The sequence below is a fragment of the Hippopotamus amphibius genome, chromosome 11 (assembly GCF_030028045.1).
Source record: "Hippopotamus amphibius kiboko isolate mHipAmp2 chromosome 11, mHipAmp2.hap2, whole genome shotgun sequence".
NCBI classification, from domain to species: Eukaryota; Metazoa; Chordata; class Mammalia; order Artiodactyla; family Hippopotamidae; genus Hippopotamus; species Hippopotamus amphibius.
In genome coordinates, this window is record NC_080196.1 from 104,991,115 (window position 1) to 105,063,203 (window position 72,089).

At 35.1% G+C, this 72,089-nt stretch overlaps 1 pseudogene; it reads right to left on the reverse strand.

The window, feature by feature from the left end:
* Window positions 1-22,576: 22,576 nt before the first annotated feature.
* Window positions 22,577-44,273, reverse strand: LOC130830943 (60S ribosomal protein L9-like; annotated as a pseudogene).
* Window positions 44,274-72,089: the final 27,816 nt, after the last annotated feature.

Consider the following 72,089-nt stretch of genomic DNA (forward strand, 5'->3'; position numbering starts at 1 on the left):
TAAGCAGGGAGAAAAGAGGCACATAATAGACTTGGCCCAGAATATGGAAAGTGTTAGAGACTTGGCTAAAAATTTTACGTTTCATCCAAAATGCAATGAAATATTTTAGATGAGTTTGGAGGAGAGAGAACTTTCCTGCAAGATCTAAATTCCTAAGGATTCTGTCTCTCTTATGTTGCTCTAACGCTCCAGTGATGTTTACTATTAAGTGTAGAATTAGTAAGAGGCACCCCAGTGAGTCTCTCAGGTTCTATGTACAGCCCTCTTATTGTGTGTAAGCAACTCACTATCAGTAAACATTATTACTGGTGCAGGCCTTTAGGATGATGCCTGTTTCTGCCTGTTGGTTCAGGAGTAGGCAGGCTTCAAAATGGCCAGGTATCAGTCTCGACATCCAATTTAACTGAGACCTTGTGGTGATTAAGGTTAAGTTGGGAAGAATCATGTCTTAACAATAGCGAGTCTTCCAAGTATGTGAATTCATACCATCTCTCCACTTACTTAGATCATCTGTGATTACTTCATCAATTTTGTAGTTTCTGCATACAGAGCCTGTGCCTAGTTCATTAAATTTGTATCTGAGTATTTAATTTCATTTTTTGGTGCTATTGTAAATATTTTTTTTTAATTTATTTATTTTTCTTACTTTCCATACTTGCTTCCTAAATTGAAGTTTAATTTGCTGGATTGAGCACAAATGATGCATTCATATACTACAAGGAAAAAATGAAAATGTCAGCCTAAAGGATATTATATAAATACGGCTTTTCACCTTTCCCTGTTTCTCATGATGAGCCTAGTTTGGTACCTAAATTTTGTGATGTCTTTGCTAAGTCATGGGATGAGGCTCATTAAGTTTTTTATATCTCAAACAGAATCTCCTTTCAACTCCAGTGTGATTATTTTTATGGCTACAGGAACATCTTTCAGTAAGTTGTCACATGGGTCTAATATCTGTTTTCCTTGGAAAGTATGTGAATACTCTTAAAGATAGGATAATGAATAATGCATGCCTTACTGTAGTTTCTAAAGCAACTGTGTAAAGATAACCTGTCCATGGACCTGAACCATTAGTTCAATATCTGAGAGAAGCTTAGCAACACAGTTCTGACTGGAGGGTACAATAACATACTCCTTGATACAGTCAGGATTTATTTTGTTTTAAAATTTCACTTTTCAACAGGATAAAATAAACTAATGAGAAGAAAAGGTTACTTCCAGGTGATTTTTTATTTCCATAGAGTACTCTGTCACTTGAATACTTTCTCTGAGCATTGTTAGGTCCTTATAAAGCTATCGTTATTCAAATGGTCCTTGTGACCAGTTAAGAGTTTCCATTTGCTCTATGCATTATCGAAGAACTACAGATACATGGGAATCAATAATAATGTGTACTAATACTGAAAATGCAGAGGCAGAAAAAAGGTCACATTCAAATCTACCTTTAGGTATACACCTAATAGATATATATTCATTTTGCCTCCATTTTTATTGACATGTGTTACTTCGATCTTTATAAATATTACTAAATCAGTAACTATACTGAGTTAGGAAGCATAACAATACGTAAAAAGTTTGGAAACGAAATTCTTCCCCAGATAATATTTTAAATTAATCCATTACTTTCATTTTTAAAGGTGAAATAGTTTTGAATGAAGTGCTACCAACCATTGCAGAAAATTTCTTCTCTGAAATTGCTTGATTTAAGGGTTCAATCATCTCTTTGTGGAAAACCAATGCAGTGACCTCATGTAGAAAATGTTAACTATGTAATGAAATAGGGATGCATTTCAGTTTCAGTTTATTAAAATGCCAAAGGAATACTTAAAATACAATATTAATAAAAATGTAAATCTGATGATTTTCCTGTTTTAATTTAAGCTTGAGTAACAAACAAGATGAGAATTTAGTCCTCAGGTAACCTTAAAGAATGCCTTTTATACAAACACACACTTGAAGAAAAGCTTTGCATTTATTTGACAGTCATTCACTGTCATATTTTCCTACTATTTTTCCAGTTATATGTGTTTCATTTAGTTCTTTTCACTCAATTCTCAGTCATTTCTGATTTACCCTTGGCTAGTATTGGAAACAAAATTCACCTAGTTAAACACACACACACACACACACACACACACACGCACAAGATATGATGGATAGTTCAGAGGTAGCATAACTAAAAGATAATAAGACAATTATACTTTCAAATATAACTTAGAAACTTTCTAAAAGCACCTTTGTCTAATTCCCACCCAATGATCCTAATCTTTAACTTTTCATCAGTGTAGAGTGTAGCCATAAAAAGGAATGAAATTGAGTTATTTGTAGAGAAGTGGATGGACCTAGAGACTGTCATAAAGAGCGAAAAAACCCAGAAAGAGAAAAACAAATACCGTATGCTAACTCATATATATGGAATCTTAAAAAAAATGGTACTGATGAACCCAGTGACAGGGCAAGAATAAAGATGGAGATGTAGAGAGCCGACTTGAGGACATGGGGTGGGTGGGGGGGGTGAAGGGGAAGCTGGGACAAAGTGAGAGAGTAGCATTGACATATATACACTACCAAATGTAAAATAGATAGCTAGTAGGAAGTTGCGCATAACATAGGGAGATCAACTCGATGATGGGTGATGACTTAGAGGGCTGGGATAGGGAGGGTGGGAGGGAGTTGTGGGAGGGAGGGCACATGCAGATATATGTATAAATACAGCTGATTCACTTTGGTGTGCCTATATTCCAATAAACAGCTAAAAAAAGAAAAAAAAACGTTCTATTGGCTCAATCAACAACCTCAAGCTTGGTTGGCACCTTTAATGTAAAGAGTTGATGTACCAATTTATGAGTGATTTCATCTTGAACACTTTTCTAAAATTCGATGGTAAAAAATGTCATCCATTCAATAAAAACATTGCTGCTATTCAAAAATTTTGCATGAAAATATGTAATAATGCAATAAAGGAAAATTTATTCTACTAATTGAACACTTTAAACAAAATGGTAAAAATTGTATCCATTCAACAGAAATACTGATATTCAAAAAGTCTGCATAGAAATATATAGTAATCCAAGTAAGAAAAAGGTTCCTGCACTAATTGTTTTTTTTTTAAAGTTCTTTATTGGAATGTAATTGCTTTACACTTTTGTACAAGTTTTTGAGGTACACCAAAGTGAATCAGCTGTATTTATACATATATCCCCATATGCCCTCCCTCCTGTAACTCCCTCCCACCCTCCCTATCCCGGCCCTCTAAGTCATCACCCATCATCGAGTTTATCTCCCTATGTTATGCAGCTACTTCCCACTAGCTATCTATTTTACATTTGGTAGTGTATATATGTCAATGCTACTGTCTCACCTGCACTAATTGTTTGAAAGTGATCAATGATATACACATTTACCAACAGGTCTATTTAGGCCAAACAGAATATTTCTAAATAAAGCATTTATCTGCTTTATGAGCAATATATATGTCAAATAAATATTATACTAAAAAATGTGTTTCTTTAATGATAGAAAACAATTTTGGCTTTTATTTTGTTTTATACTTTGGTTATCTCGTAGGTTAAGAGGGCCCATTTTCTCATGTGGGTACATTAAACATAAAGTTGTCTATTTTTTTTTTTTTTGTAATATTTACATGGGAACTTATTTATTTTTGTTAAGGAGGAATTTAGAAGGAAGCCATCATTCAGCGAGCTTTGACTGTCTCAGGAACTATGATAAATAGTCTTGTAAAACTAAATGTAATATTCAGTCCTCTGCTTTGCCCCTCAACAATGTTGTTAGCCAGCCATTTATTTTAAGGGGCTTATAACATGGGACCAGGTACATGTCACAGTTGAGTATAAAAAAAGGCAAAAACTCTCTGAAGGACGATGATTTTGTTTTATACATTTCAGATACAACCAGTAAGTCACTTTAATAAAACAGCCTAATGAAATAATATTGAGTCAATGTGAAAATTTAGATCTATGAATCTATTACAGAAACATTTAAAAAAATCAAAGTAAAATATATGTATAACAGAAATATATTAGATGTGTTATATGTATTTATATAATTGATTTATCTTTATTTCATAAAGACTTTTAAAAATTCCAAAAGGACTTTTTCCCTGCACTAATTTTTGGTAGAACTTGGAACTCTCTTATCTGCTATATAATTAATGGGCAGAGGTGTTGTCATCTTATTTACTTATTTATCCCAAGTGACTAGAAATGTATCTGGCATATAGTGGACACGTAACATATATTTACTAAGCTGAATGAATGAATGAACTGTATAAACATGTTGTTTTGATACCCTATGAGAAGAAAAAAAGCATGTTACAAAATAATACTTGCTTTCAAAGTCACTTTCTGTGGTCTTACATCCACGTTATATACTACATATGTTTTAAACACATTCATTTAAAAGAAAAAAAATGGAAGAATATTTACCAAAGCATAAATGGGAATTTTTATCCCTTGGTAAATAGATGACTGCATGTTTATTTTTTCTTTCCTTTGGTTTAGATTTTTTGAGCCATTGTTCCTTTTTGCAATCAATATACATAAATATGCATTACCTTTCATTCAATCAAATTAATTTTAATTTAAGAAGACACAACACACTTCAAAAGTGTAATGCTTTTACTTTTCATTTCTTTCTTTAGCTAACATGTAATGAACATCAAATAAAGACCTCCAAAGGATACTTGGCATTACCCTCAATCAAAACATGAAACAACCAGGGCTCAGACATTTTGAGTAATTGTCTTGAAATGATTTAGTTGTTAGTGGAGACACAAAATTCTAATAAGACTTTCTGATTCCCAAACTTAGTTCTTTCCTCTGTGTGTCAGTGGGAAAACTATTTATATCTATATATATACATATATGAGAAATAAATTTTGTAGTAAAAAGTTATGAGTGCAAGATTCTTTTGAATATGATACTTTTAGCACCTCAGAAGAGTAAATAATTAACTGCCAGGTGGATAGAAGCTACCATTTGTTGAAAATTTCATCTTCTTTTCCCCTAACAACAGCCGCCTAAAACATCCCTGTTTTAGAGAAAATGGAAGTTCAGAGCTGCCCAGTCATTTGGCCCATGGAGGTCACTGAGTACTTGTATGAGATGAAGTTGACAAGGTAGAATGATGATAGAATTGTGAAGTACTTCACCTGCCATCCTATAAGTTTGGAATTTAGCTTGTTAACAATGTAGAGTCAATAGATTTTTTGTTGTGTTTTACTTTGTTGTTTTTAAGAAGAGCAGAGCTATCTAATCAAGTGGAAGAAAGGTGTAAACAAACATATTATACATCTTTCTTAAATATGCTTGTCCTTTATAAGATATACTGAGGAGAGATTACTATTCATTTTATTTCCTACATAGATTGTTCTTGTTTCATATTTTACAACACATATGTCTGCATGTAAGGAGAGGCATATTCAGCTAGGGGTACATTTAGACACTTGGAAAGCCAAAGCTCCTTTTCTATGGAATATATAAGCTACTATGTTATTGAATAATGTCCACAACCAGAATCTCTAAAGTTTTTCACCACAAATTTAGGGATGGCATATATATCTATATCCCAATGTTCATTGCAACCCTATTTACAATAGCAAAGATATGGAAGCAACCTAAGTGTCCATCAAGAGATTAATGATAAAGAAGTTGTGGTCTATATACACAATGGAATATTACTCAGCCATAAAAAAAGAATGAAATTTGGGCATGTGTTACTGTATGGATTAAACTGGAGAGTCTCTTTGCTTGGTGAAATAAGTCAAACAGAGAAAGACAAATACTGTATGTTTTCACTTATATGTCAGATCTAAGCAATAAAACTATAACAAAACAGAAACACTCATAGATACAGAGGACAAACTAGTTACCAGTGTGGAGAGGTCTGAGGGGAAGGACAAAATAGGTGAAGGGGCTTAAGAGGCACAAACTACTAGGTGTGAAATAAATAAGTTACAAGACATAATGTTTAGCACAGGGAATAGAGTCCACATTTTATAGTAACTTTATATGTAGTATAATCTATAGAAATATTGAATCCCCATGCTTATTAACACCAGGGGAAGACTAATTTCAGGGGCCTGTCCTGAGGGGTGGGTCTGAGGGGAAGCACAGGCTGCCTTACTTAGAGGTACCACAGAAGAGAGGGCAGGGGTATCTGTTGATTTAACTCTGACAGAGGTGTAATGATTTAACCAAACGTCATGCTGCTGTGAGTGTCTCATTGCTGCCCCCAATCTCATTTCTCCAGGTAACATTAGAGCAGTGAGAGAAAATTACCTCTTCAGGCACATCATGTGCTCTTGTGAAGTCCTGTCATGAACATACACGATTTTGAAAAACAAAACGTGATTTCACTATTGTAACGTTTGTAATATTTACAGGCTCATCACTACCACGCCTTAGATTAGGTCAATAGATAAGTGAATTCAGATCTTACTGTGCTGGCTCCTCCATTTATGATCTAGTGAACTCTCAAATCTTTATTTCTCAGGAAACAGCTTTTGCATGTGTTGTTACCTACTGGGTAAAGCCTATTGTTAAATTAAACAATGAGGCTGCTAGACTGAGGTGGCTTTGATGCCTTACTTGCCTCTAAGCAAAACAAAACCTGAGTGTGAAATGCCTCAAGGTTTAGAAATTGAAACTCGAGGACAACCAATCACCGGCAGCCAATGGAGAGGCTTTGTCAAATAATGCACCTGCTTCAGTTACAGCCAAATAATTTTATTGCTTGCTTCTTGTTTTGTTTGTTTGCTTGTTTATTTTTTAATTTGATTCTTAAATTTTTATTTTATATTAGAGTATAGTTGATTTACAGTGTTGTGTTAGTTTCAGGTATACAGCAGAGTGATTCAGTTAAACATCTACATATATCCATTCTTTTTCAGATTCTTTTCCCATATAGTTCATTACAGGAATTGAGTAGAGTTCCCCGTGCTACACAGTGGCTGTCTTCCCCAGGTTCCTGTGGGTGGAACCCCGCAGCCACTTCCAATGTGGCGTTACACAATTAGAATTAAGTTTTGCTCAGATAAATGCAAAACTGTGATATGCTTCAGTGTATCTTTTAACATTATTAATTATATACAAAGGCCTATGTCCAAAATTCATCAGCTATTTCCCCTATGTCGGTGATTCTTGGGCGATGAACACTGGGTATCTTAGAATCTTTCCTATGTTCTTACAATCTAGAAACATTCACGGGATTGGTGTGTTTATCACTGTGCATTGCATTTGCTTGTTTATGTTCTGTCCTTTTCATCTAAATATCCTGTTCATTTCTGTTAGGGAAATTTTGTTTTAAGGAATATTTTTACTATGCTTCTCTCCCATTTGTTCATTTCTTTTAGTGAGGAACTACAAGCAGTCTTATGTCAATTCTACTTTTGCCTGTGACAAATACATTTCATTTTCTTCACATAATTTTAATTCTGTTATTTTCCAATTAAAAAGACTCATTATTCTCAACTCCTCCATCCTATGTTTACAAGAGTGCCTTATTTTATTATACTGCAGTCATTTTAGTGCCAATTTTATTTTTATTCCACATTTCTATCTTCAGTTATGCCAGCTCACTTTTTATCTCCGTCTGTTATTTTAAAATCCTTTGAAATTTTATTCTTCTTTATTCTTGATTAAAAGAGAAACTTTTATAACTTTTAAAATTTTATTTTTTTTTTTCACTTCTCTATTGGCATAGCTATTTAGGGATTTTTTTGCCTTCCTTTTGTCTTTCATGCTCTGTATTTACATTTTTGTTTACTGCAGTGTTTTTTTTTTTTTAACTCCATGCTTTTTATTTAATAGTGTTACTTTTCAGAATGGAACTTTTTTCCTTGAATATAACTCCCTAAAGGGATACTGTGATAGCAGTCATCACGGCTGCTTGAATTTTGGTGTATTTTCTTCAAATGCATTCTCTACAACATACGTCTGTGTGAGTGTGTTTTAACTAGGTTGCCAGAAGTTTACCTGGTTCCCAATGCATGGGTGATAATTTGCCATTTACTTCTCTTGAGTGCTCCAGAAGTCTCCGTGTTCATTTTTTTAAAAATCAAATTTTATTTCATTTTATTAAAAGAACACTGGAGTTGAATACAGAAGACCATGATGAGTGTTGTAGTTCTGTCAAAATCAATGTTTTTATAATAGACAAACAACTTGACCATTTAGAGAGAATTAGTTTGAGCCATTAAAAAATGGAAAAATAAATGTATTCAATATGGAGAGTTGTGATATAATTAAAATAATGTTTTTTAGTATGATAGTCTTAAAAATCAAAGAGCCCGTGCTTGTAATGCAAAATTATATATCCAACCACTTGTTGGTTATTCACCCTGAGTCATTCTCAACGCTAGGCACTGTGACAAATAGAAATGTAAATGAGACAGTCTCTGCACACAGCTGAAAACCAATGGGGCCATGGTGTGCAAGATACAGGAAGACACAGGCACTTGTGCCCCGGCCACTGTGAGTTTCTGTGGCTGACAGCTCACAGCTCAGGTCCTGTCTAGGCATCAATGGAAGCTGTCTCACACAAATCTGCAACCCCCTCCCCAGGGAGGTCAGCATCCACTGACTGGTCTTTGGGGGAGTACAAGGGCACTTACCACTAGGTAGGAAATTCCTAAAAGTTATCCCACTGCAGATAGCTCCTGGCAGTCACCTTTGTTGCAGCTATTCCTTCTGTCAAACTCCGCTTCCCTCATTCGCTCAGAATTTTTTTTTCCTAAGAGCATTTACAGATCACTTCCTGCATACACACCTCCATCTCTGTTTCTTGAGAAACCAACCTGAAACAGTCTGAGATACCTGTAAACAACGTCCTGCTATTGGAGGAACTGGGCGTCAGGTAAGGAGAAAGCCACGTGTGTGCTGAGAGTAAAGCCGGTGCTGTTCATACATTCCGCAGGATGGCTACTGTGGAATCCTGCCACTGCCACTAGCTAACCGTCCAGAATGAAACACGCCCCAAGTCATTTGGAAATTCGCATTTCAGCAATTCTGCTGTTAATGTTCCTTTTCTTAGGGGTAGGGTTAGGTGCACAGGAGAACGTACATTACAATTCTTGCTTCATTAAGCACTGTCATATTTTGTCCTCAAATTACCATTTCCTACTGTTATTCTAGTTTATATTATTTATTTATTCTTTTTTCTTTAAGAACTTTTATTGAGATACAACTGACATACAATAAACTGCATGTATTTAAAGTGTACAATTTGATATTTTTTTTCTTATTAGTAATGTAGATGGCAATCCCAATCTCCCAATTCATCCCACACCAACCCCCCCCCGCCCCCCACCACTTTCCCCACTTGGTGTCCATATGTTTGTTCTCTACATCTGTGTCTCTATTTCTGCCTTGCAAACCGGTTGATTTGTACCATTTTTCTATAGTCCACATATACGTGTTAATATACGGTATTTGTTTTTCTCTTTCTGACTCACTTCACTCTGTATGACAGTCTCTAGGTCCATCCATGTTTCTACAAATGTCCCAATTTCGTTCCCTTTTACAGCTGAGTAATGTTCCATTGTATATATTTATTCTTTGCTTTGCTAATACAATACACAGGCAAGGCCCATCAAGCAACACAATAAATTAAAATTACCAAGAAGTTACAATGGACATATTTACACTCCTCAAACCAGGCAACCCATTTCCCTAATTTTATCCCTGTGATAACTAATCCTCCAAATGTGTGTGTGTAAGTATTTAACTAAATAAAGTACACTTGGTTCTTGGACAATGCAGGGGTTAGAATCACCAACCCTCTGCGCAGTTGAAAATCCACGTGTAACTTTACAGTTGGCCCTCTGTATATGCATTTCCTCCAGATCTGTGGCTTTGCATCCACAGATGCAACCAACCACAGATCATGTAGTATTGTGATACAATTTGTGTATAAGTGGACCCCCAGAGTTCAAATCTGTGTTGTTCAAGGGTCAACTATATTAGTTTTAACTGTTTTTAAATTTACTTACTGAAAAAAAAAGGCATTCCCAATGGAGTCTTCTGTGACTGGTTTTGTTATGAAATATTGTCTTACTGAAATCCATTCACTTCTTAATACAGACTTGTATTATGTTCAATTTCAGTAGTGTATAATATTCCATTATGTGAATACAGCATATTTGATTAACTATCTTCTGTTCAGTGAATATTTGTTTCCAATTTTCTTCCCTTATTATCAACAGTGCTATTTGGACATTTTATATATTGCTCCCATTGTATAATTTCAAAGGTATTTCTTATATATTTTCTTGCAATACATACACTCACTTTGCAAGATAATCCTGATTTGTTTTCCAAAGTTATAAAAATTTACACCCCCACCAGTGATGTATATAAATTGCTGTTTATTCACATTATTTTGAATGCTTGGTACATTTCTTTTCAAATACTTAGTATTACCAAACTGCATAAGTTTTTCAGTGCAACATGTACAGGAGAGTATTTTAGTATCTTAAATCATATTGATTTATATATCCTTGGTTTTTGAGCACCTCTTTTTATGTATTAAATATATAATATATATTATATATATAAGTATACAAATTTGTATATATACCCAATTTACACATATAAAATTTATATATAATGATTATACATATATTTGCTATATATTAAATCGTATATATTTATATAAAATTTGATTAAGTCAATTAGTGAAGCCATGTTGCACACACAAACACACACAGACATACATACATGATGAACCAACCCATTATTGTGTGGTATTTAACTTCTCAAACTCTGGAGATAGATATAGGTTCAACAGAATCAATTTCTAATTCTATTACTACACTCATGGTTTCTTAACCTGCAAAATAAGGACAATAATAATTACCTACATTATATGGGTTACAAAATAATCAAATGATATCTGACCAAAAAGTAATTAATATATTAGGTAGAAAAATGTAAAATAATCAATGAAATTTTGCCTTTGATATTGTTGATATTGCCATTTTATCTCTATGCTACATATGTCATAAATCAAACTTACATGTCATGTACTTAAAATTTTTCCCATCTCCCTCATAATTTTTTTAATGATTTAATGGTCTTACTTTTAATATGAAATATTTTAACTATGGGGAATTTATTCCAATATAGATTTTTTTTAATCCTACATTTCCATATAGATTTGAAACACCAGTACCACATTTTGAAAAGATACACAAAACACAGCAGAATGTGTAGTTCTGCTTGGTGTGAAACACTGTTTTGTTTTGTTTTTTTCTATATCTAATTTTGGAAAGATTCAATTGTGGGATATAGGAAGGGAATGAAAATGGCAGAGATTCATTTCTTTGTGTTTAAGAAACCCATATTCCCCAAGATGCAGGGGAGAATTGAGTCCATTATTTTGCAGCATTATTGAAAATCACTCCATTTCCCCTCTGGGCTTGTGGAGCAGAGAAGAATTTGAGGCCATCTAGTTAACTATACGGCATTACTGATGTAATACATTCCACTGTAACCTTTCAGCCTAAAAGAAGTCTTATGTTTTTCAGTTTCTAACTTATTTCTGGGATCCAAACCCTTAGATAGGTCCAGGGATTTGATATATCTGGATAGACTGTTAATGTTTTCCTTTTAAAAGCTGAGTTTGTGGTATCAAATCTGTTCAGTTCTCTTTAGATAAAGCAAACATCAAAAGAGAGACCTGCTCTGGGATTCTAGAATCTCTGCTCATCTCAGTCACGTATGGATACAGTTTTGAAGAAAATGAAGAGAATCAGCATAACCAATAGAGGCAGTTTTAGTAAACTATTGAAACTATTTTTCTATGAATTAAAATTTCAGTTTCCTGAGTTTTAAATGAGTACATACATATTTATGTAGAGTGTGTACAGAGATTAAATTGGTAAAAATACACTAAATTTATAATATACACACAATAAAGATTAGTCATTTTGTTAATCATCAAATTCTAGCAAGGAATATATTTTAAAAAATTATTTATGATCTGTAATAAATGATAAATAGTATATGTCTTACAGGTACTTATAACAACCCCCAAATCCTAAACCATTCTGGATAAAAACATTCTCAGTAATATGCCTGTGAATATGCATGTTGCTCTTTTACTGTTCACACTTAAATTTTGAAAAATCCAAGGCAGAAACAGACAGAGTCAAACAGTTGCGGGAGGAAGCATCAATGACTGAATCAAGAGAGAACATAATGTGATTCCTTGTGTGTCCATCGTACAATGATGGTAAAGTCAGGATGAAAAGTTAAAGAGAAGACAGATAAATAATATCGTGCATTCCTCTACCTATTCCCAGCACCTTAATATCGTGTCCATCCTGCAAGGTTACTATGATCTGCGTGAGAATCTGCTTTTTGCGAACGCGAGGGCCATCTGTGTCTGAAATCTTGCCCATGTTTTTCCCTTTACAATTGACTTTCTTACACGCTGTCTCCACTCATTTTACCTATTGGTTCCACATGAGAAAGGAAAATAGATAGTTGAACAAATATCCTGGATACATATTAAGGGAGACTGCACATGAAGAGAAAGCATAAGGGCATTTATGTTCCTAGCCTCAATCACAAAACCACCTTAGCTGAAAGATCCATCACTAATCATTCCCAGGCTTCATTCTTCTTGCTCAGTGAAATATCTGACAAACCTTCATTAAAGACTCTTCTATATGCTTTATCCTGTACCATCATGCAAATTGCTAATAGTTACTTAGGTAACGACCTTTAAGCTTTTATGCCTCAGGACCTTTGCTCATACTATTATTTTCACTTGGAACAAACAACCTCCATCCCTACTGTCACACTCCAATCCATCATGCCAAGCTCCACGGAAAGCTCATCTAAAATAAGACCTCTCTGTTTGAATTCCTATTGTACTGTATTTTCCTTTCATGTGGGACTTTTTAATATTTTGGCTTCATTTTTATTTAGTTCTTGCTTTTCCATTAGAGTTGTTCCTCGGTATCCATGAAGGTTTGTTTCCAGGAGCCCCATGGATGCCAGAGTCTGTAGAAGCTCAAGTCCCTTCTGTAAAAGGGCTAATACAGCTGGCACTCCAAATGCGAGGGTTAAGCAACTGCGATTGACTGCATCCACAGCTGCGGAACCTGTGCATCTGGAGGGAGACTGTATATACAATTTTAAGAAGTATATTGGTATATTTACCTTTTTGCCTACCTCTGCACTCGGAAACACAGTATTTTATGCAAGTAAATATTAAAGATTTGTTGTCAGGTGAATGAATTGCCATTATGATTTCATATTAGCATTAAATAATGATACAGGAGAGAGTGAGGCTTATGGCTGGTTTGAATAGAAGGAGAAATCCCAAGGAAATACGGGATTATTCAATCAATTAAAAGCCTGGATAATGGTTAGTTACATAATAGATCTTTTGAAAGAGGTATTTGAGGATAGTAGAACATGAAAAATGGCATGATATCCTATCCATAGTTAAAGTAATATGCAAGTAAAACTCATGCGTTTAGACTGGGTCATTATAACCGAGTTCCATCTTGTTCCTTTTAGAGCAGAGTGTTAGCCATCCACAGGGGCGGAAAACACTGCGAATATCAGTGAATGCACCATATTGTTAAGATAGACAATACTCAGAGAAATCAACTGAAAGAAATGAGAGATTTCTAAAAGGTAAAGTTAACACCCTATCACGTGTTTAAATATTTTCTGTTCTACTGAATATATTACTTTTAAAATTTCCGTCTGTCTAGAATCTTTTCGACAAGAAAAATATATATATATATGTAATTGTCTTTACATTCCCCCTTGACAATTGGTCCTGTTTGGTAGCCAATGGAACCCTTATATGCTATCCAGGAACAAAACTTTTTTTTTTAATAATTCTTTCTCAGTATAAAAACTATCACAGGGATCAGCAGGAAACCTCTCCACAGCAATTAGTGAGATCCATTTGAATTGTATGCTTCTGGGAAGCACCCCTTGGGGCCACCCTCCACCTCCACCTCTCCCCTGGATAAGTTATAGTGTCGGGCCTTTGTCTAATGGAGCGTGAATGCAGCGTATCACACAGCAATCAGGACACAACTGGAACAAGCTGGTCTGAAATAAAATTGTAAAATTAGGCTGCAGTTGCTACTAAAGTACTACTATTTATTCTAGGTAGCAGTTTGATGACCTAATGGTGTGAATCCAGCTCAGCAGTTGGACCATTTTGGAAAGTGAAAGAAGCAAACATTCTATTATTGAATGGGAATTACAGCAACAACACACAAGGTCAACAGCAACATGACCAAAAATGTGTGCTGAAGCTTTAGTTGCATCCATTGGAATAAAGAAGCAAAAGAAATATTAAGAGGACTGAACTGAAAAGAGATTTAATTCAGGAGAAAGTGGAGGTAGTTTAGAGAAATAATGTGTGATGATTGTTCATTTAAAAAATGTGCTTGGTGTTACTAATGATGATTATTAGGTATATGTGGCTTCATAAGCAATGCAGCATTCTTTATGTGGGTGAACCTTTGACTTAACCAAAGAACACCCTTCTCCCTCTCTCCCCTGAACTTCTGTTATTGACAACAGACCTTAGCCCTTTGGAGAGGTAACTCTCATTGGCTACATTCTCCTATTTTGTAATGGGGCAAAATGAGTTACATACACATCAGGAACCTAGGTCTGATGACATTGTGAACGTTCATTAGAATCTTATTTTTCACCAAAGACCACTGCTTTGTTAAATATTATGTGCTCAGAGTAAAGCAAAAGTGCAGAAAATTGACATCTTGAACTTGAGGAAGTCATTTTCCTCACTAATGTTGCATAGACACAGTGGAATGATTCTATAAAACTGTCAACAGGTTTGGCTGAAAAAACCCACATTTTGCTATTCTCTCTTGCAAAGTAAGTGATTTCAAAGGTTGTGGTATCACAGAATGAGGACTCTTTAAAAAAATAATTCCTGGAATAACTAGGAAATCTTATTAATTTATGCTTTTCATTCTTGATTCCCAGTTGGTTTTAGAAAAGTTTATATGTTGTACAATGGCAGTTTTAGAAGTTAGGGCATCAGAATTTTACTGTTTTGGTGTATTCACTTGACTAATATTTTGGAGCTATCACGAGAATTTTGGATATTTAGTGTAATGTACTAATAAGAGAGTGGTGGACTGAATCATTATTAAATTAGATTATGTTCAGTTTTAAAGGTAGATGTAGATCATGTACTTGTTTAATAGGCTTTCTAATTATAACAAAAAAAATGGGCAATTCTGTCATAATAAATCCTAAGCTAGAATAACAGTTCATGAATTGTTAACAGCAATCTACATTTGAGCAAAATAGTTTTGAAAGAAACATAAACTCCATGACCCATCTAAATTTTGGTCTGGTTTGTTTGTTCCCCTACTCTTTTACCTTCTTGGGAAGAAGACTTATACAAAATAACTCTTTAGAGCTAATTGAAAATGGCTGGTCATTATTCTGGATGCCTCAACCTTAACTGATACCTTTTTTCAATTAGGATTTCTATAAATTTAATCACATAATATCTTTTGATTTTCCACTGTTAATCTCTATATATCCCTACAACTGTTCATCTCTATACACCCCTACAACTGTAAGACTCAATTGCTTCCTCCCTATTTATTGATTGCCTACAATGTGCAAAGCATCATGCTACACATTGGATATGACTGGAAAGCCCTTCATGGAGTTTGCAAAAAATTCTCCCTTTGATAACTGCTACTTTCCTTCAATCTGATAACTTAAACTGTCCCCTTGATCATATGACACTAAAGCTTATGCCTTCACATTTCTGATAGAATTTATCTTTATAAAGTCATTAACAGTTGTAAAATTTAAAGTCACAGGATGGTGAATGCAGTGTTTAAATTTTATAGCTAGAATTTCTTTTTTAAAAAAAAATATGACTGCTTTATGGTGTACAAATTAGTCACGATGGATTCTGATGTGCTCAGTGTGATGCAGTGGTTGACTGGTAATGTAGGATTATTATTTCAGTCACAGTCTCATTCAGAAATCCATTTCTTTCTGCTATAGCTGCTTCAGACAGCTGAAGCAGTCACAACTGGGTTTGGAGTATTTGGAAGGATTGGTGTCTAAGCTCTTTATCTGGATAAGTCTTATAAAAGTGGAATGTATTCATATACTGTTCTTTGTGTAGCCACAGACACTGCTCTCTCTAACATTTTTTGTCTCACAATTAAGGTTGAGCCAACTGCCTCTCAGATGAAAGCAGTTTTTGTTTGTTTATTTCTTTCCCCAACTGCCCTCACCAGTAGACAGTGTACCTCCTTCTCAATGTCCATCGCATATTTTAACCAAAGGACTTGCAAATGCAGCATGCCAGGTTTGTTCCCACTCAGCTAAATTCCCATTCCCCATTCACAGTCCCAGTGAAGTTTCAATTTTTTCAGTTCCTCAGGAGCCATGAGGACCCTGAGGGTTCTTGCTTACTGGTAAATGCTAGCTCAGTGTTTTTGTTAATCTAAAAATATCTTTATTTTGCCTTTTTCCTTGAAAGATAATTTTACTTTGCATACATAGCAGAGTGACATATGTTTTTTAAAGTCCTTGGTGTATTTTTTCATCTTTATTGAGGTATAATTGAGGTAAATAAAATTGCATACATTTAAAATATACAATGCGAGGGCTTCCCTGGTGGTGCAGTGGTTAAGAATCCACCTGCCAATGCAGGGGACACAAGTTCGATCCCTGGCCCAGGAAGATCCCATATGCTGCAGAGCAACTAAGTCTGTGCACCACAACTACTGAGCCTGCGCTCTAGAGCCCATGTGCTGCAGCTACTGAAGCCCGAGTGCCTAGAGCCCGTGTTCCACAACAAGAGAAGCCACTGAAATGAGAAGCCAGTGCAGCACAATGAAGAGTAGCCCCCACTCTCTGCAACTACCGAAAGCCTGTGTGCAGCAACAAAGACCCAATGCAGCCAATAAAGATAAATTAATTAATTAAAAATATATATACAATGTGATGTTTTAATATATATATCCTTTGAGAAATTATTACCACAATTAGGTTAAGTAGCATATTCCTCACCTCACATAGTTACCTTTCTTTTCACTGCATCTGGTGAAAATTCTTAAGGTCTATTCTCCTAGCAAATTTTAAATATACAAACTACAGTATATACACAAAAGATAGTGAAAAGGGAAGCAAAGCATACAACTTTGGAAAATTATCTATCCACAAAGAAAGACAGCAAGAAAGAAAGAAAGAAAGAAAGGAATAAAGGAACTACAAAACAGCCAGAAAATGATTAATAACATGGCATTAATAAATCCTTACTTATCAACAATTAGTTTAAATGTAAATGGATTAGATTCTCCAGTCAGAAGGAATGGCATGGCAGAATGGGTTAAAAAAAAAAAAAAAAAAGACTAGACCCAACTGATGCTGCCTATCAAAGACACTTCAGCTGTAAGGACACACATAGGCTTGAAGTGAAGAGGTGGAAAAGGATATTCCACATAAATGGAACCCAAAAGAGAGCAGGGGTAGCTATACTTATGTCAGGCTGACATATTTTTTTAACAGTTCAACAGTGAATTAAAATATTTATCTTTAAAAAGATTTTACTTGGCACTTTTACACCTTTTTTTTTTTAAGTGAGAGGATTGATTGGATTATTTTGCTTCCATATTGTTGAGAAAATAATTTGCAGGGGATAATCTTGCAGATTTTTAACTGGATAAATGACTTTCATTCAGAGACCTTCATAACCTTCCCTGTGCAGAGCTTTCTTATATGGGGCATGGGGACTGGGCTAGGGCAGGAGTTCAAAACCAGTTTTACATGTTGGTGATTCTGTGCACAAATACCTGGTATCCTTCAGGTGGTTTGTTCTACAAGCAGGCTCTTTACCTCAAAATTGGATGAGATTCAGTAAAATGGAGAAAGGGCTCCCTGGTCATCCAGCCATACTGGGTTCATACTGGGACTTACCTCTGAAATTTTGCTATCAAAATTCCCTTTATTCTTGTGCAACAAATGGAATCTTCTGACCCCCTGTGACCTGTCTACACATGTATATCTTTTCAGGTATAACTTGTTAACTTCAATTTCCTGAAATGTGTTAATGCCTCTGCATTTTGAACAATAAAAAAGTTGTAAAGGAAAGAAAAGAAGACCAAATATCATACAAGATGAGCCTACATTGGACCAACAAGATCTCATGCTCTCATTACCTTTGCTACTTCCTCTCAGGCCTGGGCTACTGAACTTGGAATGGTGAAACCAGAGACATTAATATTGACAAGATAATAGACTTAGAATGCTGTGGGTTTTGATCCATTTGGTCCAACTGGACAGAAAAATAGTTGTCTTGTATCTTACTAGACTTTAACCTTGACTTTTTAGGCCAATGTCTCTGTAAGAAAAAACTGTCCTTTGTTTAAATCTGTGTTATCCCAAAGACCTCCAGGGAAATAGTTTGGCTACTCAAGAACAGGATTTGTAGTATTGGGAATCCTGTGAATCCACCTTCTACTTTTCTGTCTCTGAATAACTAGATGCAGTACATTTTCAAAGCCGTCTCACTGAAAATGCCAAGAGCTCACCTTGGGAAATCAGGGATAATGTCTGGTAATTTGCTTATCGTGCTCCTTCCCATAAACATTGCCCCATCGATTCAACACACCAAGCAGAGTTTTCCCTAATTCGAAATGAATAGAAAACAGATAATAAAAATTGATCCATTAGGTAAACACAATAGAACCACAGTTAGAGAAGGAAAGAATTATTTGTAAAAGTTTCTCCCATTTTTAATTCAGTAAATTCCTTTTTCCATAAGAAACAGCTGTGCTATTACAGAGCAAGGCATATTTTGATAAGGGCTTCATTGCTAAACTGAAGAGAAACAAAAGTTGCAGGAGATAGGATTGCAGGGTGCTGTCGTGGTCAGCCTTGGGGGTATAACAGAATCACCTGGGGAGCTGTTATAACAAAGTACTGTTAGGTGGATCCCATCCACCAGAGAATCTGATTTAATTTATCTTGGATGCTGATTGGAGACTCCCAGAGGCATGAAAGCTCTAATATGCAGATAAGAGTGAGAAACACTGATATTATAATTGGAAGCCTCTGTTTTACTATTATTATTACTTACCTTGAATCCCCTGAGTCTAGCCTCCTATTTGGTATGGAGTAATTGTTCAATAAACATGTAGTGTGAACAAAATGAGTAACAGTGAAATTTGTTAACGAACTGACAAATGCTGACTGTGGGTCAGAGTGAAAGGAGAGAACCTCTAGGGAGCTACATACACAAGAGGAGCTGTAGCTTTCCACAGGCTCTTTTCCAGGCTGATCATGAGAAATACTGGGGACACTGCTGCAGATGGGAGGAAGCATTCCACTTGCTGTCCTGATACAAGGGATAAGAAGCACTAAGCCATGGGAGGATGAGCAGCAACTGCTTTTGCCCACGGAGCACAGGTGAATACCTACTGTAGCTAGAAGGAGAAAGGGGGGAAAGCCCTGTACCCCTGCAGAGGGGCAAAGAGCCATTATAGGTCCCCCACATATGAGAGTTATTTCACTAGGGGAGGGGTTGGATCACAGAAACCAGTCCTAAGAACCAGAAAGACAATGGCTGCAGAGGACAGAGGAGCCTCTGGAAAAGTCCTTCCTTATAAGCAGGCTAGCAAGCAAGGAGTACGAGCGTTGACAGTCTAATGCTGAGACTGAAACAACTGCATAGAGAGACCCATTTGGAGGTGGCAACACACAGAGAAGGTCTACAGCAGGGGAAGGTCATTAAGAAGAATTCTTCAGTAAACTAGCCACCACCCTAAGGACAAGGCAACAGTGGGGGAGTTTAAAGCTGACAGTGCCTTTAAACAAAAACAAAATCTACTCTCAGTTCAATTCTTGGATAGGTTTAGTCAACTCCCCCCACTCACATACTAGCAGGATATGCATACACATTGCCAGTCATAAATACAAAGCACAAATTTCACACTCAAATATGATCTAGCTGTTGAAACGACAGGAATTTTTAAATTTTTAAATACTAAAATTTAAACATTTTAAACATTTTAAAATAACTATGATTAATGTGTTAAAGGCTCTAGTAGAAAAGGTGTCCAGCATGCAAAAGCAGTTGGGGAATTTTGGAGAGAAACAGAAACTCTAAGAAAGAACGAAATGGAAATGCGAGAAGAATGGTAGCAGAGAGAAAATGTGCCTTCGATGGGCTGATCAGTAGACTTGACATAGATGAAGAAAGAATAAGTAGTGATAGGTAAATAGAAATTATCCATACTAAAACACCAAGAGAAAAAAAGAGTAAAAAAATAATATAAGTATATATAAATACAATTTTAATACATTATGTATATACATAGTGACTACAGTGAATCAGGAAAGGCAGACTCTAATCAGGAATACTACAAGGGGAAAAAGTCTGTATACCTACAAAGACAACCCCAGGTCCAGACAGCTTCTCTGATGAATACTCTCAAATATTTAAGCAAGAAATAATATAAATTTTTAACAAAATTTTCAACAATAGAAGGGAACACTTTCCAACTAACTTAATGGGCCCAGTATTATCCTGACACCAGACAAAGACAGAGACACATCTTCTCTCAGAAAACTCATTATAGCAAAAAGAAAAAAAAATCACATGAAGATTGAAAAGAAATAAAATTACCTCTCTTCTCAGACTACATGATCGTCTCCATAGAAAATCTCAAATAATCTATTAAAATGTTACTAAATCTAATAAATGTTTAGCATTTTCAGAGATACAAGGTCTAGATGCAAAATCTATTGTGTTGCTGGAAACTAGCAATAGACTATTACAAACTGAAAATTTAAAAAGGAAGAACATTTACAATAACATCAAGAGGAAAAATATTATAAATCTAATAAAATAAATATGTGTAGAGATTGTATGGTACAAACTGCAGAACAATTTTGAAAGAAATATAAGAAACCTATACTAGATCAATGGGGCACCATTCTTTAAAAACAAAAACCCAAAAAATAAAGCCTTTCCTTCTGCTTCATACTCTATACCAAAAATCGTCTTGAAATTTATCACCAGGAAATTCTGGTATCAAAATGACATGTAATTTAACATAATTTAAAGGGTTCCATCAATACTAGTGTTGGAGTCCATCCACAGAAGGTTTTAAAAATCCTTCTTATCATTTTTCTTCTTTCTGAATATGCCTAACAGAAGACTCCTGCCTATGTGTCTGACAGTGTGATCTCCTCATTCAAAGCAAATTGGCACCCATTTGAAAAAAAAATGCTTCCTAAAATAAAGACGGGTTTTTCCCTCTAACATCTGATCAGTTTACTTTAGATAATGTGTAAATCAAGTTGAATATGTTCATATATTTAAAAAATTATATACATAAAATAATCAGAATATGCATGTGCTATATCTGTTCCACTGTAATTCCATTTCTTGCACTGTGAAATATAGCTTCTATGAAGGAATAAATGTTTGATTTATAGTTAAATGAACATTAATTATCAAACAGATGCAAAAGTCATGGTTAATACAATGCTTGCATTTGTTCAATTTTATAAGTTATATAAAAGTACTCTTCCCTGAAAAAAGTTCTTTTAATTTTTATACACTCTCAGTATATTTCTTTAAATGTTTAACCTATTTATGTTTTAACTCCTGTTTTACAGATGTTGATGTTTAATTTTTCCCATAACTTCAAAATTGTCTCTACTCTTTTCTAGTATTTTTCTCCTTTCTGTTGCTGTGACCTAATTGATGGCTCTTCATTACTTTTTTGTAGGCATATTTATGATCAACTGAATCTTTAATATCAATCTATGTTTTCAAACTACCTATTTCTAGTTAGTTTTTCTGTAAACATATATCCCAGCTCATCTCATTGAGATTATTTACATATTTAATTGACATGTTGGACATTTTTTACTGTGATGTGGGTTATTCAGTTTAATTTTTCATAGTAGCTATGTTCTCATTTTTCTTGTGGTTTCTTCTATTAGGTTATTCTGTTCTATGAATATCAACTATCATTTTAGTAAAGTGCACACTTGAGATGCTCTAAAACTCAGGCCCTGGCTCCTCCCTGATGTGCCAAAGGGAGGAACTCAACTATCTAGGCTGGATGCAGTTCCCCATCTCTGTAGGCTCACCCTCCCACATACCAGGAGACTGTCTCTCAGAGAAGTTTCTTTCATTTCTGACAGAGCATGTCTCCAAGACAGTGTGGATACTTCCCAAGTTCTCAAATATTTAATAGGCTCCTCATATGTCTGCTTCCAGGTAGGTCCATGTACTAGATCTTGTTTTCTGCCATTTCGTTTGTTGAATAGTGTCCAGAATCTTATGTGTTCAATACTATTTGATGAATAGATGAAAGAACAAGTATATATATATGTTTTAAATGAAATAATAATTCATTCTTATAAATAGTGCTGTAACAAGCATCAATTCCTTTTTTTTCTTTTAATGCAGGGCTTTGCTGCATGTTTAAAATATCACAAATAGATCTTAAGAATCATCTGGCTTCTTGCTTTTTCCATAACTGGACAATTCTTAGATATTATTCATCAACCTGTTGAACTGTTCCTTTTCCAGAATTATAGATACAATCCAAATTTTTTTTAACTACTGTTTTGCTGAATCAAAGCATCTGAATTTGACACAATGTCAATGTGTTTCCTTCATCTTTTGCGGTCTGAGACACTGAACAAGAGATGGCTGGTGTCATTCTAACATTGTGGATTTCTTTTTTATTCAAGAAATTTCAGATTTGAACAAGAGACCCATCGTCCTGAACAACAATATTGATGGGAAGTGAGCACACACAGAGCTCATCTTATAAAGGAAGCCCAGTGCCATACCTTGTACATGACCATGGATAATCAAAACCATAGCCAGTTCCTTTATATTTCCCCATCATTTGTGGACCCGGAGCCTCTTTTTCTTTCCAAGAAGACTTTTTAATTGAAGTTTTCTGGGGTCCTTCACAATAACTGTGCATCTCTCCTGAGTGATGTCAACACTTTCTGGAATGTCAACAGTCTGACTGTGGTTTTCATTCTTGCACGGAGATGATTTCTCTTAGAATTCACTTGTTACATACAATTGACTGACAGATTTAAATTTTGGTGGGCCTGCCTATAACCACACCCTTTAATTAGCACTTTGTTGCAAAATATGAAACAGATAGTAGTGTTAGTGTGACCTCTCAAAGACAGTACAGGATCTGAATCAATGTATGTTTCACAATTATAGAAGGGGCGACTTATGAGTTAGATGAGATAATAATTCAAATTCATTCCAGAAGTTGTTTGGTACAACTTAAGGACTGACACCTTACGCAGTTGTTTACTTGGCTATTCCTTATATAAGCTTTGATGGTGAACAGAAATAATGTGATGTTAAGCCATAGATAGCCATGATACAATGTGAAGAGTAATAAAATACGTGCTCCAAGGGGCATGAAAGAACAGTGGAAGAAGATTTTGGAGTAGATTTTTGGAGTAGATTGGAGTAGATTTTTATAATGAATAGCTCTGTGAAATCTTTCTTTTAATGATTAATAGGCTTGCTAAGAATCTCCCCACCTGTCCCCACCTCCTCCCACCCACTCTGTTCTGCCGGGTCCTCCTTCTTGGGTACTGAATTAACATTATATCTTTATTATACACAAACACACACACACAGATTTCCTTATCTTGTTCCTTCCTATACAAGAGCTGAGGTTTGTCAGTTCAACTTAAACAGTAAAAGCCTAAAATGCTTTTCCTAAATATATCTTTTGTTCTTTGCTTCTGAACCTCAATTAGGTATTGAGTTATACTTCTTAATTGAAATGTGATTAACTTTATTTTTAACCTTTTCCTGATCTGATGATATATTCATGCAACAACCTTTTATTGCTCAAGAAATAAAACAAAAACTTTGTTATACTGACAAAATACATTTTAGTATAGGCTGATAGAAATATGGAAGCCCAAATAATCACATTAAAGGCATCTCATATCAGAAGAAATGTACATTAATTTTTGGAAATAATTTCTCATGTAACTCTAATTGCTAAAGAATTTTTGGAAAATATGTTAAATTATAAGTTATAAGTGCTTGTTAAAGATGTTACTTTATGTCTCAGAATATTCCAGTGTTGATAGCTTTAGGAAAATCATTTTTCCAGGCTTAGTAGAAATACATAAGTAGTCAAGTAGGCCATGATACATCATGTATCACTGGGGAGAAAGGAGAAAAATTATCAAAGTTTAGAATTCCTCAAGTTTGGGGGAAATGAAGGTACTAAATGTGACTAGACTCTGCCTTTTCTGCTGCTCAGTATATAACTGGGAATTGGGAATTATGCTTGGTAATAAGCTCTTAAGCACATTTGTAGTGTGAGATAAAGTTCTTACTTGGAAAAGTGATGTTCATTCAACTAGAGCCAATTTTAAAGGCATAGAATATAGGCCAGCAGATTTCTGTGACACACTCATAACCTTTCTGTAAATGTGCTGCCTTTATTTTTTATATCAAATGAATACTGGGGTTTCAAAAGGTATTATTCATAAATAGGATATAGTTCCTCAAAGGGGAAAAAAATTGCCTGTAACATATTGACCCTTGGGAAATAAAACACCAAATCATTTCTCCTTTAACTCCAAAGGAAGCCTATATTTTTTCATCAGTCACTTTTTCAAAGGAAGAAATCACTTATTTCACCATCCATCTCTGTACCTATTAGGTTGTCAATTTGGTTTGAGTTTTCATCAGAGTTGGATTAACAGCTGGAAGGAAGAGTTGTCTAATCCAAACATTCACCAGGGGGCCATGAAAAAAATCTGTTACATTTGACAAAGGACAATGGTACTTATTCAAGAAGAGACTTTGAACATTTGTAATGGAAAGGCAACTTTTTGTAAAAATTGTTCAGATAATTCTCACAAATGTAGAATTAAAAATTCTATTTAATTCAAAAATGAAGTCTAATTTAGTAAAAGTGAAATTAAGAGCCATATCTATTCATATTATTAATTAAGGAAGTCTTACAAATTAAGGAATTAATGTAAGACCCCAAAGGAAAATACAGTAAGATTCCAAAAACTATCAATGCCAGAATCTATTACAAAATAATAATTCTACATAATAAAATATACATATTATTCCTAGATTTGTTGGAGGGAATGAAAGGAAAAGGGTTTAAGGATTGCTATGTCACAAGTGACATATATCTTTAAAATAAATAGTTGAAATGAATATGATAAAATATTAATGTTTAGTAATTTGGCTGATGGCAACACAAAAGTCTATTACATTCATTTCTGGATTTTTGTATATATTTTAATATATATTTCCTTATATAATATAAATTTATAGTATAAAAAATTATATATATAAAGCATAAAAATAATGACAATTTTGTAAGAGAAAGCTGGTCTTTATTAATGATGTCATGAAAAATAAATTTGATAAAGCCATAATACTTGTGTGGTTCAGTGTACATCAGAAATTATTTCCTGTAAGTTTGACTTTCTAATGAAAACCTACTAAAATATTACACCATCACTAATGAAGAAATAAACATATCCAATTTAGTGTTAGAACAAGAAACTGCCCATGGGAAGAGTAATCAGAAAAAAAGTATATCTGTTTCACTGATTTTTCAAGGAATGTCATATATTTACAGATTGAAAATTTGGATCAAATAGTACACAAGTTAATGAATTAGAGTTACAGAAAGCACAATTCACAAGATTATTTATACTGTATTTTGTTACACCAATCCCATATTTTATAGGAAAAATGAAGTTCCTGTGTGTGAGTCCTACATTAATATAGACTTTAGGTAGCTCCTTGAGAGACAGGGGTCCTTAATCCTCATTCTTGTGTTACTCATTGGTTACTAAGGAAAGTATCGCTCCATCTCTTTACCACACAAGCTGTAAAATTTAAACTAGAAGTTATGCAAGACATAACTTTCTCTTTTAATAGTGAAGCCATTCATATGTATATGTTCTCGTCTAAGTTCATGTGTTCTATGTCCCATAAGTCAATTCGACTGCAGGTTGCTACGCCAATTGTGAATATTCCTTTTAACAATTGGTGTTAGCATCATATGGTGACTGGCATCATATGGTGACTGGAAATTGTCCTCACCCTCACATTTACCAAGCATTAGGTGTAGAAATCATATATTTTTCTGGTCCTATTTGAACAGGTTGAACTGCATTTCTTGATAGAGATGTTTCAATAACTTTTCCTTTGTGACTACTCCCCAAAATTGAAATTCACTTACCTATCTGGATGCATTGACAGAGATTTGAAACATGTTCATGAAATGCTCAGAGCAGTTACACATAATAAACTATCAAGCTGCTCTAATGTGTCTTCTCACAGCCCTTTCTCTCAGAAATATTTCATTCATAATAGTAAAGATTTTTTCTTTTGCAACATATAAAAGCTTCCAGATACATATCTCTGTACAAAAATGTGTCACAGGCAATGTTTATAATACAGAAAAAATCAGCAACTATATTACTTGCAAGCCTGTTGCCGCTCCCTATATAAACAATACAATCAGAGGACACTATTTCCTAAGAGGTAAAAGAAAGCATTTCAAATTGTAGAAAATAATGAATGTAATTGCATTATTCAATTATCTGTTAATGTTCAACTTATTTATGTAATGCTTTCGTTACAGACCTGCAGGAGAAGATAACAGAGAGCAACTAATCTGACTGATGAAAGGAGCTGGAGGTTAACATTCAGGGTATTGTTTCACATTCAGGTGGAACAATAGGTCAAAGGTGACTATGTGGTTCAGGCTTTTGCGTATTGCTTTCTTTTGGATCTTCTTTGATCAGTAACATGAGATTGTTTCCTTTCTCTAGGCAAAGTCTGTTTCTACTGTCTAAACACGTTACAGCTTTTCTATCTTTGGCTAGATGGCCAAGTCAATTTGACCCTGATGAGTTCATTCACTAATCTATAATTGAAGGATGGTATCTCCATCCTGTTTTGTCAGAGCTTAAAATTTCACTAATGTATATTTTCTGAGACATTCATGAATATATTAGTTTAGAAGAAGAAAAACAGTTGGTTAGAAATGGAACAATCAGAAAATGAGAGTTCGTGATAATTACATATCATTGCTAAAATAATTCTTTTTAAAGATGAAGTCCAAGAAGTTGAGAATATTTTCAAAACAGAGAACAAATTATAACATGTTAAAAAAACATTATGTAAAAATTTAAAAAATATGGAAGATCAGAGAGTTCTAGCATCCATTTAATAATTCCAGAAAAGACAAAGAAAATAGAAAACAAAATATTTTTAGAAATTTCCAAAGTCAAAAGTGAGGATGATTTCCTGAAGCCAAAAAATGTGTCTGACTATTGACTTTAGAGAAATATGAGTGAAAAAACATAGCAAGAAAAGTTTTCTCTGAAATTTTACCCAACATAAAGTTAAATTTCAAAGGTATAGAGAGATGTTGGATAGATAGGTAGATAGAGAGAAAAGGTTATCTGCTCACCAGAAATCTGCTTGATACCAGAATTATGAAGTATAAAACTGCATGCTAAAATACAGATAACAAAGATGTGTTTCTAATGTTCTAAAAAATTTAACTTAGAACTACTTTTTAAACTAGCAGTCAAGTATAATTTTTCTGTTTTCTATTCATTGATTTAGCTCTGATTCTTATTGTTTTCTTTATCCATTTTAATTGGGTTTAATTTTCTCTTTCTTTTCTAGTTTATTAAGGTGGAAGCTGGGATCAAATAGGGGATTTCTTCTTTTTTAATATCAAGATTTGGCAGATTGTGTTTTTTCCCTTCAACTTAAAATAATTTCTAATTTTTATTTTGATTTCTTCATTAAAATATCAAATTTCCTATTGGTTCCATGGTGAAATTTTCATCTCAAACATTTTATTTTTTATCTCAGAGGTTTGATTTCTATCCCTTTTAAATTTCCATGACCATTAATTCTAACAATTCTAATCATTCTAGATTAACTTTGATTACTTTATATTTGAATTATGGTGTTTCTTATTGTGCTATTTTATATTCTAGTAAATTTAAACTGGGTGCCAGTCATTGTGATTGCTGTTAGTGTCATACCTAAAAAATATTTGCATAACTCGGGGTCTTAATCATTTTCTCCTATTTTTTTTTTTAGAGTATTTATAGAATTAGATTTTGTAGTTAGGTCTCTGATTAGAATTTAGATTGTGCATATGGTGCAAGGTATGGATTGAAGTGGTTTTTTTTTTCTTCTCTTGAATGTCTAATTGTTTTACTCTCTCAGATAGACTATTCCTTCTGTACTAAATATCTTTGTAACTTTGTAATACATGTTTAATAAACATTTTAACGCCCTTGTCTGCTAATTCTAAAATCTGAGTCAATTCTTGAATGGTTTCAATTGATTTATTATCCTCCTCAGCATGAGCTTTTTGTTTTTTTTCTTGCTTTGCTTGCCTTATAATTTTAATTCGATGTCAGATATTGTAAGTTTTACCTTGGTGAGTCCTACGTATTTTTTGGTATTCACAAATATTATTGAGCTGTTTTCTGGGATGCAGTCAACTTACTTCAAAATAGCTTGATCTTTTCAGGTCTTTTCTTTTTTTAAGATTTAGATGAGGTGGATAGACCTAGAGTTTGTCATACAGAGTGAAGTAAGTCAGAAAGAGAAAGACAAATATTGTATGCTAATTCATATATATGGAATCTAAAAATGGTACTGATGAGCTCAGTGACAAGACAAGAACAAGGACGCAGATGCAGAGGATGGACTGGAGAACTCGAGGTTTGGGAAGGCGGTGAGGTGAGGGGGAAGCTGAGACGAAGTGAGAGAGTAGCATAGACATATATATACTACCAACTGTAAAATAGATAGCCAGTGGGAAGTTGCTGTATAACAAAGGGAGTTCAACTCGAGGATGGATGATGCCTTAGAGCACTGGGACGGGGAGGTTGGGGGGGAGTCGAGGGAGGGAGGGAATATGGGGATATGTGTATAAAAACAGATGATTGAACTTGGTGTACCCCCAAAAAATAATAAATAAATAAATGAAAAAAAAAAGATTTAGGCAGATTTAGAGCACTGCTCATTCTGGGGCTAATTATTCCACACTACTGAGGCAAGGGCCTTATGTATAGTTTATACTGTGTCCCATAATGCTTGAGGTTCTCCAGTCTGACAGGTGGGAATAGGTATTATTTCTAACTCTGTTTGAGTAAATGTCAGACAATATTTCCAATAATCTTCTTGGGTGAGTCCTCTCTCAGTAGTGGGTAGTTACTACATGTAGGTGCTGTTCCATATTCAGCTGAAAACTTGAGGTAGCCCTCTGTATATCTCCGGAGTCTTCTCTCTGTGCATTTTTGTTCTCTAGGTAATTTAACCTGCAAACTCTAATTACATTTGTCTCCTTCAATTCTCAGCTCCAGCTGCTCAATTTAGGGAGTCCAGCATTCTACTCTGGGTCCCCATTCCATGTCCCATCCTGGAAACTCCCTAAGGCTTTAGCCTGGAGAATCATAGATAAATCTTTAGTCTGGGGTATATATATATATATATATATATATCTCATGTTCCTCGTCTCAGGCATTGGTCTACCTCACTGACTTGTTTCCAGTTTCGTAAAAATCTTTGCTCCATATATTTTGTCTAGCATGTTTTGGTTTTGGTTTTTTGTTTTTTTTTGTTTTTTGTTTTTTGGCTTTGGTGAGCAGAGAAATCTTGTGTCCTCTGAAACTCTATTTTGATGACAAGAAAAAAGATGTGACATTTTTCATAATAATCCACTCAAAATGGGTGAATAGGAATTAATGAAAAGAAAACAATGAAAAAGATAATTACATTGATAATTTTTGTTTCACAGAAAGAGTGAACCTAGTAGGGAATGTGGTTTTCTGGAATTGAGTTTGCTTGTTTTTTAATTTATGACAGAGTTTCTCAAACTTAATCTGTCATCCTCTTATCTGTTTTATATTTTCCACAAATATTCATGTCAACACAATGGATGTGGTTCCAATGATCTTGAACGTGTGCTTCATCGTACTATAAGTTATTCTTTTAAAGGCACTTAAAAACATCTTATTGCACTTTTATTGCATATGTGATTATAACCTGCTAAAGGTCAACAATTATATCTTATTCATTTCTTTGTTTCCAACATTATTTCTCCATTAGTATGTTTATGCCACCAACATTCCTAATTTTACTCAACATGTATGTTATTGAACATATTATGAAGTAATAAAAATAATTTATTTGAGAAATGCTTAAAATATATTATAATTATTTCCCAGTGATCAAAATTTGTATACTGGTAAACCAACAGTAAATAAGTGTTCAAGTTCTAGTTATTCTAGGAACCTCAAACTGAGCTAAGTCCATATTATAAAATTAAAATGTATAACTCAAAGAGTTTCTAGAAGCAAGGATAGGTAGACAAAGGTACAATAAGATTGCCGAAAAAAAACAGTCTGTGGGAGAAATTAAGTATGTTTTCATTTAAAACAGCAAAAATATACTTTAGTACAGTAAAGCCTCTAAAATGTATTAAAGATAAGAAAGTATGTATTAATATCTCCTATTCATGGTCAGAAATTTAACTAGAGTAGAAAACAATAATAGAAACATGTTTTGAAAAAGCTAAAATGACTTTTATGATCACTTGTGAACTGCTTGTAATGATAACAGTAGGTATCTGACCTGAACTACAATTAGTTCGGCTTAAAATCTGTTAGACTGTCTTTCTGAAAGAATTAGTTTTTGCATGTTGTTCAGCTATAACAGGTTGATTCAAGTGGAGAAGCACATGGGATGTGCAACAAAGATATTTTACACCTCAGACATTCAGATGTATGATGGATTGACCTCTGGTCACACTGTAGAAGAGATAAACTATTTATTTATATGTACTGTTTAAATTATTATTACAGCATGGGCAAAGATTTAAAAATACAGTACTGTACAGCAGCCTGGTTTTCTATCCATGGTTCTACAGTGAAGGCAAAGCATGTGGAGGAAGAAAATTTCCTCAAATAATTACAGGTAAATTTTCATTCAACGCATTACCAGAAAAATACACAACAATTTTCAGGATAGATTTATTGGCTCTTTAGATCACAAAAATCTCTAAAACATATGAATATTTTTATATAGTAATTTTGGTCCCTCACTGAAATTCTTCCCACACGTGCTTCCCAACCTTCTTAGTTCATTTTTTTTCTCTTATTCTCCTCATTGTGAAATCCCAGGAATGAAAAAATCTTATAACCTGGAATCCCTGGAGCTTTCTCAAGCATCACGTTCTATAGTTCATTTTTAACACTTGGCCCTTACGTTTTCAGTATATTTTGGTAGATATACCAAACCTTCGAAAGAGCAAATCATGCTTCAGGTAACCAAGCAAGTGACTTTAACGGGTTAACAGCATACAATGCTAAAGCCAGATTATCAAGAGTATTTTATACTAAATTAAGACAACTGAAAATTATCCTGAACACACTGCAGGATCAAAACAAAGGCATAAAAACAGACCTGTGACTAAAAAAGCATATGTTGATGTGATATTAAACAGAGATTAGTAGTATTTCTTACAGTAACAGGAGAGGTAGACTGAAAAGGGAAAGAGTCTGCAGGTAGGAAGAAGAGCCTATATGATGAAATGCGAGTTGTAAACCTTGAAAATGCTCTTAATTCTAAATTATATTATAGGTGGGAAGTATTGTTTAAACACTAGCTTCCAAAGCCAGACTTGGGAAAGACACAAACTGAAGTATTATCTTTTTATGCTGCAAGCATACACAGTGTCCAAAGACATTTTTTGTCCTTTCTCTTGTTTGGATAGATGTTGAAAAAAATTGTCTCTAAAATATTATTTAGCCTTAGAAAAAGAAGGAAATCTTGTCATCCGCAAAAACATGGATGAACCTGAAAGGCATTATGCTAAGTAAAATAAGCCAGACAGATAAAGTGAATACTGCATAATATTACTTATATAAAGAAGCTGAAAAAAAAAAGTCAAATTCATAGAAACAGAGAATAGAATGATGGGCTGGAAGTTTGGGGAAACAGGGAGAAGCTGGTGAAGAGGTAAAAACTTTCGCTTATAAGATAAATAACGTTTGATCTGTATGTAACATGGTGACTATAGCTGATAATGCTGTATTATGTGATTGACATTTGCTAAGAGTGAAGAACCTGTGTTCTCAGACATACACACAAAATGTATATATGTGATGAGGTGGATGTGTTAATTAAATCGATGAGAATCCTTTCACAATGAATACATATATCAAATCATCATGTTGTACACTTTAAATATATTATTTTATTTGTTAATTATACTTAATAAAACTGAAAAGATAAAAACATTCAAGTTAAAGCATAGTTATTTGACTGCAAACTCTTGCATTGTCTTTTTTCCCCCAGCTTTATTGCGGTATAATTGACAAATTAAAAATTGTATATATTTAAGTTGTACAGTGTGATAATTTATAATAATATACATATTTTAATAACATTACCACAATAAACTTAATTATCACATCTATCACTTCACATAGTTACTTTTTTTCGTACCCTTGCAATATATATTCGTGGGTTTGGGAAGCAAGTACTATGCATTTACATAGAAAATTATGCAAAACAACCACATGTAATCTTCTGAGTTGTTGTGGTTCAAATGTCAATAAAGATACCTGTTTTGATTCTGCTTAAAGAGGCCACTTTATCAAAAACCCCAAAAGTTAGTCTAGGCTTAGACACATTTCTTTGTAACATCAGAAAATCAACATTAACAAGAAAATCTTCAAAAATTGCCAGTCAGAAAATAAATGTTCCCTCCAAAGTACCAACATTTAAACCAACAGCACTTTTTGCCTTACCTAAAATGTTATTGTTTGTATTAGTTGGGATAAACTAATATCACCAAATAACTCCTAAGTCTCAGTAACCTAATAAAATCAACTTTTGCTTTTTGACCATAATAAATTCCAATGCAAAGTTTCAGCACACAGCTTTCCTTAGAATCAGAGACTCTGGCTCCCTTCACACTGGTACCCCTGAGACCATAGAGGTTGCCCCTGGGAACCTCTGTATTTAGACAGTGGATGAGGGAAGGGAGAGCATGGAGTCCCCACACCCACCCTGTACTCACTTCTATCCACATTGTATTCATGGGCACCAGCCACTGGGCACCTCCTAAGTGAGAGGCTGGGCTAAGCCTAGCTGTGTCCATGCATTTTATGAGAATTGGAAGTCTCCCTACATTGTTAGAAGCAAGCAAGGAAAAATAAGTCCATCGAACAATAGTGAGAATGAAATTATATAACTATTCGCCTAAAAACAAAAAAACACTAGGAGAGGATAGCATCCAGGCAGTTATTGAAAAGAACTACTAAAGAATCTATGACAAAAAGAAAGACATGTTCTGATCTGTTTCAGTCTACATTATCATAATGTGAAGTATAAAGTAACATACATACACCTATATACATATATATATAGTGCTATTTTTCTTTTACATTATGTGTTATATTTTATATTATTTTTCTGAAAGATTGTTCTTGATTTTTCTCTTTTTACCGACAAGTGTTCCATTACATGTACGAATAATGACACCTTTCTTATGTGGTTGTTGTTGTTTTGTTTTGGGTTTTTAGTTTTAGTTGTGTATTATTAATATTGCAGCTTTAATCAGAGGCTATATTCCTTGATGAAACTACCTAAAGCCTTGCCTAAACTGATTTTACAACTTGGAGGATTCTGTTATGTTACCTATACACAGTCATGATACAATCTTTTTTTCTGCCCCAATATTTCTGTGATAGTAGGTACAATTTTCCCCACATCTTCTCCTGAAAATTGATACAAATACAGAATTTTATCAGGTGAGTCACTGATTTTTCTAACAAGGGCCTTTCTTCACTCTAGCATGGGCGCTAAAGTCCTTATGCAAACAAAAACACTTCTTGAATTTATGTGTCTCTAAAATGCTTCTGTCAATGGCAGGGAAGACATATCTCTGCCATCCAAAAATCTTATTTCTGCTTATTTAGTTTGAAATCTTGGGGAAGCTTATTTAGTTTACCAAGATGAATGATTCAGTCCCCAAAAAGCTTATGTTAATAGGTATTATGATTGATACCCCAGGCTTTATGACTTACAGTTTCCCATGTATGTGATACAGGAATAAAATATATACTGCTAACATGAGCACACCTAGGCACCTGAAAGATCCCTGTATCTGCAGCGGAGATGACTGTAAAACTCCATGAAAAAGTTCAGAATTCCCAAGAAGTTTCCTTTCATCTATTTCTAGGATTTTCTGACCAATAGAGTGTATATTGCATATTGAAGTCCATTTAGTTGCCAATTTGTGCAATAATCTAAAAATTATTTGTATGCCATATTTCATCAACTCCATGTTACCATTCATCGTAATTTGTGCTTATATGTCATATACAAGATTGGATTATAATTATAATTGTAAGTTGTTGATTGCGAGATATTTCTCAATTACTGACATGCACATTTGTGAAAAGTATGCATGTTAAGATCAATATAAAATTATTTGAGCAACCAGTCAAATAAGCTCACTGTTCTTCAATGAAATAATGGAAAGAATGGATTTTGCAGACAGTTTTTCATCATTAATTTATTGTATATATTATATGAAATCTAAAGCTATAAGTTCAGCTGCACACAGTCATGTGTCATACAGCTGGGACCCAGGGGAACAGATTTCCTGCTGGACCATTGATTGGCTCTTTTGGCAATACTGTAGCAATAAACACCCAGATTTCAGAGAGGTCAAACGGACATGTAGGTGTTTGTTTTTTGTTTTGTTTTGTTTTGTTTTGTTTGCCACATTGCTCTGCTTATAGGATTTTTATTTCCCTGACTAGGGATGGAACCTGGGCCCTCAGCAATGAGAGCTTGGAGTCCTAAGCACCGGATTATCGGGAATTCCCTGTAGGTTCTTCAGCTGTGCCGCTACAATTAACTCGTCTGTGATCTCATATTGTAAGTGTCCACTGCTGGTGAGAATGGATTATTAACATTTTTTAGGAACTTCAAGCACACCTTCAAGAAAGCTAAGGAGAACGCCATGGTAGGACGTGCTGCCACTTTGATGGATGGTCCTCAGTGTAGGGTACCACTTCTAAAGTGCCATGTGATTCTCTTTTAAATAAAAGTTTATAAATTTTCCTGGTTTATTTGTCTTGTGCATTCAGTCACTTGTAACAAAAGAGTTACTCAGGGAAGTCTTGAAACAATAGAGTTCCAAGGGACAGTAAAATAGTTTTTACGGGCCGCTGAGAAATAGCATATTTCAGTGCTATTTTTAGGGTTGGTAAGCTATCAAGTGACTATGTAATTGTTTCCAAACCCTTATCTCTGGAAGTAGAAAAACTCCAGAGTAGGGATCAGTCCATGATGAGGTGCTGCCAATCAAAGTGTATTTGGGTGTAAAGTAAATATTTTTTCTGCAGAAAATGACTTCAAGTTTAAAAAAGAAATTCAAATTATTTAATTTTCCATAACGAACAACTATATAAATGAAAAAAAATACATAAATGCAGAATAAATCTCAAGACATTACAGTTCTGTGGAAGGGAATACCGACAGTTTCAAACTTCAGTCAGCCTCCTGGAACCTTCTCCCAGGCCCACCTGGGCACTTCCTTGTGAAATCCAGTTTTAGCAAGAGTACTGCTGTCAGTATAACCAGAAACCCCCTTACCCTGGATGTTTCCTCCTAGTAATTTTCTATCCACTCACTCCCACTCTGCTCCTTGGCTATAAATTCCCACTTGCCCAGGCTCTACTTGGTTTGATCCCTGTCTCCTTCCCACACTGTAAAACCCTCTGCACTGATCCCTACACCTATTGCAATGACCCTGAATAAAGCCTGCCTTCCCATCTTTAAAAAGTAGCATTGACTTTTTTTTTTCTACAATACCTTCTGAGTTCTCATGGAGCTATAGAAAAAGATACATATAAATGCTACAAAAAATGTAATACCTGGGGACTTCCCTGGTGGTGCAGTGGTTAAGAATCCACCTGCCAATGCAGGGGACATGTGTTGGATCCCTCATCCGGGAAGATCCCACATGCCGTGGAGCAACTTAAGTCTGTGCACCACAACTACTGAGCCTGCGAGCCACAACTACTGAGTCTACGTGCCACAACTACTGAAGTCTGTGCACCTAGAGCCTGTGCTCTGCAACAAGAGAAGCCACTGCAATAAGCCCTGCACTGCAACGAAGAGTAGCCCTTGCCTGCCACAACTAGAGAAAGCCCATGCCAGCAACAAAGCCCACACACAGCAACAAAGACCCAATGCAGCCAGTAAATAAATAAATTAATTTAAAAAATGTAATCCCTGGGATAATAAAAAGAAAACAAAACAGTTGTTTGTCCTCATTGATGCACTTGATTTAAGTCACCATACTCACTCTGAGGCTTTATGAGAGCCATGGGTATAAGCCTTTGGTTGGATCATTTCATCTATGAGATACTCAGATGTTAAAGATTCATAAACAATAATATGCTGGCATTCTTATACCTGAAATGCACTTGTTAGCACCTAGTAGCCAGAATTACTCCATCTTTCTTACATCTTAAACTAAAAATCAAACCTGAGACCTTTCAGGAGAATTGTACACTAAGCCAAGTCTCAACCCTATGTGCACAGCCTCCGATCCCACCTTTCAGTGTGGTTGGTCATGGGATTCCACTCCAGATTCATCCCCATACACACAGACTCTTTAAGAAATAGGAGCCGGGATTCTAGTTTCAGTGTGGATATGAACACACAGTATCATATGAGAGCGCAGGCATGTTTCAGCCACAGTTTTACAAGCAGGCATGAAATACTTAAATAAAAACTGTCAGAAGCCACATTTCGGATTCCTCTTCAAAAGGAACAGCCACAGTGATTCTTTGCTTGTTCTCCATCCCTGTTCCTCTTATAAATGTGATTGGAAAGACTTCAATCAGATATTCAGGTTGTACTGCTGGCAGATGAACACCATAAACTTCATGCACAGGCTGACTGCACACACAGGTGGATGGCGTAGATAAACCAGGTGGTCTAGAAAATAGGAACTTGTAAAGACAGTTTCAGAGAAATTGGTAGAGGCAGTTTTTGCATCCTGCTCCAGTTTTTGCATCCTGCTCCAGGTCAGACTGAACAAAAATAAACATTTGTAAACTGAGCGAGGGTGAAGGAGCAGGTGAGGACCTTGGGCAAATGACTAACATATTTGAATGCCATTTGGGAATCAGAGCCACAGAAAATGCTCTTCAGGGTCACATTTGTCCATGGCCTCCACCCCTAAGTTCAAAAGCAATTTTCAGTCACCTTCCTGAGCAGAGCTGAGCTGCAGAGATTCTGCACAGACTGAGACGGATGACTGATCACTGTGGAAGCGGTCGGTCAAAAAAATGGGGAAGAGACACAGTCAAAATTGATGGCCCTCCATTTAGCATTCCTAAATTATAAAGAAAAAATGCGGGATCATCAGGATCAAGGAAGGAACTGTCAGACATGAGAAAGTCAATAAATCTGAAAATGGTTCATGGGCTTTCTTTCCTCCTGGTGCCTAATACTACAGTAGTCAATAAAGACACTAGAAAACCCAGTGTTTTAATTAATTTTGTCAAGCATTCCCAAAAGTTCTTCTGGAAAAAAAACAAAAAACAACTTGTGAAGTTTGAATACTTTGAGAATAGTGTGTAAATCAGAATCCATCTTATACTCCCCTCCATTTGTGTTTCTAGAACTCAGAGCTCCTTGTTCCAGTGGGAAAATAGGTATCAGCAAGTGGACACTAGGCTAACTATGTTGTGAAAAATAGCATTTATTTTCAGGTCCACTCTACCCCCCTGAAATTGTCTAGGCTCTTTGTAGAAAGGGAACATATCTCTATACAAAGCAACATAGACACTCATTTCAATGTAGAGTTTGTAAGGGAATCACAAATATCTTCTGAATTCAACCCTGTTCATTCCTTCCACTATGACAGAGTACAGATACAGTACAAATAAGAGATTAAATTATAAAATAAGTGTTCAGTAAAGAACGTGCCATTTAGGAACTTGAGGCAATCTCCTTTGCCCTAATGAGTATGAGAGCAAACTCCCAACAGGAACTACTCATCTGAGCTGTATACAGTCATAAGCAGGAATAAATAGCAGTTATTCTCATCAATTCTCATTCTAGATGACATCTTAAGTTACGTCTCTCATAACTATGTTGCAGATTCTTGTGTAACTTGTGTGTAATGTAAAATCACGTAACCTGAAGAATATTCCCAGGCCCCTTGCTAATCTTGACCATCAGCTACTTCTTGCCAACTGGGCCCCGTTTACACATATCAAGGAAATGATGGGTTATGGAATTAAACAAACAAAACAAAACTAAAAAGGTTCTTCTAATAGTAATGATTTTCTGTTCAACTATATTTCTTTGAGACTCTGAGCTCCAAATCAGCAGACTCGTTCTTTCCTGATGAAATTGGAATTTGCTGAATTCTTTCTCTGTGCTGTATCAGCTCTCCTTATAAACGTATTTGTTTAACAGCTTCTTGCTGCTTATAATTTTTTCCCAATGCTCTATTTTCCTAGACACAGATACCTCTAGTCAAGTGATGTGCCGACTGGCACCAAATACTCTGGGTGGCCAGTACCCAAATACTCTAGTGCCAAGAACCAAAGTTTTTCATACATCATAGCACAGAGCTAATAGGTACCAAGAACGTTAGCCTGCTCAGCCTGCCATTAGCAGTTTCATTTTGCCTTATCATTTCAACCTAACGAGTTCCCTAAAATCTTCCTAGGTACAAATTTACTAAATTGGGCCATCTACCCTTCTGAAGATGTCCATTCACTGAGAAAAATGTACACTGCCCTGTACTCATGAATTGAATTTTCTATGTGAAATTGATCAGAATATACAGAAATCCTTGCTAGAAAAATAATCAAGCAAATAAATCACATCCAACTGTAAATCTTTCAGGAATGCTTCTCAGCTTGACCCGGATAATTTCCAATTTAAAAAAACAAATCAATTGTTGCATCTTTGCTGACAAACTAGCCCTTATGAAGAAAAAACAAACAACTTTTCACCCCTATTCTCACCAGTTCATCTCTTTGGGACTAAGGTCATTTTTTTCTTTTTTGCTGGATAATCTAGTTTTTGAACAAACCAAGATCCCTTGAAATAGCAGAACATTAACAATGGCAAGAAGAAAGTTAGTCCTGGTTAGTGCATAATCATCGCGTGAGTAAAATTGCTAGCCCTGGGGACAGAATTGTGGGAACATGACCCAATCATATTGACAAAATGATTGTGTTTTTGAACAATCTTCTTTCAAATGATATTTCCTACAACTTGACTTATGCCACTGAGACTTACCATATCTCAAATAATAACTAGTTCTGATATATCTTCAACATAGACATTAAGCTAGTCATTATCACATTCAGAGTAGAATTGCATCCAGAAAGGTTATTCCTGTCTAAATTTCCCTTTAATCTGAAGAACCGATATGACATCTTGCTTACCCAACTCCATTACTCAGTTTTTGCTAAAATAACATGGTGTTATAAAACAGACTAAAAGTGTTCTTCCTGTTTCATTTGTCTGTGGATTGGGTGGAGAAGCTCTGTTTCAGGTCTACAGTCAGTTGGCTTCAACTTTAAGCTTTGAGTTCCACTCAGCTCCATCCTTCTCTACATTATCTTTGGTACAGTAGCTAGTTAGTGTACTTCTATACTTCTCATGGTGGGTCACAGAAGTGCAAGAGAATAGGCAGAAACATGAGTAGCCTCCTGGAATCTTGGCTTTGAACTAGTATGATTGTAATTACTTTACGAAGTCCACTAACAAAACAAAACCTGTTGCTGAGCCAAACATCAACGGATGGGGAAATATACGCTGCACAAATCTTACCTTGCACGGTACCATGCTAGGAGGGAATAAAGTACAATAATCTAATTTGCCATAGCGAATGTAAATACTGGAAACGAGGCTTATAAAGCCTGCTGGACTTGCAAAGGACCCTGTACTGTGGAAAATATAACAGAAGAAAATATCTAGTGTGACTTTATATGAAATCCAGGGATATGTCTCTAACAGAAAAAATAGAGGAATGACAGTCATGGTAATTGAAATGCAGACTCCCATAACGCAGAGAATCATGATTCAGAATCAAGAATAAGTGAGTTGAAAAAATCCACTTTACCTAAAGAACCTTTAAATAGTAGACTGTGATTTCACTGTGATTGCGTGGGGAGTCTTCAACATGTTACACTGGAAGGAATGATCGCAAAAATTGAAAAGGAGCATTTGTTATAATCAACCAAAGGAACATTTGTTATAATCAAACAAAGGAACATTTGTTATAATCAATTACTTGTTTCTTCATAATATGGCTTCTTATTCCTGATCATACAAAGAATGTGTTTTCTATTTTCCATATAGGGAAGACGGTGCATTGGGGATGTTTAACACTTGTTAAACAGGTTTCCATTCATCCATTCCTCTATTATTCACTGTTCTCATCATATATGTGAAAATGCATTTCCCCTTAAAAAAAGAAATAATTAACTATATTAACAGTTTCCCGTTTTTGTAATATATGTACATTTTTACAAATAATTTCACTTGTTTGATGTATCATATTTTTATTATGACATTGGATTTTGCTTGCAAATATTTTCTCAGGAGTTCTGCAACAACATTTATGTGAGTATATTTGATGTTTCCTCAACGTTTGTAAGTATGACTGGTTAGAGACTTCTTTTGGTCCAAACTTTAAATTTTTTGGTATTTATATTTACATAAGTGAAATTATACTTTTGAAAAACTATTGTACATTATGAAATAATTTAATTAAGTTTGAAATATTCTTTTTATTTAAGGTTTTGGAAAATTTTCCCTGTGGAACTGTCTGAGCCTAGTATTTTGGGACATGTTAGAAAACCTCCCCTATTTCATAAAGGGAAATTGATTTATTTAGATTCTTCTATTTCATCAGAGGCTAGTTTCGGTAAGTTTAAGTCAGGTTTTCATTGCATTAGAATAGATGTGCAAATTTGAAATTTATTATTTTTAAAGTTTCATCTATTTTAATGTTTTTTCTCCCTTGCTGTTTCTTATTTTATGTGTTTGTAATTTATTCCTGTGTCTCCAGATTAGAAATTGGGAAATCTATCTCTTTTTCTGGTTTTTGCCTATGGGCACATTTTTACATTTACATTTATGGTCTACAGTTTTTCTAACTCCTTAATTATCTTTTCTATCTCTGCTTCTTATTTACTTATTTACTTCTGCTTTCTAACAGCTTTCTTAAACATTTTCCAGCTTCAGATGAATCATACATGTATTCTTATAGGAAAGTATTTAAAGCTATTAGCATATATGCATATACATAATGACATTAGTGTTTCAGACCACTCATTTCTGAGAATTGTTTTGGCTCTACCCATAGAGTCTAATATGAGATGTTTTCATTATTATTATTTTTTGGAAATCAAGCTTCTCAGTTTGTAGTTCCCCATAGATTTGAAGTTTTTCTCCTTGGTTTTCTATTTGTTTTATGTAGAGCTTTCAAACTGTAAAATGACATTAACTGCTGCTTCTAAATGTATGCTTTTTTAAAATATCAGTTTTGTATGGGTCATTTCTAGTTTGGGGGACATACTGAGAATTTTCTGGTGGGCAAATATATAACCCATCTTCATGAATCATACATGGACCCTTAGAAAGATGCATTTTGTTTCATTCCACATTTTTAGTTTATTATCATTTCTAAATGTAACACAAAGTTAACACAATATAGGAAATAGATATATAGCTTAATACTTTATAATAACACCCATGAATTTACCACCCAGTACAAGAAATAAAACATTGTCTGGCATGCCTTCTCTTTATCATTCCATAACTATCTTTGAAACTTTCCTGGAGTTTATTTGGAGAAAAAGTAGGACTATATTGTATTTTATGAATCCAATATCCAGGATTCAGAATATTATGGGAAGTCAGATGATTTAAAGTTTTGAGTCAATTCCTATGAGGACTGGTTTAACTCATGATTACTAGGTACCCAAGAGTCAGCCTTTCAAGGTCCAAACACCAAGCCCAAGGAATTTGCCACACGTAATATTGCCTTGTGTGATGTTAGCATTCCATGTACCACTTGAGATGATTCTCCTAGTCACATGGGACTGAGTGAACTAATCTCAGAGTCCCATGTTACTGCCTATGGCCTTGAATCTCTTTTATGCCAACTGTGTCAGTTGTGTCCTGTGGAATGCACATGCTAAAACAGAGCTGTTTAGACTTGCAACAGATGTATTGGTATTTACTCCTGTGAATGGTAAAGAGGAGCAATCAGGGAAAGCCTCCAGCTACGTTGCAGACCAGGTATCATTGAAAAGAAAGGAGGATGAAGATAACGACCTCCATTATGTCTTAATTTAATTAGTCATTTGGGCCCTGCACAATTTGGATGGGTCCCTGAAGGATGACTGTAATATACCTAAAGTTCAACCAAGTACTAGGAACAATTGCAGCGATAGCATTTCATGTGGAACATTTGTTAGAACAGATTAATATGGCTTCAGGTCCATGGTTTGTGATCACTTGATTCGGCAAATGTATTTTTTCCTATTCCAATCATAAAAGAGAAGTAGAAAGAGTTTGCACTCATCTGGAACAGAAAAAATAGACACAGTTTTGCCTGATATTACCCTAATTCTCCAGCTTTGCATATTGTCAGAAGAGATCATGACTATCAGAGTATCACTGATGACGCTGCATTGATTCACTATACTTAGAGCATCTTTTCTTTCAATATATTTATTTATTTATTTATTGGCTGTGTTGGGTCTTCAGTGCTGTGCTCAGGCTTTCTCTAGTTGAGGAGAGCAGGGGCTACTCTTTGTTAAGATGTGCAGGGCTTCTCAGTGCAGTGGCTTCTCTTGTTGTGGAGCAGGAGTTCTAGACTCACGGGCTTCAGTAGTTGCAGCACATGGGTTCAGTAGTTGTGGTGCACGGGCTTATTGCTCTGCCGTGTGTGGGATCTTCCTGGACCAGGGATTGAACTTGCATCCCATGCATTGCCAGGCAGATCCTTAACCTTCATGCCACCAGGGCAGTCCTGAGAGCATCTTTTTGATTGAGCAGGGTGACTAAGGTGTGGGTAGCAACCAGGAGGCCTTATTAAAAAAAAAAATACATGCCCCAGAAGCTTGGGATACACCCTACAAACATCTAGGGACTATTCACTGTAGGAATGTTTTTAGGGTTCTAGTGGTCAGGTGAATGCTGGGATATCTCCCCAGCCTTTAGCTTCCCTTTCCACAAAGAAGGAAGTATGATACCATCTTAGGCTTCTTCTGTTATAATGGCAACATACTTCACACCTAAGAATAAAGCTTCTGCCTGTATCCAAGGCCACATGAAAACTCACCAGCTTTGACAAGGACTTGAATTAGGAAAGGGCTCCACAGTAGGTCCAGGCTGCATTGCAAGCAGGCCCATTTTTTAGCACATATGATTTGGGAGTCCTATGCTATTAGAACTGTCATGTATTGGGAGAAGAGGCTATGTAGGGTTTATGGCAGTTCTCAGGAGAAGACTCACAATACAGCTCTTGGACTCTGAAGCAAGAGGTGCAGATCTCTCAAGAGCGAGGGTTCAGATCACACTGTTAGGTGTGTCCCTGGAAACTTAGTACCCACCATGATCGGTGAGTGGCTGAGGTTGACCAGGAAGAGGAGGGCTTAGCTCAAAAACTTCAATGGATACCAAAAGCTGGAGACTGTCCACTAATTGCACTCATCACAGCTGGTTGGTAAAGTCTTTTTAAAATTTTTTTAAATTTATTTGGCTGTGTCAGGTCTTAGATGTGGGATCTTTAATTGTGGCATGGGGGCTCTCTAGTTGTGGCACGTTGGCCTAGTTGCCTTGCATCGCCTGCATTGGAAGGCAGATTCCTAACCACTGGACCACCAGGGAAGTCCTGGCAAAGTCTTGCAGGAAAATGCTGGCAGCTGCAAGTCACCCCTTGCAACCCGTAGATACACTTTTCCACAGACATTCAGGGAGTACCTCCTCCAGGGGTTCCAGTGGGCATCTCTTCCTGAGGGGAGACTCAGAAGACGGAGGTTACTGAGACAAGCTACATCCTCCAGTGCTGCAGCTGGTCTTGCGCGTCTACTGTCACTCATCCTCTCCCTCATCCCCTTTTCATTCTAAACCCCCCTCCCCACCTCCCTGCACCTGCAGTTAGTTTTGAATGTGCATACTCATCATCTCTGTCTTCCACTGCTGCATCTAGATCCCACTGAAGACTCTCAGAGGTCCCCAAAGAAGCAAGTACACAAGCAAGTAAGGATGGCAGCACACTTTGTATCTCTCTTTTCCTTCCTATGCTCCCCTCTCTTTGCATTATTTATTTATTAGTTGCCCTTGCTTTCTTTATGGAACAACTAAATTTACTAGATTATTTAATCATCCTTTACTACCAATAGGCATTATTGCACTCTTGAGAGTCCCATTGGTTATTATTGGATTGCTTTATCAAAGGGTGTTTTCAAGATGATTTTCCTATTATAAACCTACTAAAGCTTGTATTCCTAGGGAAATCTTCACTGTGCTCTCTCCTAAAAATGTTATTTATAATAATGACTGTAAAATTATAGGATTAAATTTGTTTTCAATACTTCAAAAATTGACTTCATTGTCTCCTTGTGTCCAATTGAAAGTCTGTTTCTAATTGTCTTCTTTGTATCTTTATTTTTCTCTCAGAATCTATTGAATTTTCTTATTGCTGCAGATGTCCTTACATTTTATCATATTCATGTTTTCTACTCTCTTGTTTGGCAGTTAGTGTAGCATTTTATATCACCTTTAGTTAGTTCTTTTTTAAAGATTTCTTGATTCTTGTTAATGTTTCTGACCTTATCTTTTGAGTTTAAAATTCTCCAAGAACATTTACTATCCTCGTGATAAATTAATTCTTAGATCCTTTTCCTGCTTCTTTGGTTCTCCTTTGTCTAGTTCCTTTTTCCTATAGTAACTGTTTTCTTAAGTTTTTTTTTTTTTCTATTTCCTTACATTACAAACTCCCTAATAGGCATCAGACATGTGGATGAACTGTCGATCTTTGATAGTTAACTGCAGTAGCTTTAGGTGGCGAATACCTGGTCTTGGATTCTGAGGGTCTGCTATTTATCTCCTAGCAACCAGGTATCATTGCTCCTCTAGAAATGTTTCTGTTCTCCTTTGGGCACTCACCAAGAATCCCTTCTGCTTTCACACTCAGGTGGAGGGGATTAAAGAGATGAGGTTTTCAGGGGACAGAAGCGCACTTATACTTGTTTCATCCACTCCTAACCTGGAGTGTTATTTTCTGACTGGAAATGAAGAAGAAACAGGCAATGATCTAAAATAGATGGGAGGGGGACTTCCCTGGTGGTGCAGTGGTTAAGAATCCACCTGCCAATGCAGGGTACATGGGTTTGATCCCTGGTCCAGGAAGATTCCACATACTGTGGAGCAACTAAGCCTGTGCACCACAACTACTGAGCCTGCACTCTAGAGCCCAAAAGCCACAACTGCTGAGCTCACATGCCACAACTACTGAAGCCTGCATGCCTAGAGCCTGTGCTCCGCAACAAGAGAAGCCACCGCAATGAGAAGCCCATGCACCGCAACAAAGAGCAGCCCCCACTTGCCGCAACTAGAGAAAGCCCGTGCACAGCAATGAAGACCCAACGCAGACAATAAATAAATAAATAGATAAATAAATTTATTTATTTATCTATTTATTAAAAACAAAAATAGATGGGAGAAAAAAAGCCCAACAAAGCAAATTCATCCACAGTGAAACCCTTTTCACAGAATTCAGTCTTCGTCCAATCAATCCAACCGTCTCTGCCCATTTTAGGATTTCTCTGGAGCGTATGTTTGTTTCTCAGATATATGAAGCTCCCTTTCACATCTGAGGCATCTTAAGAGTTGTATTTATGGAAGGAGCTGAATTTTGGGGGGGATCATTGCATCCAATTTGTATTATTTTCAATGGCTCGATTTACATAACCCAATGAGATCAGTCTCTATCTGACCAAACAGTTAAATCATGCCTTCATTGTGGGAAAAAATAAATAAATGTAATAAAGAAATGAGTCAAAAGTTATCTCTACAAAACGTCCCCCCTGTGGTACTAAAATTAAAAGTTGACTATAGGTGAATGCATTTTGTTTTTTAATACAAGGACAATTAATACCCTACTCTACCTCTCTTATGCAATAACACACATGACTTACATGGCATTTATTTTCCCTGTTGCTGAAGAGATTAATTAGCTTACTTCTAGATTTGCATTTTGTTTCAATTTATTGGCTACTAATATCAGATTGTTAGAAAATTTATTACTCTAGATAAAACACTACATCTTTATTTTAAGTATGTAAAAATATCTATGATGTAAGTAAATCAAATGTAAAGAAAAGTCTTAATGTTTATTTTATGGAAGAGTCCATTTATTCTTTCCTAGAACTGCAAAATATGCTAATACATTTCAGTCCTTATATAACTGATTCTGATTATATTGTCCTTCCAATAATCATTATTGGGACAGATGCTAGTGGATATGGTTCTAAATACAAAGAGTGGAATAAGGCATATATATAGTCAGAGTAAAACCAAATATAATATAATTTTCTCTCCAGTTATTTTTTGATTATTTTTTGATATGAATATCTAGAGTGGGAAGGTACACACATGAAATATTCAAGTCAAATGTCATGAAAATAATATATTTCTTTCCCTGTAATAAATCTGTAGCTTGAACATATAAAAACTGAAATTCTTGATTTATTCTCTATGACAAAGAAAAACATTTTCACTTGGAATTGTATGCATGAAGAGAAATGTACTAAAAATGAAGAAAAATACATCAACTACGCCCCAGGTGTAGAAATAGTAACATCTCCAAAATAATGTATTATAATGAAGAAAATATTGGAATAGTAAGTAAGTAGTATGCAAACAGCATGAATAATTCAACAAATATCAAACGATAATTCTGGGTATTCTGAAGATAAATTAAGAGTAAAGGTTGACACTGCATTCTTATTCCATTAGTCATTTTATAAGACTATATTTTCTTGTTTAATTTATTTTCTACAGTACACTAGCACTATGGGTTTATATTCAATAGCAAAAACAGATTAATATGCATGTTTTTTAAAGAAACTTTAGGAAATACAATCTAAATAAAATAATCTTTTCAGGATTGTACAGAGAAAACTCTACTAGTCTGATTTAGCAGCATGGATTTCACACTCAACAAAAGTGATGTTTTCAGGGCAGACTAAAATAATGCTGTAAATATGCACCATGACTTCATGAGCTTGTAATGAGCTTTGAGACACTCATTGAATCACAGGACCACAATATTGTCATCTTTAGAATCTAATTGGACAGTACGCTTTGCTTCTTGTGTTCCCAAAGAAGGTTCTAAAATTAAATAGAAATGGGTTGCAGCTTTATTCACTGGGAACAATATGTTATTGTGCACATATATTCAGAATGGCTTGGAATGGGGGTTATGTGCAGCCTGTGTTTCCTCATCCTTAAGCCCTCCTTGTTTTAGAGGACATTTCATTTTTAGCTCAGAGTGGCACCCTTTGCTTTAGACAACATCACCTCTTTCACTCTATGTTATTGCTATGAGAATCAATCATTCAACAACTCCAGGGTTGGACTGCAAAAAGATCCTTAATCCTTATAATGAGAATATTGAACAGTTACACTTAGATGTAAATAAGTTGGATCTGAATTATTATGATGAAAACACTCTTTTGATCGTTCTGTTTTCAGCCTTTGAGTTTCCTAGAGCTACTTGCTTTCTCTCTGTGATAAGTTGGTGGATAAGTTTGTTTGTTTTTTATAGGTTAACTCCTTTAATTAACCAAAAGATACTCTAGAAAACACCTGTTTTTGCTTAATGTTATCCAAATTTAACTGGCTTTGACTGCCATGAAAAAAATTAAACATATGTACATAGCTCCAAGGACCAGTACTTTCATAGAAACATCACAAATTTGGGCAAAAATTGTCATTATCAACTATAGTAGAACTATGAAAAATAGTCAAAAGTTTACAGTATATAAGTGCACACTGAATTTTTAAAAAAGGTAACTCAAAAAAAGGTAAGAGAGCTTAATAATGTTTTTGTTTGCTCCTGTCCCACATTCTCCCTGGCTTTGTAATGGTATTGAAGAAAGCTGCTCATATACTCCATGTAGGACCTGGTCCCTACTCTGGAAGAAGCAGAGCAGACCTTATTCTCAAAGAATCATGTTTGTCTGTCTTAACCTGTCTGTGGGCTACATTTTTCAGGTAATATGATTTTATATATACAGAAAATCCTAAAGGAACCACAAACAAACTATTAGAGCTAAAAAATAGTTTAGTGAAGTAGCAGGATAAAAGATCAACACACAAAAATTCCTTGTGTTTCAAAGCATTAGCAATAAATTCTCAGAAAAGGAAGCTAAGAAACAATTCCATTTTCAATAGCATCCAAAAAATAAAATACATAGGAATAAACTTACCCAGGGGGTGAAGATTGTATGCTGAAAACTATAAAACACTGCTGGAAAAGATTAAAGAATATTTAAATAACTGGAAAGACATCCCATGTTCATGGATTGGAAGGCTTAATATTATTAAGATGGCAATTCTACTTAAAGTGATGTACAGATTCAATGAAATCCCGATAAGAATTCTCATGATCTTTTTGCAGAAATGAAAAAGCAAGTCCCTAACTCATGTGGAATTTCAAGGAGCACTAAATAGAAAAACAATCTTGAAATAAGACAAAGCTGGAAGATTCACACCTCCTAATTTCAAAACTTATACAAAGCTAACATACTTGAAATAGAGTGGTGCTAGCATAATGATAGACTATAAATAGACAAATGGAATAGAATTGAGGGTGAAGAAATAAATCCATATATGTATGGTCAGTTTATTTTCAAAAGGGACCCAAGACCATTCAATGAGAAAGAATAGTCTCTTCAATATATGATGCTCAATCAACTGGATTTTGACCTACCAGTGAATGAAGCTGAACTCAGACCTTACACAATAAACTAAAACTGCTTGAAAATGGATCAAAGACCTAAACATAAGGGCTAAAGTAAAATTTTCAGAATAGAGGAGTAAATTCTCATGACTTTAGATTTAGCAATGAATTTGTAGATATTACAATAAATGCACATGCCACCAAAGAAAACAATCAAACTGGGCCTTATTAAAATAAAATAAAAATTTTGTACATCAAAAGACATCATCAGGTAAGCGAAAAGGTAATCTACAGAGTTGGAAAAATATTTGCCGTTCATATGTCTGATAAGGATCTAGTATCCAGAATATATAAAGAATGCTTACAACTTAACCAAAACACGACCAGTCTGATTAAAAAACAGGCAAAGAACTTAAGTAGAAATTTCTCTAAAAAAGATATACAAATGACCAACGAGCACATGAATTGAAAGAGCTGCTCATATAAATACTTGGACACAAATGCTCATTGCAGCACTATTGACTGTAGCCAAAAGGTGGAAAAAACCCAATTGCTCATCAACAAATGAATGGAAAAACAGTGTGTTATATCCATACAATGGAATATAAGTCGACCATGAAATATGAATTCCGCACATGCATGGACCTCGAAAGCTTATGCTAAGAGAAAGAATCCAGACACAAAATGTCACATTGTTTCACATCATGCAATTCTATTTATACAAGATATTAATGATAGGAAAAGCAAGAGAGCCTGAAAGTGGGTTGGTGGTTGTCAGGAGTTTGGTGGGGTATGAAATAGAGAATAACAGCTTAGTGGGTATTGGGTTTTCTGGGTGGGTAATGAAAATTGTTTGAAACCTGATACAGGTTTTGCACAATATTGTGAATGTTCTAAATGCCACTGAATTCTATGCTTTGAAGTGATTATTTTTATCATATGGGAAATACGTCTCAATAAAACAAGAAAACAAACTAATATATGTCTTCCAAAATTAAATGAACAATTTGGAACCAAAGAGACACTTCAATTCTTCAGAGTGCATATGAATGATAGCAAGTAATATATTCTCAGGGGCTCAGAGGTGGTTGTAGTGTGTCTATAGTTTTAAAATGAATAGGCTTCTAATTAATTGGAGATAATGACAAAAACCCACCTTAGACCTACATGCATTCTAGTCCGACCATGTTACTTTTCCCGTGGCTACCTGTGCCATCACAATGCCACTGCTACGTACTTGGAGAGAGAGAAAGAAAGAGAGAGACAAGACAGACAGAGACAGAGAGACAGAGAGAGAGAGAAAGAGAGAGGAGAGTGATAAGAATACAAATTGATTCTGTGCACTGAACTTTTCCCACGAGGTTCCATCTGCCTTCATGAGACAGAAATATGAGGAAAGATATTATTTATGTGTAGAGTATATACATTAGCTAAACTGAATTCATTCTGAGAGAATTTTTGATTTGTGTGTTGTTTAAGCGAAAAGATTTTTTTCCTGATTACTTCCATATGTCTGTGTACACACACACACATCATATCTTTATCACATTCTATTGATTAATGTAGTTTGCTGTAGTGAAAACTGATAATTTATATTAAAAATCAGACATCATCTACAAAAGATGGTTGCAACATAAAATGTTTCAGACCATTTAGGATGAAAGATAAGTGTTTTAAAGACAGTGAGAAAAACGTTTTATTGCATTCATCTATGAATGAAATGCAGTAGTCCTCTGAGAAGTGAGAAAGTAATAATATATATGAGAATAATAAAAGTTAGGATAGGGAACATTAATGACTAGCATCCAGTAGGATTAATGCTACAAGTGATAATATTGATTATGAAATATATAGTGGTGATTTAAATGCAAATACAATTGTTACGGACTTTTGAAAATACATATGGAATGAAATACATTGATTTAGTATTATCATCATTTAATACATATTAAATGACATAGACAATGATGCCAGAATGGTTAGATTAAAATAGCTGCTTGAGATGTGTTACTTCCTGAAGCTTCCTGTCTTTGCTAAACTTAACGATGGTGGTCACTGTGCTCATGCCAAACATTTGGCAGCAAATTGGGAATCAACCTTCGCCTTTGTATCATAACTTCAGACCTCTGGCGAGAATTTAATTTTATCATTGCCTTAAAAACAGAAAGCATCCACCAACAGCCTTGCGACTGATGCTGAGACAATAGATTTTGCTGTTTTAACCTGTAGGTTAGACTATCATCATGCCCCTTTTAAATGGTCTTTCAGGGGGACAAAAGCGCCGCAAAGGCTCAACTTCAGCAAAATGCTGCTGTCAGAATTTTATTCACGCTAAATGGCCTCAGCATGTCACTGCTTTCCTGTGGGACCTGCAATGGCTCCCTGTCAAACACCAAATTGATTTTAAAATTGCTTGGCTGGCTTCTGAGACCGAGCAGTTGGGAGCCGTGTATTTATCCTAGGCGGTGTCGGTACGTGAGCCGGGGAATCTTCCAGCGCGTGTGAGACATGTTTATGCCATGTTCCCAGCAGAGGAGAGGTTAAAGCCTCGGGTTCCACATTTTAACCTGTACATATGCTCATATGCTGATCACAGCAGCACCGTCAGTTACACATTTGGAATATTTAGTATACGTGCTGCTAAAGTGAGCACATTTGGAATATTTATCTTACATAAGGTAAAACATGTTAAGATTTTTAAATTGATTTAAAGTGTGTGATCTTTTATACTTAGATTGTGACATACAAACATGCTGTATATACAATAAAGGATTAAGGAAAAATAAAAGTGTCCAAATGTAGCAGCTAAGCTCTTTTACATTTAGAACTTTTAAAAGACCACAGAGGATAAATCAGTGGAACTTGTAAATCCTCTGAGGTTTTGGTAAATTTTAAGACAAGTAATCTTTGTTTTCATTGTACTTATTAACAGTCAGCTGTTCAAAACAGACTGAAAAATTGCACCCAAGTATGCTTCAAGGGCACATACAAGGACAATACAGTTAATCAATTTAGCTTTTGTTTGTACCATATCTATTTTTGAACGACTGTAAGTACACTGATGCTGTAAGAGAAAAAAAAATTAGTTATTAGGAAATTTAAGAAATCAGGAATGTAGAAAAAGACAGGAGAATGTTTTTAAAAAATCAAGCTAATTTCCACCACACAAAAATTGCCAATTTTAATGTAGCGAACATCACCTGTCCTAGGAGGACTCGCAGAAGGCACAGACGCGGTCATGTGTGCACGTGAGGGTGCAGCAGGGAGTCCACACAGTCACGTGGAACACCACCGAAGACCACACAGAACATTTACCTATTTTCTATGTGATGTGGAGCACAGGACATGATGTAGAGGAAAATTAAAAGGTATTTTTGATTGGGGTGTAAGAGAGAATATCCATAGGAAATAGCTAGGTTCAATGAGATAAGAAGGATATACACTCACCCTGAGAAAGATAAAGAAGAAAAGATAACGGTGATTTTGTAAATAAGAGACTGCGAGTTTGAGAGACAATAGTGGAAGATTTTGGGGGATTGGAGGCGCATCTGAGATGGGGTCCCATTGGGGGGTTGCCTAGCAACATGTGCAGAGCAATTCATTTGATGGTGACGGCCCCGAAGGGCTTAAGTTCTGCCATGACTGAGGTTGGATGATTTTAGGGCATGATGAGATCAATTGTTAGGATGTCTCAGGGAGAATGTATGGATGGGGTCAATGTTAGCTTTATGGGTTCTTCTTTCTCTCCTCCCCACAAGGTTTCATCTTTAGTCAAAATAAAGAGGTGGTGTGACAGGGGCACGGGCTTCTCTGATGGACTTCACTGAAGTCATCCTGTAGGGGGAGTCCTGGCCAGAGACAAGTCCATCTATCCAAGTACCTGAGACCTGCACGTGTCTTGTATACATTATCACCAGGAGTGATCCTTCTTACCAGACACACAGCTCTGAGTGCCATCTTAACACCTTGTTGTTTGTTCTCTTACGTCTCTCAGTGGTGATATCAGCAAGAGTACTAGTACTTCTCTATATTTGTTTAAATGACTTAAAAAATGGAATAAGGGGTCTGACTCCATTTTTTGATGTTTGACTGTGACAGCTGTTAAGTCTCACCCTCCCACTTCCCTTCTGTCCCCACATCTGGACAAAGAGATAGAAAGTCTGGTTTCTCCTCTCTTTGCTGCAGGTAGGAAATTCAAATAGAGAGTCCCCGCCTATGTGTGGAAACCCTCACCCCAACCCTTCCCCTTTACCATAATAAAACCCCCAGCCAGTGTTCTTGCTCTGTAGCCATCTCAGACCTGCTTTGGAGGCCTGCCCGTCTTTCCCCAGAGACCTCATTTATGTACACTAAAACATTTTACACATTCTCGGTATGTGTGTATGCCATCATCAGTGTCAAGAGCCAAACCAAATTGTGTGTGAGGATGCTTCTGCTTTTGCAGGGTGAGATTAACAAGTACAAGCAGAAGAAAAAACACCCTGAGGATGGATGGAAAAAAACATATGTATTTTCAACATTAAAAGGAACCATAGTTTCAACCTTCAGAACTATACTGGCTTCAATATTGATCTCAGATAACATTTCAAAACAAGATATTTTGTCATAATGTATCGACGTAAATATAACAGGATATTGAGAGTGAATGTTTGTGTGGCTCTGGTAATTGGCAAGGGAACACATGGCTAAGCTAAAAAACATTTCAATCCTACAGTCTACATAAAGCTGCAAACACTGGGGGTAAAATGTCCTGCAAGGGCTATTAACTGGTAGGCCAACTAATTTTGCTACCCTGACCATAACCAGCCCAATGTCTGCTACGGAGTCCTTCCCCTGGACCCATAATAGCAGTTAGTTAGCAGAGGGGAGTGACCGGAAAAATATACAGTCAGAATTAGAGGCATGCATTTTGGAAACATTGAGAATATTGCCAATTTTCAAACTGTTCACCTGTTAAAAGAAAGTGAAATGTTCCAAAAAGCCAGGTTATAACAGAATCATGTGTAGATACTGAGGCCCTTTCAAGGGAGTTATTTATGGTCCACTTATGTCCAGAAAGATGTCAGGTTAGGCATTGGATCTGACACCTCCTGCACTTCTGGGTAAGAGTAGAGACAGTGAAGAAAAATGTTATATAGACAACAAATAATTTCATAAAACTTTCCATGGTAATACTTTTTTTCTGCTTGATTCTATTCAAATCTGGAGTTGTCCACTTCTAAATAAAGACACGGAGTGACAAGTATGTGAAAGTCTAGACGTGGTGTTGTGACACAAGTCACTTATAATGTTGAAACAATCTTATTAATGAATCCTTTCCTGTGATCTCACTGTGTAAATGGGAACTCCTAGATTTTGTTTTTTAAATCCTTTTATCTTATTACATACCTCATTGAATATTTTATGTTAACTATATGCTCCTTAGTGCACATACTGATAATAGGTGTATTTATGCTAAAATCCCAATTCCCACACTGCATTTCACTAAGCAAATGTTAATAATTTATTCATTTAAATTATTATTGTTAAAATATTTTGTTAAATAAAGGGATACTTGATTTTTTTAATTCATATTATGGGACACTGAGACCTACTGAAATGCTCTAAGAAGGAAAAAAAAACATTATTTCATTGTTGTTCATCCTTAGATAAGTCATACTTCTTATTTGAGTTTTAATTTCCTTTTGGATAACATGATGGTCTTGTATTAAATCAGTATGTTTTGCAGAGACTACCTGGGGTAGTGTTTAAACCATGGGCTCAGAGCAGGCAAAGAGCTTGGTTTTGAATTCTGACTCTGTCTTTTAATAACTGTGAATTTATAAGTTATTTAAACTCTCTGTCATATCTATGACAGGGATACTTGAGTATTAAGTGCTAAATGCTTATGAGTGTACCTGGAATAAAAATATATCCCTATCTATATTACTTGTTATTACAAATTATTGTGTTAATGATTAGCCCTAAAAGTTTAGAAGAAATTACCTGGTAGATCACTTACCAGCTAAAATACTTACAAAACAGTTTATTTCAGCATATAGCATAGGAAACAACAGAATCTAGAATATAAAATAAACACGTATTCAACTAAGTTTTTTTTAAGTGATATAAAGGCATTGCAGTTACAAAATCATTACTAAAATCTTTAGCTTTTTAAAATTTTTCCTTAATAGATGGATTATATCCTGCAAAACTATCCATTTGCGGAAGTCGATTTCCATGCATTTTTTAGAAGATCAGCACACATTTTTCTATTTAACAACAGGAAATTGGGGAAGCAGATGAAACATGAAATTGAATCTCATGAGAGATAAAGGCAACAATTACAGTAAAATCACTTTAAGGCGGTTTTAGGAGGCAATCCCTCAAACAGCATTAAGAGGAATATTTCTTGAGAGGACTGTGAAAAGATATATTGACAAGTAACGGATGAAATCATGTTATAATCAAAAACTTCTTAAGAAAGTATTTTGTATTTTTACTTCCTCGTATGAATTTAAATGGTATCCATGTGTTACATTTCTCTTCCCACTGAGGAGTGTCAGGGCTGCTCATTTTAGTTTATGTACAAGTGTAATACTATATATTTTCACCTTAGTTTCCATGCAAAATTCTGGTTTTCATTGTTTTCTTGAGAATAATGGTTCATACCCCATGAACCACTGATTCAGTACCATGATTCAGTACCATGGTATTCCTATAGAATATTTTTGAACCATTTACAAAGTTAAAATGTCAGTATATGATCGAGTTTGCATAAAGGACTATGGCATGTGCTAGAGAAACTCTGCTTGATGCATGTTTCTGGTTAATCAACCTTCTTATCCTATGCCAACTTCACACCTAGGTCTCATGATCCAGCTTATGAAACTATTGTTTGAAATATAATTATATCATATAATTTACTGTTTATTTATCATATAATGTGCTGTCTTTCTGTTGATTACTGTGGGTGCACTAACCTACTATGACATGATATACTCAAGACAAGTGAGTGGCTCAAGAGGGTATTTCTCTCCCACATGATGGTTCACAGCAGATGTTCCAGGTCTGTGTGCAGTTCTCCTTCATTTGTTGATTTGGACTTAGGACCCTTCCATCTGCTCTCTCCACACTCTCCTACGGCTTACTCACCATGTACATGGTGGAGACCTGGTAGCCACGTCTAGGCTGCAGATGGCAAAATGGAAAAAGACGTGTGAAGCTAGTGTGCCGCTGACTTAAAAACCCTTGGTGAGAAACAGAACACTTCTGTCTGCATCCTTTTCCCTTGTCAAATGGTCAGACATGAGTGAAAGAGTGACTGAGAAATGATGTCCAACTGTGTGCCTATGATGAAAGGGTGGATGAGGAGTTCTTGACAAACAGCCAACAGTCTCTGCCACCCCATTATTTCCTTAATTTTTCCTATGACAAATATTCTCATTTGGCATTTCAGGTATTAGGAGTTCTTAGGATGGGAAATAGAACACCCTAAAAACGTTTCATTACATTATTGCTTGACAACACGTCAAAATGAAGTGATGCAGGTGTTATTCCCTGTGTAGTCAGTCTGTTCTCCTCACCTAACAGTGACTCCCAGAGGGCAGGCTGTGCCTTGTAAAGTCAGGATGTAGCGTGGGTCTGGAATAGCCTATGAATATGTTCAACACCTTGGTTATGGCATGAAGAAATGTGGCCAGGCAAAATTAAGATGTTCTTACTCCTTAAAAAGATGGAAATACTATTATCAGTTAACTGTGCTTTGATCATGACACCAGTGTTTTGTCACATATTTCTGACACTAAATTTAAAAAAGAATATGTGTAAAGAGAGAATCTGTCAACTAAAAGCAACTTAGTAAAGACTGGTTCAGATGAAGTGGGTAGTTCACTGCCATGTCATATGAAGAATGATAGCTGAACTGTGAGTAATTAGCCTATAGGAAAAAAATAAAACACATGAGAATATGACAGCTGTTTGAAAGAGACACATATTGCTGTTCCTCCAAAGAAAATCTATATTTTTTTGGCTAGAAGCTCTTAAATTCCATTTAAATAAGTAACTTTAAGATATACCAGGCGGAGTCAACCAAGATGGTAACAGAAGACTCCTGAGATTCCTTCCTCTCACAAACACTTTGAATGTATAACTACAGGAGGAACAATTGCCTCTGAAAGAAATCCAGAAAGTACCTGAGGCACTCACACAGATGAGGAAAAAACCCTCCTAGAAAGGAATAAGAAAGGCCGAGACACAAACCCCAGTGCTGACATGGCACCATACAACTGGGAGGGACCCCCAACTCCTAGCTTCTCCCTAGGAGCAAAGGCTTTGGACCCCACATCTGGACCCCAACTTTCAAGACTTCCATTGGAGGGACTGGCTTCCAAAACCCTAGTTCAACACCAGTAATCAGGGAAATGCACCGCAAAACCACAGTGAGATATCACCTCGCACAAGTTAGAATGATTATTATCAAAAGCCCAAGAGATAACATATGCTGCTGAGGATGTGGAGGAAAAGGGACTCTTTTGCACTTTTCATAGGAATGTAAATTGAAACAACCACTATGAAAAACAGTGTGGAGTTTCCTCAAGAAATTAAAAATCTAACTAACATATGATCCAGCAATTCCACTTCTGGGTCTGCATCCAAAGAAAATGAAATCAGTATCTTTAAGAAATATTGGGAGTCTCATGTTTATTGCAACATTATTCATAACAGCCAAGTGATGCAAACTGCCTAAGTATCCATCAATGCATAAATGGATAAAGACAGTGTGGTATATACATGCAATGGAATATTATTCAGCCATTAAAAAAGAGGAAAATCCTGCCATTTGGAACAACACGGATAGACCTTAAGGACATTATACTAAGCGAAATAAGCCAGACAAAGAAGACAAATATCTCATAGTATCACATTTATGTGAAATCTAAAAAAAAAAAAAAAAAGTTGAACTTATAGAAACAAAAAGTAGGAAAATGGTTGCCAGAGGTTGGGTCATAGAGGGAACGAGGAGATGTTGGCAAAAGGGTACAAACTTTAAGTCATTAGATGAATAAGATCTGAGAAGCTAGTGTATTATATGGTGATTATAGTTGATAACCCCATATTATATCATTGAAATTTACTAAGGGAGTAGAACTTAAATGTTATCATGAAAAAAAAATCCCACCACTTGAAGGTGTCATATGGTAAGTTAAACTCTGAGTGTTCCGTACGGACAGCACCTCTGCATTCTATCTGGTATATTGACATCTACAGCTCATATGGAAATCTTAAATTCTATATCAAAGCCAACGTAAAGATTTAAATATGTTTACTCCAAAAGGAACCTTCAGGGTAAAGTCTGTATCAACCTAAATGTTAGCTTGCTCAACAATTTTTGAAAGATAAATGATATTTAAATCATTTCAAAAATATCTTTACTAATTATTATAATAAAAGGAGTATATTGTTATTTAAAAACACATAAGTCTAACAGTATATTAACTTCAAGTGAACCAATAGCATCATGTTCTAGTAAATATATATTTAATTTATTCACACATATCTTATTGATTCCTAAAAAGCACATCATATTGTGTAGACTGTAAAGAGAGAGAGATCAAGGGACTTATAATCATAAAATCATAGAAAAGTTGCTACAACTCTTGGTTCTATTATATACACAGTCACTTTTATAGATTCATTCCAGATTCTCAATCAAAAATGTAATTATAACATATAACATTTGGGGAAAAAAGCAAAATTCTCCACAAATTTATTTAGGGAATAAGTGTACATGTTTAAGTTGTCAACTTTACAATAAGGAAAATAATATTATTTTGATATTATTATTTGTTAAATTTTTGTTAAAAGAACTCCATAATGACTGTCTTAGAAATGCCCAACAAGGACAGTGGTTGTGTATATGTTGTTACCAGGCCATGAGGTGCTTTTGGAGCATTGTATACTATTTTTCTAGTCTTAGAGGTGCAAATAACCCCTTTATAACTTTTCTTTACAAACTTTTCTTTACTGTTCCTTGAGACAGAGATATCATCATTTTTCTGGCTTTGTCTGGTTTGCAACTACCTAATTTTTATGATATGTTCAGAGAATCAGTTAATAACTGAATTTTCTTAAAAATATATGTTATATTCAGTTTACTAATATAGCATTATAAATCAACCATACTCCAATAAGATCAAAATATTAAAATATGTATATATATTATAAAAATATGTTTCAATAAACATCTGAACCCAAGGCATTCTCTTGTCAGTTAGGTGACCATCAACAAACAGTTTTTGGTTTGCTGAATGAGAAAGTAAAATCATTCAAATAAATAAGCAAAAATCATATTGCAAATATTGGTAAGCAGCCTCCATCATTAAATTTAAAACAACTAACAAGCTATTTTGATTTTATTTACTCTAGCCTTGAAATGTAACTCTCTAAGTTATAACTAGAGACAATATTAAGAAAGCCAAAATGAGTGAAGATGTATCACTGTATCACATCCATTATTGCCAGAGCTTCCATTCTCCAAAGGAATGGAGGAGTAATGCCCTTTTCAAGTGTATCGAATGATCTCCACATTTGAAGACAAGCTTCTGTTAACAATGTAAGTAAAATGCAAATAAAAGCATAAAATACATAGACATATGGGAGCAACTATAAAAAACATTTCTCTTTGATTGTAAATAACTTGTCCATGGCTCAGCTACAGAGAGTGTCTATACGAACTCTTAGTGGAAATAAATGCAGTTCATTCCATATCTGCAAAATATTTGGAAATACAATAAACATAAATGTACTGAAAATATTTTATCATTATTTTACCCAATATGAAATATTTAATTTTAGTTATCATTTCTATGTTGATGGATGGATGGAGTAGAAATTTATGAGCCTGTATCCATCATGTATCATCAATATCTGTCTTGAATTGACTTCATTCCCTTCTTACTACTTCTCTGTATTTATGCAGCAACAATTGGCATCTTTGATTTTCAAATAACTGGAAAGATCAGTTCCTCTGAAAGTGACTTAAATGAAAAAATATGACACTACCTCCTTGTGAAATTCTAATGCAGTCAGTTGGCTAAAGTTCCTGGCTATCTGCCTCTTCTTAGGGTTGGAGTTAAGAAGACAGTGGTTTGTAATCAGACTTATATGTCTATCTTTCTAGTCCTATTGCCTCTCCTGCTTGATGTTTTGTGAGATGGCATCTTGCAACTGATCACTTCAAAGTGAAGTTCATAAAAATTTGCCAGTCTTCAGTCAATGTTTTCACATTTCATCAATTTCTAGTGTTCATTCTAGCATCTTAGATAATTTTCTATATCTTCATGAAAATCTACTGGGAAGTTGGGAGAGATGGTAGCAGAAACAACTAGAGGATCATGATATTGACCTTTCTCTTGGTTGGACTCTCTAGGAAAAAGATTTGGAGATGGTGTATGCAGGAAGTTTATTGGAAAGTTCCTTTGTGGTGAAGGCTTGTTGGGAAGTGAAGGAAGTAAGAGAAGAGAAATTATTGAAAAACCCAGAAGTTGCAGCAAAGACTTCAGATGATCCCACAAGATCTTCTAGAACTGGGATAGCCCTTCAGAATTGTGTTCCACCTAAAGGCAAAGTGAGTGAGCATTTATATTCCCTATATTGACTAATCATTGACTGCAGGCTGCTCCAAGAAGAGGGCATGAGCTTAGACAAGGCTGAGAGAAATTTCCACAGAGTGATTTGTCTAAGACCCTTAAGATGCCACTGCTTCCACCTCCTAGAAGAACCAATGCCTTAATTGTAAAGGAGAAATCTTGACAATGCATTATGGTATCCACAGGTATCATAAGTATGAAATCACTACCAGTTGAAAATATTCTCAGGGGTTACCTGTTCCCGTCAGAACCATTTATATTGTCTCTTGCATGGTGGTTCAAAATTCTCACTTTTGATATGGAAAGGTGCAAACCACAGCTCAACATCTATATGTTGAGCTATAAAATTAAACATATATTCATTTGTATCTAAATAGGTAATTGTATCTAGCCAATTAATATCTGAGATAAAAAGTAAAGCTATACCTGAACTATATGACTATTTATTGTATATACAACATGTATATGAATGTATTTATATATATATAAATTCACTTATATGTCTATGTGTATGTATATGTGTATATATGTTTGCGTATATGTATGTATATATGTAAATACATAACTGTATATTGACTGGGTGACTCACTATGCACAAGAATGTCTCTATTAGTCATGAGATAACCTAAAAACACATATTTATTCTTAATATAGATATTTAAATCTAATCTTTAAAATAAGAACCAAACATAAGTTAGGTCTAATAATAAATCACTTTTTACTTACCATCTTTTTAAAAATTATGGTAAAATACATACAACATAAAAATTACTATTAACTATTTTTAAGTGTACAGTTCTACAGCACTAAGTACATTCACACTGCTATGCTACCATTACCATCATTCATCCATAGAAGCCTTGTTATCTTGCAAAACTGAAACTCTGTACCTAATCTAAAATACTCCTAATTCCCTCCTACTCCCAACCCCTGCCAACCATTATTCTACTTTCCATCTCTATGAATTTGATTACTATAGGTACTTCATATATGTGGAATCACACAGTATTTTGTTCTTTTGTGACTGGCACATTTCACTTAGCATAATGTCCTCAGGGTTAATCCATGCCGTAGCACATGTCGGAATTTACTCTCTTTTTAAGATTGAACAATATTCAACTTACGCATATTACACATTTTGTCTATCCATTCATCCATCAATAGATTCTTGGGTTACTTCCACATTTTGGCTACTGCAAATAATGCTGCAATAACATGGGTGTACCAAATATCTCTTTAAGATGCTGTTTTCAATTCTTTGTGGGATATACCCAGAAGTGAAATTGCTGTATCATATAGTTATTCTATATTTAATTTTCTGAGGAACCACCATACTGTTTTCCACAGCAGCTGCACCATTTACACTCCCATCAAGAGCGTACAGAATTTCCCATTTCTCCACATCCTTGCCAACACTTCTTATTTCCTATTTTTTGATAGTAGCCATACTTATGAATGTGAGGTGGTATTTCATTGTGGTTTTGATTTGCATTTCCCTAATTATCAGTGATGCTGAGCATCTTTTCATGTGTTTATAACCCATATGTATATCTTCTTAGGAGAAATGTCTATTCAAGTCCTTTATCTTTTTTAAAATTGAGTTTGTTTTTTTTGTGTGTGTTATTAAGTTATAGGAGGTCTTTATGTATTTTTATATTAATTCCTTTACAGATTTACATTTACATTTACAGATCTGATTTGCAGATATTTTCTCCCATTTTATGGGTTGCCCTTCCACTCTAGCAAAATTGTTACGTTGCTGCAGTTCTTCATCTGTAGGTTTTATTTTCTTCATCTCCCTGTTACATCTTCCCTCAGCAGTCAGGCCTATATACCCCATGCGTGTATCACTAAATTCCTTCAGACAATTTTTCATAAACTGTACAATAACATTCACACCTTATCTCTGCAAGTAGTGATCTACACTGCTATGATAATACTAAGCAATTCCATCAAATGTATTTATTTTCTCAATCAGATTTGCTCTCCTGTCTTCATTGTAGATTTAATTTTAATATTGGAATAGCAGTAACTCATACTGCAGTAGGCAATCAAAACAGATATAAGCTTTCAAGCAAGTAAAATATTTATGTAGTGGTTCTCAAGGAAAAATCTTTAATTCCTTGAAACATTTTCATCTATTCTACCCCTTAGAATGCCAAATTTATTAACATCTGATTGCTATTCCATCTTTACAGCAGTTATATCCACCTTGTCTCTAAAAGTTAAGTGATGCAACTTGACATCTATTTTAGAATTTTATCATCCCTATTGAAAATAGGGAGCCTAGTTTCACAACAGTACCTCTACTATCAGCTGTGGCATACAGAAATGAGCCACGCCAACCTAAACAACAAAAGTAGTGTGCATTTCACCAGAAAAATTCTTATGAGCCCAGTGAACAGACGGATTTTTGGCTTTCTCAAGAAACGAAGTCATCTTGTGGGTTCTCGTGCACATTTTGAGTTATTGGATTATTTTCTCCACACTCTGCCAAGGGAGTTTTTACAGTGAGCCATCACATTTCCAAGTCTCCAGAATCATTGGTTTCTGGTGTTATAGAAAAATGCTTCAGTTCTAAACTGAATAAGAGTCTGCCTACCCATATCAACACATTTTTGCTTGATCCAGACTTAATTTCTTATTCCCTGTTATTCCATAAACCCATGGACCACTCGCAAACATGCTATCCAAGTCTCTAATGATTAATTGCTGCATATTACTTTGACTTACTACAGTTGCTTTGGTGCGCATGCCATTTTGTACACAGCTTCTTCAGTCATGTCAGCAGAAATTGGACCTCATGACTGGACTTAGGGCCAGGAGCAGTAAGTACCATCTTGCAACTCATCTGTCTCACACTTTTAGGGTAGAAGGGATATGTCCAGCGAGGGATACTTGGATAGCAAACAATACTGTGATGTGTCAACCCACAGTTCTCCCTGAGTCCCAGTTCTACCACTGACAGGCATGTGAGTTTTGATCATGTCATGAACCTCTCCAGGTCTCAGATTCTCAATATGAAATGTGTATATAATACAGATATATATATACACACACACACATATATATACATTAAACATAACATATACATAGTACATATAATATATGAGAGAGAGAGAAGAATTCGTTCATTCTTGGAATTTTAGTTTGCAGTCTGAGCATTAGACTTGAAATAAATGATAATCTAACACAGAATGTGTCCCAGAGAGTACAAACAGGATTGTGAGGAAAACAAAAATTTATGTATGTGAAATGAACTTTGCCTGTTGAAGAGAAAACTGGGGGGAGGGGAGGATGAGGCATGATGATTTTCTTTAAATTATCAAAAGGTCACTCTCATAAGAGAAGTTAGATGTATAGAATAAAACGCCAGATGTCCAGTAAATGTAATGGACAGAAATTATGGTGAGGAAGATCCTGTATCAAGATGATAATGTTCTATAAATGACTACAGAAAAAAATGGACCAAAATTTCTCTGAAATGGGTTTATTCTCACCTCTGTGGATGTGTTTAAGCAGAGTGGGGTGTGCACTTGCCCAATATGTTGAACAAATTTATGCGCTAATGGAGGTCAGGACGATATGCTAAAGCAATTAATTTTGATTATGAGATCCTTGCCCCATGATAAGTTATAATTAATTCATGATTTTATTTAATGGAATATCCAGGAACAGGATTAATATACATAACGAGAGTATTAACAGACATTAATATGCATAATATGCATTTGTTTGTTATAATGCTTTGTACCAGAATACATATAACACTTTCATTTAGGAAAAAAATAAATAATTACCGGCAAATTCAAAACAGCCTAGAGGTACAGATTCATTTACAAAATTATGTGTGAAATGTTACAGCATTTTCTCACACTCAGTACTGCTGAAAGTCATGGCTAAGATATTTCATTCTCCCTTTATTTATTATAGGTTTACTTTTCTATTGCTATTAATCAAGGTTAATGTAACTTAAATAAACTAAACCAGCATTATTCCTTTACTTCTGTTTTTGTGAAACTTGGCTTTGCTAGGTGTAACAGTGATTGAATTTTATAGGCAGTCCAATTTCGCCTCAATAAACAGGTTCAGTGTCCCACCCAGTAAATTAACTCCCTTTTTTCCCTAATTTAGAGGCATAAGGAGGTCAGAGTGGACACTGGCAGTAGTAACTTCTCACCAGTGGAAACATTCTGTCTCTTGAGGGAAGCATTCCTCCCTTTGGAAGTCTCTGAACCAGAAGAGCCTGAGATCACGGGGATGGGAAGCAAATGTTTCACTAGGGGGTCACTAGGCATCAGTGTGAGTCAGCCACTCCCATTTCCACTCTTGATTCTGGAACTTGAACTTATAAATCCTGACCCTGGGAAAAACAGCAACATATTTGGACACTGGTTAAGAGCATATACTGAGTCTTGATGAGCACGTCCCTGGCCCCACAAGGTATTATCACTTAGCTGACACTGAGAGTTTTCAAAAGGCCACTCTGTCCCTCTGTCAAGCCAGGTAGACCAGTGAATTGCATGTGCATGGTTTTACTGATGTGCTTTATTTCCTGTGTGCTGAGTTCTGTGATATGTAAAGATTGTCTGCCATTTTATAATTTGTTTCTATCTTGTTGAAGGAAATAAAAAAGAAAAAGAAGAAAGAAAACATGTTCTTTCTCAAGAAAATAATTTGCTTCTGTGGAAATGTGTTGAGACTGTTTCAAATAAATATTTAATGCAAGGCTAAGAGGATGAGTACCCTTCCAAAGCAACCTGAGGTCCAGGTCTCAGATTTTTTGTGTCTAGCAAAATTTGCTTCAAAATGATAATGGAAATCTAACCATAAATCAATTTTGTGTAAAAAAAGCTAATTGCATATTAGAGAAGATGAGTTTGGCTTCACACTGAGTGATGTCTCAGAGACTGCTATAAAACTGATTTTTTAATGAATATTGTCATTTTGCCAGGGTTTTTAAAATTATAAAAACAATATAAGGTAATGGGTAAGTCCTCAATAAACATTTTTGAAAGGCTGACTATATGAATGAATAAGGAGAGATCACAAATTTTATAATAAACATGTTCTTTGATAGGCTTATTGACAAAATTACTTATTTTTCATCACTATTTTTCATAGACTTCTAATAATTGCTTAGAAATACACTGAATTATCTATAATAATTTATCTTGGACAGTCAATTTTTATAATTTCTGAATTTTTGAATTGAAGAAGTTGGAAAATATTAAGGATAAGTAATTAGAAATTTTAAAATGTAAAATATTTGCATATGTAATTAATTCACAAAAATATAAAGTACCATAAAAAGTGAATGATGGAGACTGTCATACAGAGTGAAGTGAGTCAGAAGAAGAAAAACAAATACCATATATTAACACATATATGCAGACTATAGAAAAATGATACAAATCAACCGGTTTGCAAGGCGGAAATAGAGACACAGATGTAGAGAACAAACATATGGACACCAAGTGGGGAAAGCAGGGAGGGTTGGGGGGGAATGAACTGGGAGATTGAGATACCAAATTGTACGCTCTAAATATATGCTGTTTATTGTATGTTAACTGTATCTCAATAAAAGTTCTTAAAAAAAAGAGAATGAAATAATTCAGAAAAAATGAAATAAAAATTAAAATATGGAATAACTACATTTATGATGAAAATAATTATATTTAAAATTAAAATAAAGATGAACATACTGTACACACCCTAGCTAATCTAATACTCAACAAGGGGTTAAAAGTATACAAATATCAAATTAAGGGCAAGGGAAACTCACAGAACAAAGAGAAACAACTTAAAATATATCTCTCTATATAAATCTGGAAACCCAGGAGAAATGTATGCTTTGGAGAAAGTACAGTATATGAAAAGTGCAACAAGAAGGCACAGAGAGTGTAAACAATTTAAAAGAACTTCCCAGTAAAATGACCAAGACTTGTAATTTTTTTCTGAGGTGAATTTTACCAAATCTTTAAAGATCAGAGAGTAAAATCACACCTAAACTGTTTCAGAGAATAGAGAAGAAAGGACATTTTCCAATTTGTATGGGGATATACTGAAGTGTAATTAATGTAAATGATAAAACAATACTCTGGGTCAATATCACTTAATCAATGAAAATTATCAAGCAATCCCACAGAATATTAAAGATAAAACATTATTACTAATTACATTTTTGAAGTTCAATGATGGTACAGATTAAGAAACCCTTTAATATACATAATATCATAATCATTTCCATATATACAAAAGTATATTTTGAAAAATTGAACTTCAACAAATACCTGAGATAATGTCAGTTTTACACATGAAAAAATTGAGGTTCAGATGGTTTAAGGGATTTTGTCAGAGATCACATAGCTAGCAAGTAGGGGACATGGGATTCCAGCCCTCACCTGCCTGATTCTAAATGTCACTGCAACCCAGCTCTCAGTGGGCAAGGCTTTCATCCACATGCTGGGCAGTTGCTCTGTGCCAGGCACTGTTCTCAATGCTTTATTTTCATCATCCTATTTAATCCTCACAACAGCCTCATGAGATAGGTAATATAATTCTTCCTGTTCAACAAAAATGGAAACCAGACCAGAAGGATTAAAAAAAAAATCGAACATATTAATTGTAAAAAGAAGCAATAAAATAGTGTGATGTGACATATGGCTCTTGCCTCTTTATATTATAAACTCAAAAGTCTCTTATTGGTCAATGGGTACAAACTTCCAGCTATAAGATGATAAAGTTCTGGAGATTGAATTCATAGCATTGTGAATATAGTTGACCATACAGTTTTATATTCTTGAAAGTTGCTAAGAGAGTAGATCTTAAAGATTCTCACCACAAAAAAGAAATGACATTATGTGACATGATGGCAGTGTTAGGTAACACTACAGTGGTAATCATATTGCATATACAAATGTATCAAATCAATATGCTGTACACATTAAACTTACAAAATGTTATATGTCAGTTATACCCAATAAAGCTGGAAAATGTGTATATAAATAGAAATGAAATTATTGAAAAGAGAGAGAGATCCCACCAAACTCTGGAGCCCCTTATACCATGTGAGGACACAATGAGAAGTCTGCCACCTGGGAGGGAGCCCTCACCCAATAATCTGGCATCCTGATCTGGAACTTTCAGCCTCCAAAACTGTGAGAAATAAATTTCTGCTGTTTATAAGCTACTCAGTCTGTGGTATTTTGCTATAGCAGCTCAAATGAGCTAAGATAGCAGTATAATAAAAATTATTAAATGCTACATCTCTGATTTCCAACAGACTTTTCTTGTTAGTCTCTGGTGGAAGGGCAAGCAAGCTCTCCGCTCTCTTCTATAAAGGGCACTAATCCCATTCATAAAGGCACCACCCTCATGACCTAATCATCTCCCAAAAGCCCCATCATCAAATACCATCACCTCAGGGCTTAGGATTTCAACACAAGACTTTTGGGAGGACACAAACATTCAGACCATAGCAAATCTCCTGATTTCAGCTATTCCTTTTCTCTTCTCAGAGTACACAGACTGAACACATGTAGGCTGTGTCCTGACAGATACTCACTCACTGCCATCCATGCAGTATGGTAACGTTGCTCTCCTTCAGTGCTGCCACACTCCAACCCAGAGACACCGTTTTTACTTCCTGCAAAAAAAAACCCTTCCTAGTCTTCAGACATGGTACAGAGAAGTGACTTCAGGGTGCAGAATGGGCACTTCTCTTATAGATATTCACCTTGTGCCTGATTTATGCCAACTTTCAGCTCACTTTTAGGGAAAATTTAGGCCACAAATTCCTAAACACTTTGTGAATTTTGTCAGGGAAATCAGGGAGCATCTTGACTTTCTCCACTATCAGTTTACAATTCTTCTTTTTGTGTCTGCTAAGTCAGTTATCACTTTTACATTTGCTCTCTAGCTTTTGTATTTTGTTGTTGTTTTCTTCATTTATATTCTCCTTTTTTTGTGGAATCATCTCTTAAGAATCCCAGTATTGTCATTTTAGGGGGACTTTCTGAGGCAAGTGAGGCAAATCCATATACTCAGTTCAATGATTCTGCATGAAGTGATCACAGGCTTTTGAAAAGAACATGTTTATAGTATTATCTCTCTTTTGCCTATATCCTTGAGGTGTTCAACACTAAAAGAGAAAAACATAAAAGGGAAATCATGAATGTGGATAGAAAAGCAGAAAACTGCTAGAAAGGACAGGGTGACATTTCAAATACAACCCGTATGATATTACCTGCCTGAAGAAGAGGTTTCTTTCAAAACTATTTGTTTGTCCAGTCATATTCTATTAGTCACACATGCAAATATGATAATGTAAAACTTAGCTCAATCCAAACACATTATCAAAACAAAAAAATAGCTAAGCAAAACAAAGCCCAAAATATTTATGCTACACTCGCTAATCACCTGCTATTCCCAATACTGTCAATTTTCTCTTCACCATACGTGGACTGTTCAAAGAAACACTGGTACAGGTGTTTTGGACATATACTAACTAAATAAACCTAATTTAGTTGCCTGGCAGGTCTCAAATACATTGAAAATGACTTGCATTGTTTTAAGATAACATTTTAAAGGTTTTTTTTTTTCCAATCATTTTATGAGAAGTGTAAAAGCTGCATCTTCAAGATTCAAAATATGCTTTTTCCATAATTAATATTATAATTTGAATGAATGTAAAAATGTGTAAATCAATATAAATTTTATAATTTGAAGTATTTATCCTGCTGAATAATGTTAGTTTGCTTCCAAATAATAAACTCCATGACTAAAAATTATACAACTTTTTTTTACTAATATATAAACATTTCTTAGCTTTCCATTTGCTTACTGTGTGGGATGCAATCAGGTAGGTGTATTGAAGAGCTAGTGTTAGTAATTGACTGGTAATTTTCTTGCAATTAGCAAAAGATTTTTGTTAATTTGGAGGAGGGAAGATAATATGAGAGAAAACAGAGGGACATAAATATTGAACTAAGAATCAGGGATATTGGCATTAGAATTTTGGATGGAAGAAATTAACCAAGTGTACACTATGAGCTAATAAACTGAAATGCCTGTTTCATGACCTGCAGAAATCGGGAAGCCTTTTTATCACTACCAAAGGGAAACACAGACTTTGCTTATGCTGTTGGAATACAATCACCGTGCTTGAGAAAAAAGTAAAACTTCATAAATTGTTTTCCTTATATAGATTATCAGAAAATATCAACATGCGCACACACACACACACACACACACAAAACATAGAAGGAGTTTAATTCTAAGGAAGATAAAAAGTTCAAATACAAAGTCAGGGAGATGAAGAATGAAGACATATGAAACAGAGAGGAAAGGAAAATTCTCAAATTTCCTCAGTGTGTACTGCATAGCATTGGAACTAAAGGGATATTAAAACGTGGAGAAAAATGTGGTCCATATGCAGATTTTAAAAATTGGAAATACATTTACAAGTCCAAATCAATTGTGAGCCACATGTATGCAGTTTTCATTTATTCTCTTTTACCAAGTTAGATGATATTAAGAAGTCCAAGGGACCGACTTACTGAACCAAAATCCCAAAATATTAATTTATCTCAAAGAAGAGTAATTTATTAATTTAGAATGAGAGATTTTTCTGGCTTAAATTCATGGTACTATCTCCTGGAAGCAAATCCATCATGGAGATGAAAGCATAGACAAGAATTATGCTTAATGAGAAAAAAAAAAGAAAAACTTAGAAGAAATAAGTGAGGCCAGCAAAGAATATTCTCATTAACAGTCATGATATGGGTTGTCTCTCTACACTAAGGCTTACTTCTGCATTTAGAACACCAGCAGCAACCACAATTAACACGAAGAAACTATTTCCTCTTATTATTGCCTAATAATTTCTGGGCTCTACCCAAAACAGTATCAACCTTTTTAAAAAATCATTATTTCTCAAAGATTATGATTTAAAGGAATTATTATATTAATTTAAATGCTCATTTATAGTCATTTTTAGCCCTGACCATAATTGGAATATTAATAACTGTCCCTGCAAATGTTAAATTCTGCAGATGGCTAATCCCATTTCTCACATGATGATTTCTATTGGTAACATTTCAGAGGAAAAAAATGTGCTCTTTGGAGATGTCACCACCTACTCCCTGGCTATCAGTACAACGTTCACTTCCTTAGTACTGGTTAAGAAGTTTTCTTTAAAGGCTTTAACAATATGAACGAACCACAAACAAACACAACTCATGGTGTTACTCTTTTGGGAGGAAGAAATGCCATTTTTTCCAAAGAGAGAAAGAAAGCTGTGTACAATATTAGGAAGGAAGGAAGGAAGGCGGGAAGGAAGGGAGGAAGTGAGAAACTACCATATCAAATTGAAAGTATATTCTCTTCTTAGATTATGTAATAAAATGAGATCAAGCCTTTCAAGATTCACCAAACATACTAACACCTAAACATTCCTTACCACCATCAAGTCAAGAAATAATGGACCATGAAGGCACAAAACAACAGTTGATGTAATAAACTTGTCTTCAAAGTTCAGAATTCCAAATTCTATTGATATTTTAAAAAAATTTTGGTAGCCACACATTTTTATCACTAACTTGTACCAGAATTAAGTGTATTTTATTTTATTAATATATTCATATTGTATTTTATTAGTAAATAATGGAAAGACAATTTGGTTCCTGGGTACAAGATGGAAAACATGATATATATTACCAGTTGATATGGACTAAATGCTTGTGTCCCCCCAAAATTCATACATTGAAATTCTAATACCAAGTGTGGTGGTATTAGGAGGTGGGGCCTTTGGGTTATGATTAGGTCATGAGGGTGGAGCCCTTGTGATTGGAGTTATTGCCTCTGTAAAAGTGGCCCCAGAAGGCTAGTTTCAGTAAGGAGATGGCTATCTAAGAAAGCTGGCTCTCACTAGACGTCGAATCTGCTGGCCCCTTGATCTTGCGCTTCCCCACCTCCAGAACTGTGAAAAATAAATATCTGTCATTTGTAAGCACACACAGTTTGTTATAGAAACTTCAACAGATCAGGATACCATTGTATATCTAATTTTAATTGTTATGTATATGACACCTTAATAGTATTGATCTTTGGACCCATTAACAAGGCATATCTCTTTAAATTACATAGGTCATCTTTAATTTTTCTCAGCACTATTTGTACTTTTCAGTGTGCAAGTGTTCATTCTTGTCAGAATTTTTCCTGTTTTATGTTTTTTATAATATTGTACATTATTTTGTTTTAAATGTCAATTTCTGTCTGTTTATTCCTGTATATAGAATAGTTTACTTTTGTATATT